Source organism: Microcaecilia unicolor, chromosome 11 (assembly GCF_901765095.1).
Source record: "Microcaecilia unicolor chromosome 11, aMicUni1.1, whole genome shotgun sequence".
In the NCBI taxonomy this organism is placed as follows: Eukaryota; Metazoa; Chordata; class Amphibia; order Gymnophiona; family Siphonopidae; genus Microcaecilia; species Microcaecilia unicolor.
The window spans coordinates 88,917,753-88,989,841 of NC_044041.1; the positions used below are offsets into that span (position 1 = coordinate 88,917,753).

The 72,089-nt window shown below is 45.0% G+C and overlaps 2 protein-coding genes across 2 annotated transcripts in view; both read right to left on the minus strand.

Annotated features, from left to right (window-relative positions):
- Positions 1 to 9,777: 9,777 nt before the first annotated feature.
- LOC115480940 (cytokine receptor-like factor 1) lies at positions 9,778 to 45,035 on the minus strand. Its single transcript, XM_030219924.1, has 8 exons — positions 44,981 to 45,035; positions 33,916 to 34,194; positions 28,219 to 28,348; positions 26,904 to 27,073; positions 26,176 to 26,333; positions 25,033 to 25,201; positions 19,467 to 19,645; positions 9,778 to 10,346 (listed from the first exon to the last, which is right to left on the minus strand). Exons 1-8 carry the CDS (start codon positions 45,033 to 45,035, stop codon positions 10,323 to 10,325), a joined length of 1,164 nt encoding a protein of 387 aa, XP_030075784.1. The 3' UTR covers positions 9,778 to 10,322.
- A 24,308-nt stretch (positions 45,036 to 69,343) lies between these two features.
- REX1BD (required for excision 1-B domain containing) overlaps positions 69,344 to 72,089 on the minus strand; it is a 15,823-nt gene continuing 13,077 nt past the window's right edge. The window contains exon 5 of the mRNA XM_030218050.1: positions 69,344 to 71,252. Within this exon, the coding sequence (XP_030073910.1) occupies positions 71,180 to 71,252 (73 nt within the window). The 3' untranslated portion in view covers positions 69,344 to 71,179. The remainder of the gene's footprint in view (positions 71,253 to 72,089) is intronic.

A 72,089-nucleotide genomic window follows, 5' to 3' on the forward strand; every position in this document is an offset into this window, starting at 1 on the left:
AGCAGGACCTATTAAGACAAGGAGATAAAAGCAGGGCTCACCCAGACTATTGCTGAAGGCCAGAAGCCACCTGGCAGCACTGTTCACAAACACTGACTCCTCTCAGGCAACCTTGAACTTCTCCCTGAATAGTACTAAGACAGATCAGGGGGCAGGAGGGGCACCCCTTAAGTAATAACACTTAATTGCATTTCATGTGTAGGAAGAATCTGCTCTTTTCAAAGAGTCCAGGTCAAAATTCCTCCACTGAGCCTGGCTAAGGACCAGACTGTTTGTTTTGGCCAAAGTTAAACCTTTTCAGCCATTAATTTCTGCTTTACAAGGTGACTGTCAGAGGAGTTAGAGCAAGTCCTGCAGTTCAGCCTGTGACTCTCAATAAGTTAACCCCTTCTGATTCTTGCCCAAATTACACTATACTAGATAGATAGATAGATAGATAGATAGATAGATAGATAGATAGATAGATAGATAGATAGATAGATAGATACAGGTTTCTTCAAACATCAAATAATTTCCTTCACTTTAGACAGAGGAATTATTTGGCTCCATATTTGAAGGGATGGGCTGACTGAATAGATAGGGATGGGCTGGAGTGTTTTAAGGGGCTTCAACGTTAGCTTCAGAACTTAGTACAAGAACAGTACTGGGCAGACTTCTACGGTCTGTGCCCTGAGAAAGGCAAAGATAAATCAAACTCAGGTATACATATAAAGTATCACATACCATGTAAATGAGTTTATCTTGTTGGGCAGACTGGATGGACCGTACAGGTCTTTATCTGCCGTCATTTACTATGTTACTAGTTCCTGCTTTACACTGACCTTGAACTTTGTACCTAAAAGCTCATGTGTGCAATGGCTGGAAATCCTGGACGGACTCAGCCTTTCCCTGTCAAAATGGAGCTCCATATCATAAACCCAATTACCTGTGTGACTCTGAACTCATTTCAAGGGGGTCTGTGAAAAACATGCTATATGTTTTTTTTTCTGCAGTCCAATACTTTATAAAAAGTTATTTTTTACATTTTCTTAGTGAAATGACATCATCAAAGCGATGACAACATCATACAGTGACATTAGGAGAGTTATATAATAGGTTACCAAATTAGAAAGACTGATCCTTATATTCAAAGAATTTACATTCTAATTCTGAGAATTATACTCCTAAATTGGCCTCTTTGAAAATTTCCTAGGGTTTGGTGTTTAAATTTATACTCACAATTTCACTAAACACTTAAATTTAGGGACCTAAAAAGTGCATGGCAACAGGGGTGGATTTAGGGAGGGGGGAAAAGCTAGGAATTTAGCACTGAGTTTCAGCTCTAGGCTCATAATTCTGGCCCAGATGCATCAACCATACGTTAAAAAATCAAAATCGTAAAAGTCCTTACTGAAGTTGAAAAAATGAAGAATGCACTAAAAGCAGAAGTCCCACATGTTCGGTTTGGTATTTGAAAGGCGAATGCATTACAGAAGTGTAATCCCCGTCGTTAATCTGCCCGTAAAGCATGCGCAGAGCAGCCAAGTGTTATGCTGGCTGCTCTGTGCATGCCACAAACGTCAAAACCCAAAACAAAAAAAAAAACACGTTGAAAATAAAAGGGGCAAAGGCGCTCATCAGGAGCGTCCTGTATGGACGCCCTTGCCCTTGCCCCCCCCCCCCCACCCCGAGGTCGCCGCTGCTCCCTGCTTCCGCATGTATTAAATAAAAAATAAAAACAAAATCCAAAGTTTAGCAATCCCCCTCCCTTCCTGTTTCTCCTTCTCCCATAGCTCCGCCTCCTGGCATCCTCCGCCCCCATGCCCTGCCCCCCTGAGCTCGTCGCCGCCGCTCCCCCCCCTCTACTAGACCCCCCCTCCACTTTACCGGCCCGCGCAGTGCCTCTCACCTCTGTGTGAAGGCGCTGCAAGGGCAAGAGCAGCTGATCTGCGATCAGTGCTGCCTTCTCCGACGTCCCTCTGTTCTTCCTGGGCCCGCCCTCCTCTGACGTCAGGAAGAACAGAGGGACGTCGGAGAAGGCAGCACTGATCATAGATCAGCTGCTCTTGCCCTTGCAGCGCCTTCACACAGAGGTGAGAGGCGCTGCGCGGGCCGGTAAAGCGGGGGGGGGGGTCCTGTAGAGGGGGGGAGAAGCGGCGATGACCTCAGGGGCGGGGCATGGGGGCAGAGGATGCCGGGAGGTGGAGCTGTGGGAGAAGGAGAAACAGAGAGAGACAGGAAGGGAGGGGGACCGGGGCTGCTAAACTTTGGATTTTTGTTTTTATTTTTTTTATTTAATACATGCGGAAGTGGGGAGCAGCGGCAACCTCGGGGGGGGGGGGGCAAGGGCATAGGCGTCCATACAGGACGCTCCTGACGAGCGCCTTTGCCCCCTCCCAGTCCTTTTTTGATTTTGTTTTCGTTTCATTTCTATTGTATGCAGAGGGAAGTGGGGAGCCACATGTTTGTGTTGTTTATTTTGTTTTTCAACATGCCAGCTTGGAATTTTAAGGTGCAGGGGGAAGCGGGGAGATGACAGCTCAGGCCTTAATGACAGGTCTAAGCTCACGTTAAATTTCTCACGGTAAATGATTCGTTGCAATCGTCGGTATGGTTAATGCATTCCGAATCGCCCACATTTCAATGGTAGTTACTCGTTTGCATTCCGTTTTCGTTAGTTGCTAGGGTCGTCAGAAAATGGCCTTTAATGCATGCTACATTTCAAAATTTCCTCGTTAGAGGGTTATTAAAGGGTCATTAAAGTTTTGTGCATCTGGGCCTCTGTGCACATGAATGGCAGGTCTAAATGTTTAAGTACAGGACCTGATAGATATTCAGCCCGTGGCTTGTAAGTTGCTCACAGCCATGGGTTGAACTAACACCTGATGTTCAATACCAGACATTTCTGGCCTCCAGCTCTGAATATCCGGTATGTGCAGCAACCCAGAAATTAATCGGGCACCGGCTGATGTTTAGAGCACTGCCCAGTTAATTCGTCGGATAAACCTAGGACAGCTATTTTTCAGTCCTAAATGTATCTGCTTACTTAGGGGTCCTTTTACTAAGGTGCACTGAAAAATGGCCTGCGGTAGTGTAGGAGCGGGTTTTGGGCGCGCGCAGGATCATTTTTCAGTGCACCTGTAAAAAAGGCCTTTTTAAAATTTTTGCCAAAAATGGACGTGCGGCAAAATCAAAATTGCCGCGCATTCCTTTTGGGTCTGAGACCTTAACGCCAGCCATTGACCTAGTGGTAAAGCCTCATGTGGTAACCGGGCAGTAATGACCTACGCACGCCAAATGCCACTTGGCGCACGTCCGATATGCACGGCAGAAAATAAAAATTATTTTTCAGCCACACATATTGGAAGCACCAAAAATGAAAGTACCGCAAGAGCCACGCAGTAGCCATGCGGAAACTCCATTTTGGCGCAAGTTGGGCACACATAGAAGCTTACACGATTTAGTAAAAGGGCCCCTTAGCCGGTTATTTATTTGTTTGTTTGTTTGTTTATTAGGATTTATTTACCGCCTTTTTGAAGGAATTCACTCAAGGCGGTGTACAGTAAGAATAGATCAAACATGAGCAGGAGGCAATTAGAGCAGTAAAAATATTCGAACAATACAAAGTATGGCATGGTATACTACGTGCAATGACAACACAATATGTACTAGAACATTATAATTGGTAGTGAAGGGTAAGGCAAAGTTGTAACATATAGATGAGTAAGAAAGTAGGAATAATTAGAAAGTAAAGTGATTGATTTGAAGAAAGTTGCATGTGAGGTCAGAGAGATGGTTAAATATTATCTCAGCTAGGGTAGGAGTGGATAAACATGTCCCGCTGCAGTATGTGCAGCCCGAGTCAATCCTTGTGTGTGTGAGTGAGACTAACAAGTTAGTTACTTCTTCCGTTAAAGGCTTGGTTGAAGAGCCAAGCTTTCATCTGCTTCCTGAAGTAGAGGTTAGTGGGCTGAATATTGCTCTACCCAACCTCCGCCCTCGGACCGCTCCTAATCTAGGCAATTAGCAGCACTACCTGCTGGTGGTTTAACCAGGCAGGAGCCTCATAACTTTTAAGCTCTTAGGGGTCCTTTTACAAAGTCATGGTAAAAAGTGGCCTGCGGTAGTGTGGCCTCATCTTTTAGGTGCATGTTGGGCCATTTTTTTACCACAGCTGGGAAAAAGGCAATTTGTAATGGGTAGGGAACTGGGCCTGCGCTAATATTAAAACTAGCATGCGCCTTTTTATGGCCTGAGCCCTTACCGCCACCCATTGACCTAGAGATAAGGGCTCACGTGCTACCCATGCAGTAACCATGCAGCACATTACAAAGTGGGTGCACTGCTGGTTACCGCTGGGAACACCCCCACGGTAGAAAATAGAAAATTATTTTCTACTGCGGAATTTGGAGCGTGCCAAATCAGAATTACCGCTGGGCACACATGCTGCCCCGATGGTAGTGCCAATTGGGCATGTGCTACCCGTGTGTTAGCCCTCCCCCGCCTTTGTAAAAGGGCTCCTTAATTCTCAGCTGAAAACTTATGCTCCTAAATTTGGCTGAAAACAGATCACAAAGGAGCCCTTTTTCTATGTGCGTTATGCAGTAATGTGCAACTAACAGATAAAATTGCCTCACACAGGATGAGCTAAAGCATTCCATGTCAGTTTTTGCCACCTGCATGTGCTTAGCATGTAGTATTTAATTTTAAAAATTGGGAGGAGGAGGGAACATTTCAGTGGCAGAGAATGGGTGTGGAAGTGCTAAAAAGCCAGCAAGACTGGTTAATGCATCCATAATGTGGGAGCTTAGTGCCTTCTAAATGGGAGGTGATAAGTGCTCCCACTCAGTGGCATAGCCACGAATTTTTAACAGGGGGTGCATCTCTCATGCTCCCCCCCCCCCCCCCAGCAGCAGCAGCAGTGTCACTCATAGGCTGCCTGCAGCCTGCATCGGGACTTCCTCTCTGATCCCTCCTGCACTTCACAAAACCTGAAGTTGCATAGAAGGGGAGGGACGGTTCAGAGAAAAAGTCCCGGTGCAGGCCTCAGGCAGCTTATGAGTGCCACTGCCGCAGCCTGGGTGAAGACTGGAGCAGAGATGATTTTAAGGCATGGTTAGGGGGGGCAGGGGTCCGGGTGTGATTTGGGGCGCGTATACAACACATATACCTTGAATAAATACACCACTGCACCCATTAGTAAACAGTCAGAAAAAGTTATGGCTGTGCAAGAAATGGGCTTAGAGCACAGGAAAGACACGTGTATCAGCATGCTAAGGCCATTTAGTAGCGCAGCTTAGTAAAAAGGGCCCTGATTTTAGGAGCCTAACTAAAGAAGCATAAATTTAGGAGCTCAGGGCCCAATGCTCAAAAACTAAAACTTATGCTCCTAAGTTAGGCACTTAAACTTGTGGCCTATTTTCAGCTGAAAATTCACCTCGATTTAGGAGTTTAAAAGTTATGCTTACAAATTCAGGCCTGTCATTCTTGGGGCCAATATTCAGATCGTGGGAGGCAGCCTGACTAACTCCCGTGGTTAGTGGTGAGCCCGGAATTCAATGCCAGGCCATTTCCGGTGACATGTTCAATGCCAGTCTGGTTTAATTTTGGCCACTATAAACTTAGCCGGCTAAGTCAGTATTCAGCGCTAGCTGGCTAAGTTCACAGCAGTCAAAGATAGGCCTGTTATTATGTGGTCCAATTTGGCCGCAATACTTAGCCGGCCAGTGTTTGAATATTCATGGCTAGCCACTATCCCCCGGATTCTATATATCGTGCCTAGCGTTTTGCACTGAAATCCAAGCATATTCTATAACTGCACTCATAACTTAATTGGCTTAACAAGCTAATCAGTGTTGATAACAGCACTAAACAAGCAATAATGAGCACTAATTGGCAATACTTAGAATTTATGCGCACAACTCGCTAAGTGTATTCTGTAACGCAGAGCGCCTAAATTTGAATGCGTGGTTATGGGCGGGGAAATGGGCATTTCGTGGGAGTTCCAAAATTCACGTGCATTGTTATAGAATATGCCCTTCTGTGCCTAAATCTACATGCCGGTATTTACACCAAGGAAAACATGGCCTAAATGGACGCAACCAAATTTGGTCGTGTGGAGAGGCGCTTGGTGTTTTCTATTTACCGCGTGGAAATTTAAGCCCATTCTATAAAATTTAGGCGTACTTTAGAGAATATGCCTAGGCGTATTTTTTAATGCGTGGATTTTTCAGACGCCACATATAGGATCTGGCCCTATGCGCTGACTGCAAATATTCAGAGGGAGATAGCTGGCTTAGCAGACAGCTGGTTAAGTGCTAAGGAGCTGTTCCTGCCTGGTTAATTAACGCTGAATATCTGGCGGCATGAGCCTAGGTTTATGAGTTAAATTTATGAGCATAGTGCTGAAGTAAGTATTAAACGAATACCTTTTCTCCCTGTTCTAAATCTACCCCTGTTGCCATCCACTTTCTATGCTCCTAAATTTAGGACTTTAGTGAAATTTGGCGTACAGAGGTAGGGGCACAGCTCTAGTTAGCTTTTCAAAAAGGCTAATTTAGGGCCCCTTTCACCAAGCTGTGGCAAAAGGGGGCCTGTGCTGGCGTCAGCGCATGTTTTTGACACGTGCTGAGGCTCCCTTTTACCACAGCAGGTAAAAGGTAGGTCTTTCTTCTTTTAGTGAAGCACTTGCTGCTCGGCCATTTTGGTGGGGATCCTTTACCGACGCCCATTGAGTATGGGTAGGGAGCCTGATTACCGCTGGGTACACACCAGTGCTACAAAACTAAATATATTTTTGTAGCGCCGGTTATGACAGCGCCCTGGGGGTGGGAACTACTGCCAGGCTGCTGTGGTAGCCCGGCGATAGTTCCTTAAAGGGGCCCTTAATGTTCTACACAGAAGAGGCGTCAAGAATTTCTAGTGCTTAAGCCTAGAGGCTTGTAAAATTTCCTTGTATGTGTTCAGTTTTGTTTGAGGGTAAATCTTTATTGTTCTTTGATCCTAGGCAGCTTCAAGAGTTTTTGTCTAATGAAGAAGCTTTACTTCCTAAAGTGTTCGTACCCCCAGAGTAGGTTACGCTCTTAGGCTGGCTGATATGTACCTTACCTGCAGTCTGTGTCTTTTGTTAGATTCCCCCCCCCCCCCCCCCCCCCCTATTTTTGATTTACTTGGATTTGGTTCCTTCTCCTTTTCCTTTTTAAATTGTGGACTATAGTATGGACATATTTCTTCTAGATTTTCTTTCCCCTCCCCACTTTGATATATTTAGAGAATTTGCTTATTCACTTGTGATTCTTGTGAATTATAATTGATAAATTGCATAAATAAAAAAATTTAAAAGGCTTATTTAAGAGCATTAAAGTTAAGAGCATAAATCTTTCGAATATTGGGTCCTCAACTTTTTTTTTTTAATACTGGGTAACCTTTAAGCAATGTCAATAAAGACTAGTAAGTCAGGACAGTACTTCATAAACTTTTTAGAAGGAAGGTAAGAGTAGCAAAGATGGAAAACCTAAAGTAGCACTTTAAAATGCTTCAGTTTAAGAGCAGTATGGACTCTTGGAGGTGATTCCATAACTGCCACCTCCATTTAGGTGCCCCGAGGCTGTGAAGTAGGACCCTATTCTGTAACGGAACCTAGGCATCTATGGGGGAACTCTGCACTAATTTGCACCCAAATTTCAGCATCAAAACATGTTCCAACAGATGCAAGGCATGGAAACAGGGCTGAAATGGCAGATCAGTGCAGAAATACACTTTCACGCCCAGTTATAGGATAGCGCCTAAGTGTATCTGTGCACAACTGCAAAGGGGGCATTCCGGAAAATTGTGCACAGTATTATAGAATACCGCGGAATGCATGTCCAACTTGCGTGCCAGGATTTACAGCTGGTTTCAGTTGGTCTAAGTCCTCGTGTCTGCAGTTGGGCGTGAAATTCTATTCTATAAACAGCGCTCAAGCTTTTATTCACCCTTTATAGAATAGTGCTGGGTGTCGATTTTTTTTTACGCTCATATTTGGGTGCTATTTACTAAATGTAGCACCTAGTGTAACCTGGTATCAGTGTGCCTAACATTTAGGCAATTGCACTTCCATTAACCATATACCTGATATATCTGCGGACCAGTGGCGTAGCTACTATAGGGCCACGGAGGCCTGGGCCCCTGTAGATTTGGCCCTGGACCCCCCTGCCGACGACCCTCTCAAACCCCCCTCCCGCCGCCAACCCGCCGTCAACCCGCCGTCACCATCTGCTACCTTTGCTGGCGTGGGATCCCAACCCCCACCAGCCGAAGTCTTCTTCCTTCATTTTGTTTCTGAGTCTGATGTTGTGCACAAACAATGTGCAAGATGTCAGACTCACAGAAACAGAACGAAGCCCTGCAGATCGCAAGGCTTCGTTCTGTTTCTGTGAGTCTGACGTCCTGCACGTTGTACGTGCACAACATCAGACTCAGAAACAAAATGAAGGAAGAAGACTTCGGCTGGTGGGGGTTGGGGTCCCCCGCCAGCAAAGGTAGGTGACGGTGGGCAGGCGGGTGGGGGTCGAGAGGGTAGTCGGCAGGAGGGGGGTCAAAGTTGTTGTTGGTGGTGCTGGCAGCGGCGGGGGTGTCGGCAATGGCGCCGGGGGGGGGGGCTAAAATGTGCCCCCTCACCTCGGGCTTTGGACCCCCCTCCCGCCGAAGTCTGGCTACGCCCTGCTGCGGACACCTAAATGTGGCAGGGATGTGTGTTGCTTACAATATTTTGTCAGTTACAAGCATAAGTGGGAGCTCCGCCTATGTCCCACCCCACCCCAACCCCTTACAAATACACGCTACATAAGTTAAGTGGGTATTTGCAGAATAGAGCTTAGGGGCCTGCTAGCACTTGCATGGTATGTGCACATATGCACATATGAGCCAGTTCTCTATTCTAAACATTCATGTGTGTGATGGACACAGAAACGTCAGCGCCCAGTTTCTCATGATTCATTAGGGGGTCTATGTATTCTGTTATATGACCTCCCCTCCTCTGGAACAATAGCAAGCTCTCCATTGGACGGGCACCACAGTGGGCTTCATTTTGTAAAACACATTCCGTGTCTAGGAAATGGGATCTTAGAAAACTGCACAGCTGAATTTGCATATGTAATTCTGTGCAGTGACATGATGGCACATACTTATATCCATGCTGTGCACACACCGGTACGTGCCGAGACACACCCATGCATGCTGTACACACATACATCCACATCCATGTATGCTGAACACACACACATACACATCTATGCTATATATAAACTCGTACATGCCCCAACATGTTTCATACACACACACACACATACCCATCCATGCTATACACATACCCACAAATGCCCATGCGTACCCCAAACACACCCATACACATTCATGTATACCTTACACACACACCTGTCACCTGCTTATGCATGCTGTACACATACCTATGCACACTTCCCACACACACCCACTCATGTTCCACACATACCTGAGCACGCTTTATACATGTTCCAGGCAGAGAGATCGGAGTTTTAACAGCTCCCCTTTACTAAGGCTTACAGAAAACCAAGAGACTGAGGAAAATTCAGCCCTATGACGCCCTCAGCTAACTCCCAGATCTCGAAACAAAGAGCCCCTGAATGCACAGGGTGTCCTGCCTGCCCTTAGCCTAGTGCAAGGCACAGAGCCTTCTCAGAGCTGTGGCAGTTCTCTGCCTCTGGTTTTTGCCTCTGCCTGGGTGTTTCATAAACACTACCTAGAGTTACATATTCATCATAATACAGCCCATATGTATTTTATTTATACTTTCCATCCGTTCTTGCAGGATAATTAAAACCATGGAGGCAATCAGCGAAATTCTGCAAGACTTCAAGTACGATTCGGAAGAAACGGAGTGATGGTTATCCCCATGGGAAATTGCAGGAGGCACAGAAAGTGCTGGAATGAAGTGTTTACCTTTCCCAGGGCTCTGGCAACTTGATTCTGTTTGTCATGTCCCTATGGCCAATTCCTCTCTCTTGCTTTATTGGATGAATCTTTACCATTTCCAGACAATAGATGTGCATCAATAATCATCATCTGATCGCAAACATGCCGTGACTGGCATTCTTCTCCCCTGCCTTAGACAGCACGCATGAAAATGGACGTGAAAAGGGGACTGCCAGACCTTAAACTTCGACTCTGAGCCAAGTGATAGCAGCCCTCCATTCTGTAGAAAACAGATTTTGGGGATCTTTGTGTTGCTCCAGTTTCAGCAGAGACACCGATGTGTAAGAAAGGATCGTTCTACCAGTGTCCAGCTAGACCTCCCGTCAGCTGTCCTCACATGGCTGTGAAAGATGCTAGGACTTATAGCCGGGTAGAACCTGAAAGAGGAAAAGGGAGAGATCCTGAAAGTATAACACTGCAATAAGTCCCGGTTCTTTCACTTCCAAAAGTTGATTAGTATTTCACTGAGGTGCCTACATTTAAGTAGCTGAGAGGAAGAAGTAAGTAGCTACCACTTAAAGCCACAGACTGAGACCAATGGAAATAGGGTTCAAATCCCCTTTCTTTCATTATCAAGCAGCCTTATCTCCTTTTGCTTTGGGTATTCACTTACATTGTAAGCTCTTTTAGGAAGGCTCTTATTTTAGCCAAACTATGAATGCTGTAAGTTGCCTTACACATTCCTAGAAATCCAAATTACTAATTATTATAGGCACCAAATTTTAAGGGAAAGGGAAATGGACTTGATATACTGCCTTTCTGAGGTTTTTGCAACTACATTCAAAGCAGTTTACATATATTCAGGTACTTATTTTGTACCAGGGGCAATGGAGGGTTAAGTGACTTGCCCAGAGTCACAAGGAGCTGCAGTGGGAATCGAACTCAGTTCCCCAGGATCAAAGTCCACTGCACTAACCCCTAGGCCACTCCTCCAATCAGACATTAAAAAATGTTAGGCCTGAAAATCAGTATCTTAAATTTAGCATTCTAAGGAGGGATGTTATCAAAGTGGGCTACTGTTAAGATGGGTTATTTTACCACAAGTTGTGCTATTTTAGGACAGGGTCCCATTTTATGCACGACTTGTGGTAAAATAAACTGTCTTAATGGTAGCCCATGTTGATAACTTACTTCCCCCTTAAATGAGGTTCTTAATGCTGAAAATTGAAGCTAGGTAGCATCTCCCCCATCCCCCCACCGCACCCCCTCTAAATCCACCCTTGCAACTGTCCACTTGTTAAGAACCTCTCCACAAGTCTCCACAAGGAATGGTTGAATATCTGGCAGCATTCAGGCCATGGTAACTGTTTCTTTTTATGTCACAAAAAAAGATAACAAGGTCAATATCCCAAAGTGTTTGGTGGTGACCGGAAGAAGGAAGTATACCAATCATCACGCAATGGTGACACTGAGAATAATTCTATAAAGGGGTGCTGCCCAGGGGCGTAGCCAGACCTTGAGGTGGGAGGGGGCCAGAGCCCAAGGTGGAGGGGCACCACCCCCTCTGCCACCACCCCCCTCTGTTGCCCCCCTCCACTGCCTTGCTGCCCCTCTACGTTGCCCACTGCCACCACTGTAACATCTTAGCTGGTGGGGGTCCCCAACCCCCACCACCTGAAGCACCACCGCTGCAAATACCTTGGCTGGCGGGGGTCCCAAACCATGCCTGCTGAAGACTTCGTCCAGCGCTGGTCTCCAGCATGCTCAATTTCACTAAAAGGAGCGTGCTCAATGTGAGGGGAAGAGAGAGCAGGGCAGGCAATGCGGCAGTGTCGCCGCAGACCAGCGCTGGGTGAAGTCTTCAGCTGGAGAGGGTTGGGGACCCCTGCCAGTCAACCAGGGGCCCAGAGCATATTTGGGGGAGCCCAGACCCCCATGGCCTCTCCTAGCTATGCCACCGGTGCTGCCAAAAGGCGCCTTTCTGGAGCAGAGTACAGGGTGAGGCAAAAAAAAAAAAGAAACCCCCTAGAGTTTTTTGCTGTTTTCTCAGCTACTGCTTGGAATTTCAATGTGAAATTTTACAGCTTTACTTGTTAAGGACAACCTCACAGTGATTAGACTTTTGTCTGTGGAGCAATGTTGGAGGCCTATCACAGGCTCCGCCCAAAGCCTCAAACAATCACCAAACTCAAGGAAGCACTGCAGAAGACCTAGGACAGCCTGCCACAGGAACAAAGCCACAAGGCTGATAAGAACTTCCCAAAGTGATTGAAGGCCTGTGTTTAAAGCTGGGGATGGAGACTTTGAGTATTCATAATGACTGCAAAATTCTGACACTTTGTATCGTTTGAATGATGTTGTTTTAGCTCAAACATTTTTAATGTGCAAAAATCGCTAGGTAGTAACGCTAAAATGTCAGGAACATCAACATAGCTTAAGATAATTAGATGTTGCTTAATAGTAATACATAAGTGTGATGACTAAATAAAGGGTCCTTTTACAAAGGCACGCTGAAAAATGGCCTGCGGTAGCGTAGGCGCGGGTTTTGGGTGTGTGCCAATCCAATTTTTAGCACGTCTGTAAAAAAAAGGCCTTTTTTGCCGAAAATGGACGTGCAGCAAAATCAAAATTGCCGCATGTCCATTTTGGGTCTGAGACCTTACCGCCAGCCATTGACCTAGCGGTAAAGAATCCGAACGGTAACGACCTACGCACATCAAATGCCACTTGGCGCATGTCCGTTACGCGCGCCCAAAAATAAAAAATATTTTTCAAATGCACATATCGGACGCACGCCAGAAATGAAATTACAGCAAGAGCCATGCAGTAGTTGGGCGGTAACTCCATTTTGGTATGCGTTGGGCACGCTTACATGGCTTAGTAAAAGGGCCCCTAAGAGCATAACATTTTTCATTCAAATCCAAAGCAGTTGATGAGAATAAACTCTAGAGGGTTACTTTTATTGCCTCACCCCTGTAGGTACCTATTTTCCTATATAACATGCTAGTATAACAAGATGTGTTAGGAGCAAGTAAAGCTGGGTAAATGCCCACGTCTAGATTGCTACAAAGTGTGAGCCCAGTGTTCAGACAGAGACAATCAGCCATTTTTAAGGCTCCTACCACCACAGGCTGAATTTCACCTGGATAGTCAATGCTGAGCCAAACTCAGGCACTGACACATCCAGGTCCTGCCGGAACTTATTTGGGTACTGGCTGACATTCAGTGCCAGTACTCGGGTAACTATTTGGACACATTAGGGTAATTATTTCAGCACTGGATATTAGTGGGGAAAGGGGCTCACCATTCCTCCCCAATGGTCTGCAAACCCTAACGTCAGCTTGGAGCTGGCGTAGGATTTGCAGCGGCCAGCAACCCAATCTTTGACGCGCTGGTCACTGATCATTGGGGATAAATAGGTTTAGCATGCATTTGCATGCTATTTGCGCTAAGAGCCCTGTTTTGCATGCATTTGCATGCTAGTTGCTTTCACAGCCCACGAGCGATTTGTTTCACGCACTCGGGGACTCTGATCATGGGGCGTTAGCAAATGCAGGTGCTAGTATGGCGCTAACAGCCTCTAGCGCCGGCGTTTGCTTTTTTTTAAAAATATTTATTTATAAGTATTAACAATATTACAAGAATTCTGTTGACATGCAAAAATGGAGTAAATTGTAGAACATTTTCACTCAAAACAAATATAAGGAAATATATATTTAACTCATCCATTTCAAGTCCACAATTTAGAAAGGAGACAAGGTACAATTTCATGATTTTTTTTTCCCCACTAAGTAAACTTAGGTAATAGAAGAGACACATATATGCCTAACTTATCCACTACAGAGTAGATGTAGATAATGCTGCTAGCTGTTGATTAGGGGTAGCAAACATCTTGGAATCTAGAAAAGTACTCAGCTGTGTTTGATCATAAAAAATATATTTAACTGAATTAATTTTTAACACACATTTGCATGGAAAATTTAACCAAAATAATCCTCCCAACTGCAAGACCCTAGGAAGGAGCTTTAAAAATGCTTGACGTCTCTTTTGTGTTGCTCCAGTAATATCAGGAAATATTCTAATTTTACTATTCATAAAGAGTTCATCTCTATGACGAAAAAATTGTTTAAGAACCCAATCTCGATCAGGCTCCAAAACAAAAGAGACTATTAATGTAGCTGGTGTTCCCTTCACATCTTCTTGAATTATTTGTGTTAAGTTCAATATGTCAAATGAAACTTCTGCGTCTTGTTCAATTTGGTCCAGTCTTTCTTTTGGTTTCTCCTTCTTATATGGTGGTAGACAGTAAATTTTTGACACAGGTGGATAAGCTTGTTCAGGAATTTTTAAAATTTCTGACAAATATTTCTTAAAGATTATTAATGGAGCCAACGATGAAATTTTAGGAAAATTAATCAACTTAAGAGTCTTTGCTCTCAATTGGTTTTCCAAATTTTCAGTCCTTAAATGTAATAAAGCATTTTCTTTTATCAAATTACATTGTGTCTGCTGACATAATTTTATAGTTTCATTATTTGACAGTATATCTTTTTCAATGTTACTTGTTCTTATTTCTAAGTTTGCAATTTTTTCCATAGGGAACTTACTGGTCTCTGTTACCTCAGAAATATTCCTTTCAGATGGCTGTTCCCCTTCTATTGCAGTTGAGTCTGCCAAAACGTTGGCTCTCTCCATTGTCTTCTCTCCGGCAGCAAAACTCGACGCTTTCGGGCAGGCAACGGACCCCTCGGCAGGAAGTACTCCTAGGTCTCTGACGCTGGGTAATTCCTGCCCCTGCTGCCGACCCCACGCCGGCATTGTCGGAGGCCTCCGTTCTTCGGGGCTGAGAGTAGTTTCTGCCTCAGGCTGGTGGAGCGAGGAGCCTCCTTTCACCCCTACCAGCAACGAGGAACTTAACCCCGCGCTTCCTCCAGGCATAGTAAAGCGGTCCATCAGACCAAAAGATCTCACAGCTGTGGAGGGGATCACTCGCTGCTTGCCCCTCTGTTTCAGCATGAATCCAGGTAAATTATTTTAAATTGAAGGGAAATCGGGTGGAGAACCGCTTAACAGCATTCTCTGCAGGACGCCATCTTGTCCCCGTGTCTTGTTTGCTTCTGATCATCCCCCTGTCAGTCACTTAACTGTTTTTTCCTCTTCCCAGGACTTTCTTGTATCTTTGGCTGGCTCTTCAGTCCTCGATGATCTCTAGCAAGGGCAGTCTCTCTCACAGGTAAGTGAAACCTCTGTACCTCTTTTTCCCTACTAACCCGACCCAATCAAATAAACAAAGAAAATACTGTCTCCCTATGTGAGTGAAGCCTTATGTACATGTGCAAACCAGTATTTGTTTAATAGGCATGGTTGCAATAAATAATACAAACGTGGAGGGGCACTTTCGACCGGGGACGCCCACCTCTAAGGGCACCCATCTCCGAGGACTGCGCCGTGAAGGGGCGGGGCCAACCATATTATCGAACGAGATGGGCTCCCATCTTTTGTTTTGATAATACGGTTGGGGGCGCCCAAATCTCAACATTTAGGTCAACATTAAAGATGGTCGACGTAAATGCTGAGATCGCCAATAATGGAAACCGATGGTGCCCATCTCAAAAATGAACAAATCCAAGGCATTTGGTCGTGGGAGGGGCCAAGATTCATAGTGCACTGGTCCCCCTCACATGCCAGGGCACCAACCTGGCACCCTAGTGGGCACTACAGTGGACTTCGCAAATTGGTCCCAGGTGCATAGCTCCCTTACCTTGGGTGCTGAGCCCCCCAAACTCCACTCCCCACAACTATACACCACTACCATAGCCCTAAGGAGTGAAGGGGGGCACCTACATGTGGGTACAGTGAGTTTCGGGTGGGTTTTGAAGGGCTCCCAGTTTCCACCACAAGTGTAACAGGTAGGGGGGGATGGGCCTGGGTCCGCCTGCCTGAAGTCCACTGCACCCACTAAAACTGCTCCAGGGACCTGTATACTGCTGCGACGGACCTGAGTATGACATTTGAGGCTGGCATAGAAGCTGGCAAAGAAAGTTTTTAAAGTTGTTTTTTTGAGGGTGGGAGGGGGTTAGTGACCACTGAGGGAGTCAGGGGAGGTGATCCCCGATTTCCTCCGGTGGTCATCTGGTCAGTTCGGGCACTTTTTGGGGACTTGGACCTGAAAAAAAGGGACCAAATAAAGTGGACCAAATTCTCGCCAGGGACGCCCTTCTTTTTTCCATTATTGGCCGAGGGCGCCCATCTCTTAAGCACGCCCTGGCACGCCCCTGTCCCGCCTTTGCTACCCTTCCAACACGCCCCCGGGAACTTTGGCTGTCCTGGCAATGGAAAGCAGTTGGGGACGCCCAAAATCGGCTTTCGATTATGCCGATTTGGGCGCCCCTGAGAGAAGGACACCCATCTCCCGATTTGTGTTGAAAGATCGGCGCCCTTCTCTTTCAAAAATGAGCTGGACAGTGTCACTAACTAATCCACAAAAATAAAATTTAAATGAGGTTCTCCCTATCTAGTTCCCTGCCAGCATAAATTCTGTCTCACACTCAGGCTGTCATACCACGGCGTCTCTCCCTTCTGAATACCTCAATAACAGAAGGTAACTGGGAACTGAGCTATAACATAGGCTCTCTTATTCCCATCTCTCCAGTGCGCGTCTCTCTCACAGCTCTTCTCTATCTCAACCCAAATGTTCCTTGCTGAGCTGCCTAAACTTCCAACTCACACTTCAACTTAGCCATCTTCTCTCAAATATCAAGCACACAACCTGTCCTGGATCCTCTTCAACCTGTGCTGGCTCCCTGTTATTAAAGTTTAACGCTTACTCCACATCACTTTTCACACACAGTCACTACTTCCAAATTGATCACTTCTCTCAATTATCAATCTTCAAGATTCATTAGGTCATGCCACCAAACAGAAACAAACATCATACATCCTCTCTCTAGCTCACCTACCCACCCAACTGCCTAAACCGGCAGTTTAGAATGTTATGCTGCCTGTTCAGAACCCAGAATGGCATGAGGCAGGGCAGCCCATGCTCTCCTCGTGCTGCCAGCACGCTGTCCCATACTGCCCCCGAGTTGAAACTCGACTTGCAGCTTTCCCAACCTCAGCCCTTACCTTGCCAGGGTCTACTTGTCCAGTGTTTACTCTTCCCTTCATCTCCTCTGCTCCTGCAGCTTCACTCTCTCTGGGGCCAAATTAGGCCCAGAACAGCTTTAAAATTAAAATTGCCAGTTCCTCAGTTCCTGACATGAGCCAGCATGTTCAGGTGTGCCCCCCCCCCCCCCCATTTGCTAATGCCATCGTGCATGCGTGCATGCATCCGCACATGCCGGCTCTTGAAAGAGGTCTAGGCTTAACTCCTGCACACCAGCTCCTTTCCCAGCCTCCCTGTGACCCGGCTCTGTACTAATGCACATGCTCAGGGTTTGCGGGGAGGGCCTTTTTCACATCGCTGGTCTTCTCCTATGGGCCCAGCTCTGCCCAACTCCTTCTCCTGCTACTTCAGTTCACTCCCCTGCCCGCACAAATCCTGCGGACCTGAAGAACATCCGGTAGCTATGTCTTCATTACATCTCTGGGTCCGTTGGTACCACAGCACACTCCCTCCTCCTGCAATGGGCACTAATGCCCCTAAGCCCAAGTGAGCAATTTTTTAAAACCCTTTACATTAGTCTGTACACTGCTCTGATTGTACACACTGAAATCTGGTATAGTAAGACATTAATAAACAGAAACAGTAATTAACAAAACTTCCCTTCAGCTGTTACTGCTACAAATGATTTATTCCTTATGACTTTCCTGCACCCACCCCCAGCCCCACCCAAGGTGAGGCTCTAGCACTGCACGGAGCCCCTCATACAACCAAGCAAGAAATAGCAAATGCCATGAATCTCTCAGGCACGTGCAGCCCAGGTATCTGGCCTCTCTGCTGCTCTCAATGCCAACCAAATGGACCTGCTTAACCTGGACTGGGTCACTTTCTGGCGAGTGTGTCACAGTGCCCCGATAAGAACCCACAATACAGAATCATCTTCCTACGCATCGTATGGTCTGCATTTATTATTATTTATTATTTAAAATTGAGCACACACCTTTAGAGGGTGTTCTTATAACCAGACTCCTTATAATGGATCCCTCTTATATGTTTTTTGGAGGGGAGGGGGGAGATCAGCAGCCCCCCAAAGGCTCAGAAGCAAACACGGACGCTAAAGGCCATTAGCAACGGACTAGTACCCACATTAGTGAGTACATAAGTATTGCCATACCATCAATCCCAGCATCCTGTTCCCAAAAACGTACAATATATTTTATGCTGCTTATCCTAGAAATAAGCAGTGGATTTTCCTCAAGTCTATTTTAATAATGGTCTGTGGACTTTTCCTTCAGGAAGCCATCCAAACCTTTTTTTAAACCCCGCTAAGCTAACTGCTTTTACTACATTCTCTGGCAACGAATTCCAGAGTTTAATTACACATTGAGTGAAGAAAAAGTTTCTCCATTCGTTTTAAATTTACTTTTGTAGCTTCATTGTGTGTCCCCTAGTCCTAGTATTTTTGGAAAGAGTAAACAAGTGATTCACGTCTACCCGTTCCACTCCACTCATTATTTTATATCTCCCCTCAGTCGTCTTTTCTCTAAGCTGAAGAGCCATAGCTGAAGAGCCCAGCATTTGAGCCCTCTATCTTATAAATTGTATGTGGATAGAGGTGAGGGTTCTTATATCTAGTATCAGTGCAGGATGCCAGTGGGGAAAGCCACCCAGAACAAGCCAATATCAAACTTTTGCTTGATTTGAGATAACATCTCCCATTCGTTCTGATTTCAAAGGCCACAGGGACCAGCCAAGCTTCGAATGGTTTGCAATGTTTAGATGTGATATTTTTTTTTCTGAATGTGCTGCAGGATAAAAAGTTAGAAAATATAATTTTCCTTTTCCTCTCGGTGAATTGCTCCAGGAGGGGAAACAGAGCAAACAAGACAGTCCGGACAGTTTGAGGAGGTTCTATCAAAGGGCTGGACAAACTAATCAGAGGCAAATATCTGACATTGGTAAAAGCAACTCCTGATCAATGAATTATACAAGTGAAAGGAAGATTTTATCAGACATCATAAAAGATGTGGGATCGAGCTTTTCCCTTTATTTGGGAAGTCAGTGGCTCAGATGTTTAACTGGCTTTCAGAGGAGGGCTGGGAGCATGCTGTCTATAACACCAGGTTCTCCCTTGGAAAGTTTCACCTCCTATTCAGAACTATGCCCCCATCCCCCAGGCTTTTCAATTGGATCCTTGGCCAGAACTAATATCCAGGGATATATTGCCATGGGGTCTGGGTTGCATTCATGACCTATCCTGTTCCAATTCCCATTTGACATTCCCCTTAATCTGATTTATATGAGCAACCCTCTGGGCTTGGTTCGTAAGCCACTATCAAATTCTGCCTTCCACCTACCCCCCCCCCCCCCCCCCCCCCACTTAATCCATCATTGCTGCTAACCATGATATAGTGCATTGAGAAGCGAGTAAGAATGTACGAAGTGCCTTACCTACCTGGTTGCGTGTCTTGTGGGATTTCTGGAGCCACACCCGCCACTGGTCGTAGAGCTTGATGCTGAGGTTGGAGCAGCCGAAAGCGTGTTTCTTCACCCAGCCGAAGAACTGCTTCAGCTCCCGCCGCAGGGTAGAGTTCTGCTCTCCGCTCTTTGGGTCACACACCCCAGTCACCCGCTCTGGAAGTGGAAGAAAAGTCACCCTTCCCTGTTAAGATTTCTCCATCCAGATGATGAAAATCCCGCTCTGGTCAGTCAGTCAATAACACCTACAATTAGTGAGGACAAGTTTCTAACAGAATACCTAGGTGAATAGCCCCCTGTGAGTCTTTATGCAATAGTAGAATAAATCCTGCAGAAATGGTGCCCAGATTGTAGATGCTAGCGTGTAAAGTATGCTTGCAGATGTGTACTCTACAATATCTTCAGAAATTGCAACCTCACCCATGCTCCACACAAACTCCTCCCCAATCATGCCTACTGTATACATACATGCTGGCGTGCACGGTGCATGCTTTTAGGAGTGACATCATTTGGATGAAGAATTTTATGCAAGGAAATGATTTATTTAATTATCCTCTATCAGTCCAGCAAGTAGGCTGATACTGCCTGCTTTGGAAAATCTCCAAAATTTAAAGATTCTGTTTATTAAAGATGTAGAAATCCTTAATGTGGATGGAGACCTTAATGAAACTAGCAGCTGCTTTTGTGTGGTAGGGTGTGAGTACAGTGAAAATGCAGACTCTCATACAGCCGGGACTGCCTGGCAGACTATGCAGGCAGTCCAGCAGTCCAGATGTGGTTAGGCAAGGGAAGGGAGGGGTGCTGAGTGTGACCTAAATAGGGGAACTTGTATTCACATCTTCCTAAGAGGGTGAAATAGGAAGAAAGAAGACAAACCAAGATATTGATCTTCTGTGACCGGCAGCTGAAGACAGCAATAACTGGGCAGTTGGGATGGCGGAGAAAGACCAACTATTCCAAAATCTACTACTATAGTACTTATTTGGAAGATTTGGGTGGGATTCCGGTGCCAGAAATGGTATTCGAAGATGACGAGTCGGAGAAACTTAATGAATTCTCTGTAAACCTGGAGGATGTAATGGGGCAGTTCTACAAACTGAAGAGTAGCAAATATCCTGGACTGGATGGTATTCATCCCAGAGTACTGATAGAACTGAAAAGTGAACTTGCGGAGTTATTGTTAGTAATATGTAATTTATCCTTAAAATCGAGCGTGGTACCGGAAGATTGGAGGGTGGCCAATGTAACGCCAATTTTTAAGAAAGGTTCCAGAGGAAATCCGGGAAATTATAGACCGGTGAGTCTTACGTCGGTGCCGGGCAAAATGGTAGAGACTATTATAAAGAAGAAAATTACAGAGCATATTCAAAAGCATGGATTAATGAGACAAAGTCAGCATGGATTTAGTGACGGGAAACATTGCCTCACCAATCTACTACATTTCTTTGAAGCGGTGAACAAACATGTGGATAAAGGTGAGCCGGTTGATATTGTGTATCTGGATTTTCAGAAGGCGTTTGACAAAGTACCTCATGAAAGGCTCCAGGAAATTGGAGTCATGAGATAGAAGGTAGTGTTCTATTGTGGATTAAAAACTGATTAAAAGATAGAAAACAGAAAGTAGGGTTAAATGGTCAGTATTCTCAATGGAGAAGGGTAGTTAGTTGGGTTCCCCATGGGTCTGTGCTGGGACCGCTGCTTTTTAACTTATTTATAAATGACCTAGAAATGGGAGTAACTAGTGAGGTAATTAAATCTGCTGATGACACAAAGTTATTCAAAGTCGTTAAATCGCGGGAGGATTGTGAAAAATTACAAGAGGACCTTACGAGACTGGGAGACTCAGCATCTAAATGGCAGATGATGTTTAATGTGAGCAAGTGCAAAGTGATGCATGTGGGAAAGAGGAACCCGAAGTATAGCTATGTCATGCAAGGTTCCACGTTAGGAGTCACAGAGCAAGAAAGGGATCTAGGTGTTGTTGATGATACGTTAAAACCTTCTGCTCAGTGTGCTGCTGCGGCTAAGAAAGCAAATAGAATGTTAGGTATTATTAGGAAAGGAATGGAAAACAAAAATGAGGATGTTATAATGCCTTTGTATCGCACCATGGTGCGACCGCATCTCGAATATTGTGTTCAATTCTGGTTGCCGTATCTCAAAAAAGATATAGTGGAATTAGAAAAGGTGCAGAGAAGGGTGACGAAAATGATAAAGGGGATGGGACGACTTCCCTATGAGGAAACGCTAAAGCAGCTAGGGCTCTTCAGCTTGGAGAAAAGGTGGCTGAGGGGATATATGATAGACGTCTATAAAATAATGAGTGGAGTTGAACGGGTAGATGTGAAGCATCTGTTTACGCTTTCCAAAAATACTAGGACTAGGGGCATGCGATGAAGCTACAATGTAGTAAATTTAAAACAAATCGGAGAAAATATTTCGTCACTCAACGTGTAATTAAACTCTGGAATTCGTTGCCAGAGAATGTGGTAAAGGCAGTTATCTTAGCAGAGTTTAAAAAAAGGTTTGGACGGCTTCCTAAAGAAAATGTCCATAGACCATTATTAAATGGGCGGGGAGAATCCACTATTTCTGGAATTAGCAGTATAGAACGTTTTGTACTTTTTTGGGATCTTGCCAGGTATTTGTGACCTGGATTGGCCACTGTTGGAGACAGGATGCTGGGCTTGATGGACCTTTGGTCTTTCCCAGTATGGCAATACTTATGTACTTATTTTAGACACTTAAACATTTTTGTATAAACATCTAAGTTCTGATTTTACAAAGCCAAAATACATGTCTTAAACTGAAAAACGTGCATCTGGCAAGGAGGCGTGCTCTGGGCATGTTTTGGGCAGCAGGGCCGGTCTTAGGCAGGGGCAAAAGGGGCGGTCGCACAGGGCCTCGCACTCCTAGGTGCTCCGCATCTCTGGCACGTCTGTCGTCCTGTCTCGGAACACCTCCATGCTCCATACCTTAATGTGCATCCACATTTATTTATTTATTTATTTATTGCATTTGTATCCCACCTTTTCCCACCTATTTGTAGGCTCAAAGTGGGTTACAGAGTGTGGTTATGACATAATCATTTCGTGATAACAAGTACAATTCTTATAGTTTGAATGTTGGTAAGTTTCAGTAGGGAGCATCAGGCAGCTGCCAAGCCCAGAGCCTCCTCGCTGCTGCAACCCGCCCCTTTTTGATGTCACTTCGTGCTTCCGCAAGGGTGGGATGCAGCAGCGAGGAAGCTCTAGGCTCGGCAGCTGACGGGATATGAAAATTGCTGCCACTGTCTGCCGCTCTCTACTGAAACGTTGTGGATGCATATCAAGGTATGGGGTGAGGTGGGGTTCTACATTATGACTTATGGAGGTGGGCGCGGGGGGCCCACTAAGCTGGTCTGCAAAGGGTCCCATAGTTGCTAAGACCGGCCCTGTTTGGCAGGCCTTAAAAATGAATCTTTAGTCCCCATTTCAGAAGGGGAATGAATGTCTGTGTCCTAACAGATCTACATTGGGATTTACACCTGCTACCTGGGACATCCAAGTTTCAGAAAAATGCTCCAATTGAGCAGCGCTCCACTGGAGAGATCAGGGGAGGTCACTTCCTTTAATCCCCCAGTGTTCGATGTTCCCCCTGAAAGCCAAACTGGCAAAGGATATCGGACTCTGTGACAGCTTCTGGAAAAATAAATGTTTATGTTTCTAAAATGTCTAAGATAAACATTTATATTCTAGCACATAAATGTTTATGTTGTTATTCTATAACTGTTTATGTGCCCATTTTGGGTTCCACTGATATTTTAGACATTTATGTTTGTAAAATGAAGTAAAATGAATTCTCATGGCACATAAACATCCATTTCTCCATCGGCCGACCTTGTTCTAAAAAATACTAGAGGAGCTTGAGATGTCCCGACCTGGATATCTCAATTTCAACGAATGTCCTTTCTAAAGTACAGTAGATTCCAATTTACATTGCATTGCCACCCTAAAGGGCTTTCATGTCTTTTAAATTTCAGATACCCCTGTACATCTCTCACAACCACTCACTTCACCTCAGTCCTACTGGTTCCAGTGGAAAGCTATTGAAGGAAAAGGAGAGAATCCCTCCAGTGCTGAGGGTCATCACTCCATCGCCTGCTGTACCATTAGCCTGCTCTACATACCCTTTACTTCTATTGACCCTGGGTCCTGCAGGAGAGAGAAAATTCCAGCACTAGGCCCCCCTTGGAGGATGGGGAGGACCCGGAGGAGCAGACACTGCAGGTCTTCCTCCAGAGCTGCTCTTCACTCTGCCCCTTGTTTGCTAAATGGCTGCCGTTCCTCTCAGGAGCACATGCTTGGTTTTGAAACTGAGCATGCCCTGAGAGAAAAAAGCATTCGGCAGAGTGAACAGTCAGCCCTGGAGGAAGACCTCATTTTCTGGCGGGGCCTCAGGATCCCCACCAGCCAAGGTGTTTGAATTTAGGCAGCGGCAACAATCATGGTGGGGGGAGCGGTAGCGGAGGACGATTATGGGGGGGGAATAGCAGCATCGACGATCGTAGGGGGGGCAGTGGCCCTGCCCCGGGCCCAGTCTGAATGGGTCCTATGAATCAAAGAACATTCACAGACCCTGGCCCTTCCTGGAAACCCATAAATAGTGGGATCCAGTGATGCACACTGACTCACAGGCCCTGCTCTGACTGCTGCCACCTCTGTTGTGGCTGTCTTTCTGCTCCAGATACTATTTTGGTTTTCATCATCATCTGGGGTCACATGAATTTTCAGTTGTTAAAATGGGGTCATGTTGGATTAAAATTTGAGAAGCATTGCCCCAGTGGGGAAATAACTGTGTGGTACAAGCAGAGAAAAGGGAGGGGGAAGGAAGCCCTGGAATTCTGCGACTGCCTCCGAGAGCCAGGCACCCCTCAAAAGCTTCCTCCAAAGAAAGAGGAGATGGGGTGTTGTCAGACACACTATTGTCCTCACCACTGTCTTGGTCGTTGCTTGCATGCTTGGTTGCTACTTTTCTGGAGATGGGAAGGCGGTAGAACTAGAGGACATGAATTGAGGTTGAACGGGGGCAGACTCAGGAGTAATGTCACAAAGCATTTTCTCACAGAGAGGGTGGTGGATACATGGAATGCCCTCCCGCAGGAGGTGGTGGAGATGAAAACGGTAATGGAATTCAAACATGCGTGGGATAAACACAAAGGAATCCTATTTAGAAGGAATGGATCCATGGAATCAGTGGAGATTAGGTGGCAATGCTGGTAATTGGGAAGCAAAACCAGTGCTGGGCAGACTTCTACGGTCTACACCCTGATCGTGACTGAATAGATATGGATGGGCTTGAGTGTAAATTTTAAGGGGCTTCGACGTTAGCTTCAGAACTTTTAGTACAAGAAGAGTGCTGGGCAGACTTATATGGTCTGTGCCCTGAGAATGGCAGGGACAAGTCAAACGCGGGTATATAGACCATGGCTAGCTCTAATCCAGCAGAACTAGCACCACCTTATGAAAACAGATACTTAACTGCTAAGACAAGCAGTTACTCACCACTTCGAGGAGTTGAGGCAGCGGTGGGATTACTCCAGTCACTCCAGATCCCGGCTTTCCTCGATCCATAGATCCCAAATGGATTACACCGGACCTGGACAAAGTAGATAGTGCCGGGCTTCAACCCAGCCAGGCGGCAGGAGGTTTGGTTCCCAACGTCATCCACCACCTTCACCAACAAATCAAACTTATTCAGATTTTAGCCAGCAAGATCAGTTCCAAGTCTATCTCCACTCCCCCAACCTCACTGAACAAGGAGTGACCTCCTGTTATGTCATATTCCCAAATGACTTCCATGCTTTTCCTGACGTCTTTGATAGAGCATATTAGAGCTTGATATACTTAAAGGTTTTTCCTGTTTGCATTTTTGCAGAAAATATTACATCTAGACCTTGAGAGAGATTGCAGAACAAGGGTCTAAGAAGTGTCTGCCATGTGGGAAAGTTCCATATATCCACATGGATCAGCATTAACTGTGGCTCTGGTTCTATGGTGAACCTCTCAGTGAAGCAATCAGCTGCAAGTTCCTGCAGGAGTTATTGAATAAATGAAACCCCACCCCATAATTTCTCTGTTAGCCAATCAGCTGTGAATTCCTGCAGGTGTTATTTAAGAGAGATCCCTTGGAACTCTGGCTGAAACAATAATTAACACAAGTATGAGAAGCTTGGCTCCTTCAAAAGGAGCTCTAATTATCTTGGGAACTGGGTATTAGCAACAAGCCTGTAGTCGCCATTTGTTTACTCCCATCATCTTGCAAGAGCAGATGGAAAATGTCTTGCATTACCCTGGGCTTGTGAAGATGGAATCTGAAGGTTCAGACACAGACTTTAGGATCAGGAGATAAACTTATTATTGGGGGATGAAAGGCATGTTGTGCCCTTTAGCATTTCCTTGGCAAACAGGGAATAGAAGGCACAAGTAAGGGACATATGACAGAACACATAGGCACCAACATTTCAAAATGATTGAGGGTACTACACACAATACAATCTACCCCTCTCTCGACACAAAGGAACTTGCTCAGTATTGGAGGTTCTCAACACCCACTTCACGCACAGAGCTGGCTCTTAGGACAGGACATGATTCTCATTATGGGCACCCCCTATATGTAAGGGGCAGCTCAGATGTGTGATGCCTAACCTTCCATTCTGCACTGTCCTCCACTCTGTAGCGGATCTGATATTTAGCTTGGAAGAGGAAATCCTTCAGAGCTGGTGGTGAGTTCCAGCGGACGATCAGCTGGTCCTCCAGGTCCCCAACTCGAGTGACGTGGGTATCTGATGGAGGATCAGTGGTTACTGGAAGGAAGTGGAGAGAAAAGATTGTTGATTACACCAATGTTATGACATACACTTCTTTCCCTCCTAATATTCATGGCTAATTCATTGAAATCAAGGAGGCTTGAGTCATTCTTAGCTTGTTTCCTTTGAGCCATAAACAAATGTACAAGGCAGCAATAAACTTGCATACAATTCATCTACTGAAAAAATGAAATGTATTTGTCCTCCTCTGTGCATCTGCAGCTTTTTGAGTAATGCTAAATATGTGGAGGCACCAAAAGGGTTAACATCAGAGCACCGACCCATCATCACTGTTCTCATCTTGGAGAATGCTGAGCCAAGACTAACAAATGAACCTTTTCACCCCTTTACCAAACCTAGCTCAAGACAGAGATATGATGATGATAGAACCTGAAGAGGTGCCAATGCCATGGGCTAGTGTTGCAGGTGACCAGAGCACTACATCTTAGGAGAATTCTACAAAAAAACAAGGTAATACTGAAATAATAATGACTTCCTAGCTTAGAAATATAACCTCAGATCCTCCTGCAAAGAATGACATGCCAGATGGTTTTCTTTCTTTCTTACCCACATCTAAAATGTCTAAAGTGATGGTGTCAGAGATGGTGGATCCCAAACGGTTTGAAGCCTCCACCCAGATCTCATAGGGTGTGAAGAGTGCCAGGTCTTTGGAGATGTGACAGGAGTATGGCCCTATGGTGTGGTATTCCAGACATTTGTTATCTCGACCATACCACCTGCAGAGAGCAAAACATGGGTCTCACATCTATGGAAAGACACAGACATCAGTTTATTTTCTATAGCATATATGGGTTTGTGTCCATTATTGACTATACTGCAGGATTTCTGTATAGCTATATGTCTACATAAATGTATTTACATATCTTCCTAGATATGAATTGAGACATCATATCAACATGGGCAGCTTGTGGAAAATAACATGGCTGTGAATAGAGACTCACTGTGGGGCCACACCATTTCTATGCCTGCTGGACATCAGCATTTTTTTCTTGCCTTCCCCTTCTCCAGTGCCCTCTCCTAACTGGGAGAAGAAGAATCAGTCAAGCAGTACCCTTTACCAAGAACAGCATCTCCCTCACAATCGCACAGGGTCTCCTAATCGTGTGAGACCAGCTAGCCCTGTGCAGGTCTATTTTAGAAGAAACTGACAGAGACAGCAATAGCATGTAAACAGTGCTGCCAACTCTCCCTGCCAGCAGGAGGCCAGGGTGCAGGGCACCAGAACTGGAGAATGGGAGAGCAAGACCACTGTCAGCAGCAGATGTGGCCCACCTCCATCTGTTCTGTAGGTAGCTCCGAGCTAGAGAGTGGAGAGCATGCTGAACTGGGGTGTTACGGAGACACTGGACTTAGGATTCAGGGCATGGGCCCCATGTGCCCACAGCTAACTATGCACTTGATAGGGACAGTGGCAAAGGCAGCAGACTCCAGGTCAGAACAAGGATGTGTACAAAAATCACTCCTGCTCATGTGCAGTGTATTCATTCTTTCTTATTTTATCATCCTCACTTTAATATTCCCTTATCTCGTTTGTCCTGTTTGTCTGTCCTAATTAGATTGTAAGCTCTGTCAAGCAGGGACTGTCTCTTCATATTCAAGTGTACAGTGCTGCGTACTTCTAGTAGCGCTTTAGAAATGATAAGCAGTAGTAGTATCTGCATAAAATCATAGATCTCTCTCTCATATGTACCTCATCTCCCCATCCTTCTCTCTCTCTCTCATACACCCCAGGAGCTCACCTGGTCATAATTAAATGCATCTGTGATATTCTAATTAAAAAGGCAACCTGGAGAAGATGCCATAATGCCTTGATGTGTTTTCATCTTCCTCCTCCACCCTAGTAGTTACATCTCGTGTGTACCTGAGTTTGTATTTCAGGGTATAGTTGGTGTGGAGATAGGTTTCTCCCTCACTCCCAGGGGCCCAAGTACAGGTGAGATCCTTCATATTTCTGGACCAACAAGTTATGTTGTTGGGTTTCTCTGGAGCCACTAGGAAAAAAGGAAGAGCAATCATAGCTGCAAGATGGCCTCATTGAGTCTACGTCAGTGGTCTCCAACCTTTTTCACATAAAGGGCTGCAAAGTGGTCATGAGAAATCTCTGAGAGCCACCAAAAGACTTCAGGCTTACCCATTTAACATTTAAAATAAAAAATAAAATCATTACTCTTACCTTTGTTGTCTGGTGATTTTATCTTTCTAATCATTTTGTTCCTCCTTTGCTGCCTGCCTTTTACATTCAACGTTCTTCAAGCTGTCTTTCTCCATCCATAGGATCACGTCCCTTCTCTCTTCTCTACCCTTCTCATCTCTTCCATGGGTACCATCTCCTGCATTTTCACTCCCCTTCCCATCCCCACCATGAGCAACATCTCCTGCCTTTTCTCTTCCCTTTTCCTCCTCTGCATGGGCATCATCTCCTCCCATCTCTCTTCCCTTCCCCTCCCCTCCTCTCCTCTGCATGAACACCATCTCTTCCCATCTCTTGTCCCTTCCCTTCCCCTACTCTTCCTTCCTCTGCATGGACACCATTTCCTCCCATTTATCTTCCCTTCCCCTCCCCTCTCCTCCTCCGCATGGACACCATCTCCTCCCATCTCTCTTCCCCTCCCTCCCCTCCTCTGCATGGGCACCATCTCCTTCCATCTCTCTTCTCTTCCCTTCCCCTCCCCTCCTCTGCATGTGCACCATCTCTTCCCATGTGTCGTCTCTTTCCTTCCCCTTCCTCCCCTCCTCTGCATGGGCACCATCTCCTCCCATCTCCCTTCCCTTGCCCTCCCCTCCCCTCCCCTGCCCTCTTCTCCTCTGCATAGACATCATCTCCTCCCATCTCTCTTCCCTTCATTTCCCCTCCCCTCCTCTCCTCTGCATAGGCACCACCTCCTCCCATCTCTCTTCCCTTTCCTTCCCCTCCTACCCTCCTCTGCATGAACACCATCTCCATGGTCCATGCCTCCTTGCAGTTGCAAACTAAGGACTGTGCTCACTCAATGTCTAGAATCCCGACTAAGGGCAGTTACGCATGAAACTGAAAATTAGTGCCAAGTAACACCAATTATAGCAAATTATTGTTTAATGCCATCTAGCCGCTAATTAAGCAATTAAGTTACACACATAATGGATGCTATTTTATGACTTATGTGTGCTCTTTGTGTGCTAAGCATAAAATTGTGTATGCAAGATTATAGAATTATGGGGAAGGTACACACTCTTTACATATAACCCCTAATTCTAAAAACTTGTGCGCTCAGCTTTACGCTTAATGCACAATGGTGTGCAGGCACATTATAGAATACTAATGAGATAATTAGCCTTAACAACTAAATATTGGCTATAATTGGTGGGTCCAATATTCAGAAAATGCTGAGCTCCTAAATTTATGCTCCTAAATTAGCCTCCTAAATTTGTGCCCTGTTCTCAGCCAGACTTAGAAGCATAACTTTTCATTTGAAAAGTTAACTTAATTTAGGAGCTTAAACGTTATGCTCATAAATTTACGCCTGCCATTTGTCTAGATTTATGAGCCTAGTGCTAAAAATCAGTGCTAAGCTCCTAACTTCTTTTCCCCACCCTAAATTCGCCCCTGTTGTCAATCACTTTTTATGCTCCTACAGTTAAGAGTTCAGTAAAATTTTGAGTAAAAATGTATCACTCAACCCTAATAAATTTTCAAAGAGGCCAATTTGTAAGCATAAATCCTTTAAATATTGGGCCCAGTGTTAACTGGCATTAATTAGCAGCTGAACGCATAACTGCCCTAAGATGGTATTCTATAAACTATGCACACAAAATCCAAAGCACATAAGTGCAAGAAGGTGTGGTCCTGAGAGGGGCATGAGCAGATTAGGGATGTGTCCAGCACTTGCGTGCTCAGGTCATAGAATGCTAGCTGTGACGTACAAGCATTTCCACCAGCCATTGAGCTAGCGTAGGTGCTTGCGACTACAGTTAGACGTGTAACTGCCAAAGTAGGACTTTTAGGAGCTGCCATTTTGGCACCTATACACATTGGTGCCAGACTTTTGGATGCCCACATGCCAGCGTCTAAAAGTCCTGCTTCATGATGAATTTCACAAGTACCTCCCCAAGAGCCCCAGAAGGATCCAGTCCCTAACCCCAAAATCTTTGGTGGTCAGCTCCTTCCTGGATCTGGTTCCTAACTGTGAATGCCCCAGCAGTCAGCTCCTTCCTCTCTTACCTGGATCTGGTCCCTAAGTCCAAAAGCTCCAACAGTCTGCTCTTTCCTCTCTCTTCTATACAGCAGTGGAGAAGGAAAGGAAGAAGGAAAAGTGCTGCTGTGGGGAGATTCACACTCTACCCAGCATTCTGCTGAGTAATCCAGCACCAGTGTCATTGAAGCAGAGAAGGGTACCAGAGACAAAGGGAAATGATATACCGCCTTTCTGAGGTTTTTGCAACTACATTCAAAGTGGTTTACATATATTCAGGTACTTATTTTGTACCAGGGGCAATGGAGGGTTAAGTGACTTGCCCAGAGTCACAAGGAGCTGCAGTGGGAATCAAACTCAGTTCCCCAGGATCAAAGTCCACTGCACTCACCACTAGGCTACTCCTCCAAAGCACTCTAACCACCCAAAGTGAGAACTCCTGGTTGGGCCCAGAACAGATCTGCACTATTTCTATCTAAACCAATGTCGCGTTCTCGAGGGCCTTGGCATACTGTCAGGTCCTCAAGGCGGAACTGGGAATAGTGAGTCCTTGGACCCCTGCCGAGGAGCGGCAGAGGCAGGCAAGACCACCCTGGAGCGGAACACATGGAAGGGCCGGACTGGACCTCTGGATTGGGAGCAGGCAACTGGAACTAGCAGAACAGGAACCTCTTCACCTGCACTTAGCCACCGTTCCGCTAGAGTTGAGCTCTAGCGTGCAGGCGGCCGACAGGACTTGCAGGACAAGGTGGAACTGGAATCCAGAGGACCCGCCCCGGGTCTAGGAAACACGAGGGAACAAACTATACTAGACTGCACTAAGCGCTGCACGCAGCCGCTAAGCCAGACACACCGGACAGACTAGACAGACAGAAGCTTATCAGGAGCAGGGACTAGGGCAGACATGCAAGCAGGGAAAAAGGGGAGACAGGGAATACCCACAGGGCAAACCCACTAGCTAGGTCGAGGCAGGTAACAGGATAAATTCCCCAGAAGATACACGCTAGCTAGACAGATACAGGAATCAGGATACATAAGCAGGGATCCGGATAAGCACACAGGATATACAAGCAAAGTACAAGGTAGACACACGGGACAGAAGGTAGCTAGGCAGAGCGGAAAACCGGATAACACTAGCTAGCCAAAACCAGGACGAACAAGCAAGGACCAGGATGTGCACACAGGATATACAAGGTTCAGGATGTGCACACAGGGAAGATGGCAGCTAGGCAGAGCGGAAAGCCGGATAACCCTAGCTAGCCAAAACCAGGACTCAGGACGAACAAGCAGGGACCAGGATGTGCACACAGGATATACAAGGTTCAGGATGTGCACACAGAATATACAAGCAGGGAGTAGGGCAGGCTGCAAATACAGACGGGGAAACCCGGGCTGAGCTGCAGAGGCTACCTCCACAGCGAAGGCAGAAGGACTAGCAGCCAGGATGTGCACACAGGATATACAAGCAGGGAGTAGGGCAGGCTGCAAACACAGACGGGGAAACCAGGGCTGAACAGCAGGCTCTAAACACAGACTAAAGGCAGAAGGGCTAGCAGCCCACGCAGAAGGGCAACCAGCCCACAGGTACTGGGAACAGAAGGGCAACCAGCCCACACAGAAGGGCAAGCAGCCCACAGGTCCTAAACAGAAGAGCAAGAAGCTCACACAGAAGACAGGCTTAGAAGCAGCGCAGCAACACACTAACTAACCTGTCGGCCTCTGGGCATGACACCAGACAATGACACCATGCGAAGGCCCTGACTGCAAGCACAGGCCTTCCTTATAAAGGAACTCACTGATGAGTCACCACCAGCAGGACAGAAGCAGGAAGTTCCTTGCCTCCAAACAGAGGCTTGACACACAGAGAAAGTGAGCCCACAGGAAAGACAAGTAGGAGCCATCTTGGATACTGGCATAGAGGAGGCGGCAGCCATCTTGGAAGAGGCATAGCCCACACAGGTGAGGTCCAGTAAGGCAATCAGCACACAGAGCCAGAGAGAAACTAAGACAGAGACAGACACAGAGACAAGCAGAAGCCAGCACAGCCACTGACCCCCAGAAACAGGGTAAGTATGAGGGTGGTCACGGCCACAGACGTGACAACCAAGATGTGGCTAGGTCTAACTCCAGTGCTGATGGCATCCAAACATTAGAACTTCTCCTGGAAAGTGTTCTCATCCCTGAAGGGAGGGGTGGCTCTTCTGGAGAAGACAACTGCTGTACAGGTAAGAGAAGAAGAAGTTGACCCTCAGGGCTCCAGAGGTTAGGGATCAGATCCTGCCAGTGGAGCCCAAGAGTCATGGATGCCCAAACAGTGGAGCCCAAAAGCAATGGCGTATTTATTCAAGGTGCATGCATTGCATATGCACCCCCCTGTCAGACCATCCCCCTGCCCCCCCCCCCCCCCCCCCCGCCTATGTCTTAAAATATTCTCTGCTGTAGTCTTCACCAAGAAAACTTTGATGTACATCAGGTAATTGTTGGAGTAAAACTCATTCTGTAAAAAATTATTCAATGCTTTCCAAGTGCTTAATTCATTTGGGCAAACTTATGCATAACAAAATTTCCTGATGTGTTACAACAATTCTGACTTTGGGTTTGGAATACGCATACTGAATTTAGTATAGGCCAGTAGCACACAAACATTTTTTTTTTGTTGTGCTGTGTTATCGGCAAATGTAATATCATTGCAAATGCCAGCCCACCCCTACTTGAAATGCTATTCTTTTTTTTTTAATCCATCGACAGGAGAACATTTTTCACGCTGTTTTCAGCAGTGTAGAGTTCTGGTACACTGGGTGACCCTGGATAAAATGGATTGTGATCCTTTTTAAAGGATCAGTATCAGACGTATGCAAGAAAGATGTTGGACATGAGCTTCTGTGAACCCCTAGATCACATTTTCTTGGTTGTGACTGAAGAAAGGACTTTTGTGATCATGAAAACTCACAGACATCTTTCTCTTTAGATAGTTCCTGTATTAGTTCTATAAATGGTGTCAAAGTTCAACAGGACCCTATTTTATTTATTTATAAGCATTTGCCTACCCTCTTCTTGAGGTAAAAATGTCAATCGAGATGGTTCACAGACACAGCAATGCATAATAATCTATACAACTAATTACTAAAACGAATGTATTCAATTAGATAAAACATGCTTTGTCCACTTTTGATTCTATAGCAAGGTTTTTCTGAAAATAGGTCCCTTCAGGACACGTCAGACCTATATCTCCATACATGCAACTGGACAAACCAAAACTGGGTCAGCCTTTCCTGGGTGACATGGAGTCATTTGATAACCTTAGCAAAAAATGTTATGCCCATACCTATTGTATTTGTCTAGACCTAGGAACCTTCACATCTTGCTAAACATAAAAACAAGAAACCTACATCCAACGTAGAGGCAGGAGCCAGCAAGTATGCGCCCATCTCTGCCATGGCACACCAAGTTATCTCCCGACTGCTGCTTGGATCCATTCAGGTTGGTGAGCATCACAGCAAGGGTGGTGCTATTCAGGACCTTGGAAACCTCCCAGGGGAGCCGCCTGCCATTTAGGGTCCAGAACAGGTCCTCTGCTCTCAAAGCTAGCTCCGGGCTCACCGTGCAGGTGGCAGTCAGGGAAGATCCTATCACTAGGGTGGGATCCTGTGGAACCACCACCGCAGGATCTGTGCAGCAAAATAAAGGAAAGAGGCATTACAAGGCAATCAGCTAATCAGATGCCTGCATTACCCTGCGTGTGACACGTGTATTTCCAGAAGAGTGATTCACAGTAGATATGACTCAATGGAAGACTGAAGGCTTAAATAGACCATCATATGATATTATACCCTGAAACACAAGGCTAAGTACTTAGTTTTCTACCTATTCTATTTTTTAAATTTCTAGACACAGAACATGTTCCATTTTGTGTGCATGCGTTTTACACTAGATAGTGAGTGTGTGAAAAGAGGAAATTTCACCACCATGTAACACATAACCCTCTGTAAAACCACATGTATATTCTCTTCTATTTCCAGTACCCATGAAGAATTGTAAGCCACATTGAGCCGGCAAAGAGGTGGGATAATGTGGGATACAAATGCAATAAATAAATAAATAAATGTCTCCACAGGTAATTGAACAGAATAAAGCAGCTGTGACACCAGAGAGGAACACTGATGCTACAAAAGTCCCAACAACCAAACAAACTTGATGTACAAAGAAAGATAGTCCAACATGACCGTGTTTCAGCTAAACAACTTGCTTCAGGGGTCAACAATTCCATTGATACAACCAGGGGCGTAGCCAGAAAACAGATTTTGGGTGGGCCTAGGCAAGAATTGGGTGGGCACCAAGTATTCTCCCCCCCCCCCCAAAAAAAATGATCTCAGCTGGTGGGAAAACGCTTCTTTCCTCCTTGGCAGCAGGCATGCACAGGTGCCGGTGTCATGGACAGTAGCGTTTTCGTTACCATCAGGGGGAAATCTTCAGCTAGTGGAGCTTGGGATTCCCACCAGTTACCACTAAACATGTGCTACTGTTGGGTGGGCCTGAGCCATAAATGGGCCCACCCAAGCCCACCTGTGGCTACGCCACTGGATACAACAGTGAGCTCCAATAGGATTGCAGATCAATTGTAGAGCTCTGGTGGGGCTTTTTCTGGATTGGTGTTCCTCTCTGTTGTCACTGCTGCTTTATTCCACACTAGACAGAGAACCATGAATGATGTTTTATGTTATGTTCTGTGATTTTGTTTTCCTGCAGATTTTTCTTGCTCTTTTGGGCCTCTAATTCAGTTGGAACCAGAGCTGGGATTGGGTGCCATGAGTTTTAGCCTTTCCTATGAGGAAAGGTTAAAGCGGCTAGGGCACTTCAGCTTAATAAAAAGAAGGCTGAGGGGAGATATGATAGAGGTCTATAAAATAATGAGTAGAGGGGAACAGGTAGACATGAATCGCTTGTTTACTCTTTCCAAAAATACTGGGATTATGGGGCACGCAATGAAGCTACAAAGTAGTAAATTTAAAACAAATCAGAGGAAATATTTCTTCACTCAACATGTAATTAAACTCTGGAGTTTGTTGCCAGAGAATGTAGTAAACGTAGTTAGCTTAGCAGGGTTTTAAAAAAAGGTTTGGATCGCTTCCTAAAAGAAAAGTCCATAAGCCATTATTAAAATGGACTTGGGGAAAATCCACTGCTTATTTCTAGGATAAGCAGAATAAAATGTATTGTACTGTTTTGGGATCTTGCCAGGTATTTGTGACCTGGATTGGCCACTGTTGGAAACAGGATGCTGGGCTTGATGGACCTTTGGTCTGTCCCAGTGTGGCAATATTTATGTACCTATGTACTTATATAGAATAGTGTGGATCCGCACCCAATCTGTGCGTCAGGATTTACACCTGCTTTCAGTTGATGTAACTCCTCACCCCCAAAGTTGAGCACAGATCCCGGCGCTGATCCCAGAATGCCTTTTACAGAATACCATTCAGCACCAATTATTTTTGTGTGTGTGCCAAATTTTGAGCACCATATTCTGAATCCAGCCCTAACTGTGTCTTAGGTCTTAACACCCTTTAGTGACTACAGATTTGAAATCCGTGGCTACTCAGCCACTGGAGTTTGTTTGGATTTAATTCACACCATTGTCAGTAGCAGCTCAAAGTGACTTATATTCAGGTACACTAGGCATTTCCCTGTCCCCAGAGACAACGCAGGGCTACCCAAACCCGTTGTGGTGAATCCATAGTTAGCTGTATTTTCAATGTGCATTTGATAATTTTCCAGATAGCAGGTTTTCAACGCCTGCTGATTTATCGCTTGCACCTGAGGACAGTCTGACTTACAATGAACAGAAAGGGGGGATAGCTTTATACAATAACTGGGGTGTTATTGTTGGAGCAGGTAAATGCATGGATATAATAATTAGCTATAAAATATGGCAAGATATGATGCACAATCACTTATAACATAGTTAAGGGTTAATTCTCCCCGCCCCCTTTTTGTTACTCGTATTACACTGTAGAGTCAATATAACATGGATTCACATAAGGTGGTCAAATATCTTGGACCCTAAGGCCTGTGTTATATGGAGTCCACCGCAAATATAAGGAATATATCCAGAGTTGGCTTCTGCACTGTTTACTGGCCAACTTAAATTCCAAGTCTGGATCTGGTTGTGGCTCTGAAAACTTCAGCCAATCTAGGAAACCTCCCGTTAGTGGCAAATCACATCACAGAGGAGGAACACAAGCATTTGGATATCTCAGGTATCTGTTCTGGGATCTGTAGCTACAAAGTTCCCCGGAATTCTCTTCTTTGAATTGCACTAGCAAAATGCAATTTTTCCAGTTTCTCCTGTTCCAAAAGTCTCTCTTTTCCCCTCCCCCCATTCCTATAAATTCCAGTGGTAGATTAGGGCACTTCCCTCTCTGCTCCTCCAAGTTTTGCCTGTTAAGTTCCTTCTATAAACTCTTGTTATTCTCTGGACAATTGTTCCTGCAGAGGAGTTACTGAAGCAGACAATAGACTGCACTTCAGGAAGGGGAAACATACTACAATTTACGGTAGACTGCTACAGACCCTTATTGCCCATGACAGTACAACTCTCTGTCTCTATATATGTTAGGACTTGGCAACTAAAACACAAATTTGAGCCTGAATCTTGCCTGTCTATTATGATTTTGATAGAAATTGGTGCAAAATTGCCCATCAACTTTCTGTTCTATAGTCCCCCTGTTCCAGCTTTCACTTATTTGGAGGAAGGGGACTACAGTTTTAAGTCATACTACCAGGACACACTTTCCAGACAAAATGAAAAAGAATCCACCCACACAGAGAGATCATGAAATCATATGTTTGAAACAAATAACAAAATGGACCACCAATGTCCCTGGCTTTTAGGAAAGGAATGTAGTAGCCCAGAAAACTTACATCTTTAAATATCCTTTAGCTTTATGATTCTAGGATTGTTTTGGTAAAGGCTAAACTCCTTCTAAGAACGAATGACAGGATTTTGCTTCACCTTCATTCCAAACTAATTGTGTCTGCTTACTGCAGTAAGTGATTTAATTTTATTAAGATTTATTTTACTTGCCTTTCCAAATCACAGCTTGAGGCAAGTTATTATCAGAAACAAAATATTAATTTGCTTGTTTCTTCCTTGTTTGATCTTACTCCTGTCTCTCCTTCCTTTTCAGCCTTCAGGTATTCCATTTTTTTTTTTTTGCATCATTATTATTATCATTAGCCCATTAAGCTGACCACTAGCCCCACTCCCTAGTAGAACCACATGGGCCAGATTTGAAACTTTCCCTTCTCTATTTTCACTCTACAGCTCTTGAAGCTACCTTTGTACTTTTTTTTAAATCTGTCTGATGCCTGCAGCTAGGCCTGGGCAGAGGCTTTCCAAGACATTCCTAGAACTGATACCAAGACCAGAATCTTACCCATTTCAAGTGATTCTGGTCACTGCTGCTTCAAGGATTGATTTTTTTTCTCTCTAATACCAAACTAGGATGAAGCAAGCAACCCAATTCAGACTATCTGCCTAACAGAAGCAAGCGAAAGCAGTTTGCTGAAATCTTAAGGGTGAAATCGGCATGTTTTGCAGCAAAAAAAAACTACTCAGCCAGGTAAAGCAGGATCCAGCTGCTGCCTCTTCCATGTCCAAATATCTCCTCCTTCCGTTTTTTGTGCTTTTTCAATCGGCACTTCTGTTGGCCAACCTGGCCTGTAAATACCTCCTCCAAACCTTGAAAAAAGTAGTCTATGAACACTAAAACAAGACTGTGCCCGAACGTTTTTTGCATAATGATATAGCGAAATTATAATTAAACTCCCAGTAGGTAAACTTCGGTTTATAAAATGCAACAAGATTCTGATCAATTTTTGCACTTTCTGTTGAATAGTCGGAAGCAAAAGATTGATACAAATCCAGCAGATCCAGAAATGGTTATTTCAAGTGAAAATCGGAAGGTAAGACACTTATAGATATTTTAAAACTCAGAAGTAGAAACTCGATTAATTCTTATCCAGTTAATCTTGACCGAACGCTTAACTTTTCTTTCGAATCTCTAAAGACCTGGTGAGAGAACTTGAACCCAGTAGTGTGTTACTGATTATATCATCCAGAGGGTGAGGAGAGACTCGTCCGCATTAAATCTAAAACTATTAATATTCCTGGTAAAGTGCCGCCCTTGAACAGTATAATCTTCCCAGCCGCTCCTTCAGTCAAGCAGGGCTTTGGCGATATCCGATTAAAATCGAGCGCTGAGGCAAATTCTTTTTTTTTTTAATCCAGTCCACAAATGATATTTATACAGAGGAAAAGTATAACTTAGTTACAAAAACACATAAAAGAAATACAAATATATTTGTAACTGAACTCGCTGAAGACACTGTGCTATCTGAATATTTTAATTACATGTAACTGTAAACGACAAGAGAGTAGGGAAGATAATTTCATAAGGAATAAAGTCATTTTTAAAGGTGCGAGTTTGGAGCTATTATGATCTTGCTGAGAAGCCGAAGTTCCTGGTTTGTTTTGTTTTAATCTTCTTCATTCTCTCTTTGTCTCTCTTTATATACACACACACCTCTATATCAATACATACATATACATAGAACGAGAGATGCAAGTAAATCAACGTTTTTACAAAAGTCAATTCACTATTTACAAAAAATGGGGCTCTTAAATAGGCATTCAGCTCCGTCCTGACCCGTGAGCATATGGTTTTCATTGCCAGGCGTTTTAAAGGGCCAGCTTTCTTGACCACCCTACAGTCAGAAATGGTGGAAGGCAATTAAGAGTGCAAGCATTAGAATAAAGAGCTGATGACTTTCCAAAGCCCTTCCGAGCAGACGCCCGGCCCAGGAGATTTCCTCACCGTACCCCCAGGCTATTTTCCTCCCTATTAAAATTAAAAAAAAAAAACTGGTATGTATATCACCACATATGTAGGAGCATATCAAAAAGAATGATTGATGATTAGCAATTCCAAGAGGTTGAGACAGGACAAAGTAACCAAGGTTTTTCTTTCTGTCTAGACTTAGTAGGTTTGGGAAGAGCATAAAGAATGAGTATGGATAAAAGGATAGTCTGAAAGTACCGCCGGGCAAACCATTATTAGGCAAGCCTAGGGGGTCGTCTTGAGCAGTGTTTCCCAAGTCCGGTCCTGGAGTACCCCCTTGCCAGTCAGGTTTTCAAGATATCCACAATGAATATGCATGAACTTGATTTGCATACACTGCCTCTATTATATGCAGATCTCTTTCATGCATATTCATTGTGGATATCTTGAAAACCTGACTGGCAAAGGGGTACTCCAGGACCAGACTTGGGAAACACTGGTCTAGAGCAGCAGCTACTGGGGAAGGCCAGCAAAAAAGAAAAAACATCTGTAGTCCTGGCAGTCACTTAACTCAAAAACCATCAATGCTGAGTGCCTGCTTTTACTTGCAAAGTGTAATATTTTAAAGTAATAATGTCCAGTTGTAAGTTAAAAATAAAATAGGATTGTTATAAATCCACATATGCATCCAGCTTCTCCTACATATGTACACAACTATGGAACGCACTACCGAAGGCCATAAAAACAATGCACGACCTAACAATCTTCCGAAAACTACTGAAAACTGACCTATTCAAGAAGGCATACCACAACGACCCATCCTAAATACTAGACAACTAGACTTTACATGAACTAGACAAAACCCAACTCTCTACACTTGACTAATGAAAGTTACGCAATACACACTACCACTTTATTTCTCATGTGGGAAATGAACTTTCTATAGTTGATTATCTAACTTATGTTATAATTTACTCTATCACTCAGGAACCTCTATGCAATACCATATTGTATTTTACTTTACCATGTATGCACCTTAATGCAATACCATTTGCAATTCTCTACCCGGAAATGGCGTTTGCCATTACTACATAATGTAAGCCACATTGAGCCTGCAAATTGGTGGGAAAATGTGGGATACAAATGCTACAAATAAATCAATAAATCATGACTGTAGAGTGTAATTAAAATAGAGGGGAAAGGGGAACTATTGGGATTTGGACCTGGACATTAACTGAGTAGGGAATGTAAGGCTGAAAATTCGCACTGGCACTGCTGAAGGAAGCCCTTGAGTCATCCTGGAGGGGGGGGGGGGTGGAAAAAAAACAAGAAAGACCAGATAGGACAACATAGACCAGCTGTCCAGGGCCTAGGGCAGGTGATCCTCAGTATAAGGTAAGTGCCTCCTGGCTACTTGGTATCCAAAAGTGGACAGACTGAATGGAAATATTAAAGTCTGGCAAGCTGAAACATACCCTAGGATCCTGCCTAGATATGCCCCTCCCCCCCCCCCCCCCCCATATCAAGTCCCTTAGTTCACCAGAGTGGATAGCTAAATATTTTTACTGTCTGTCCTCCAGTCCTAGGAAGCCACTGAAGATGGTAGGCATCCCCAGTCATTAACAGCGTCTCTGGATTTTTATATGTTTAAATTTAAAGCGTGTGTTTGTTTCATTCCCTGGACACAGTCCACGGACTGGTCGCTATCATCTGATTTTCAAATCACTTTCATCACACTAGATCCAATGAGCTCGTTTTGCTGATGCCCAGATGTTCCAGCTGTTTTGGAGCACATCCTATTCTAGGCTGACATGATAAAAAGAAACTGCTTTCACTCCTGCACTGGGACTAAGGTCCCGGTTGTTTTCAGTTTTCTTTTGCTCTGGGGCACACATTTATACGGATATTTTTTTTTATTATTATTTTCCTGCCATCTCTGTCTCCCACTCATAAAACAATAGGTGCAGAAAGATGTGTTTGGTAATTATCTGTCTGATCCCCTTGGTCGATCGGTTGATTGAGCCGCGAGAAGAACAGAAAGAAAAAAGGGGGCCGCAAAGAGCCGGGCTTCAGGGTTAAACCAAAGCAGAGGTTTGGGGGCAACTAGAGGGAATCTGGCCTCGGGCTCCCAGTGTCTTCCCCTGCTTTTCTTCTCCATTGACGGATGAGTTGCAGATCAACAGCTGGAAATAAGTACTTCCTTCCTGCAGAGAGGGAGCAGCACACTTTGCTGCATCCCAACCACATAAAAATTAGCAGGTCATGAAAGGTAAATAGATCAAGTGAAAGGAGTTAAATCTGAAGCACTCTGGTAAAAATCATATGCATCTTTTTGCTTTTTGTTTGCCTCAGTTCTATACAATTTCTTACCTATATCAATGAATGAAGAAAAAAACAGCTATATGGTAAGCGGTATTGTAGAAAATCTTTAGCATCATATCTATGTTACTTGAATGTTCTAATGCATGCTTATTAGGTGTATCATTAGTATTATGCTAACATTGTATTATATCTCTGGTATTTGAATTCCGGTCATGTTAAATGTGTATATTTTTGATGCTGTTTCATGGTAATTCTATTATTAGGTTTCAATTTACTGTTTTCAAGTTTACCTCATTTATTGTATTTAGTTTATTCTTGGTTATTTTACTATTGTTATGCTGTTAACAAAATTGTAAATTTTATGTTAAACTGTACCTGCTTTACACTGCCTTGGGTGAATCTCTTCATAAAGGTGGTTAATAAAGCCCAATAAATAAATAAAATCATGCCATTAATAGCTAGTGATAGATCTACAGATATATTTATTATCTAATATCTATATATCTCACTCTTTGTCATATTATATATATATATATATATATATATATATATATATATATATATATATAAACACACACACACACACACACACACACATACAGAGAGATAATTTCAAAAATTAAAATCTATTTTCAAGGCACAGCCTGTACACTAGATTTGACTTAGCTGGTGAGGTTTGGTCTCTGCTTTAAGACAGAGCTCATTTTTCAAACAAATAGCAAAAAAGATTAAAGAACTGGGGGGGGGGGGGCAGGTTATCAACCTGGGCTACAGTTAAGATGTGTTAGGTTATTAGTAACTAGGTCTCATTGCATAATATGGGACTTGTGGTAAAATAACCCGTCTTAATGGTAGTCCATATAGGTAACTTCCAACCCTCTCCCCCCCCCCCACCCCTCAAGTCAATCCCTTCTTCCTTCATCACCATCTCCTCCCGGCAGCCCCATTACCAAAAATCATGATTCCACCCTTCACTAAAGAGAGGAAAGAAGCCCACCAGAAAAGAAAATCAGAAAGAAGAAATAAAGAACAAAGTAGCCAGTCTGTAACAAATCAAGTAGAGGAGTTGAGTGCTTCAGTGTAACCATTAGTGAAAAAGTGTCCCACAGTTGTGTGTGTGTGTATAGATAGATAGATAGATAGATAGATAGATAGATAGATAGATAGATAGATAGATAGATAGATAGATAGATAGATAGATAGATAGATAGATACACAAAGGACCAATATCACATGCCAAAACTAGCCCAGGACTTTTTAAAGAGCTATGGGGGCACTTTTATTAAGCCACAGTAAAAAGTGGCCTGCGCTAGTTTTGGTGCGTGAAATTGGCGCATGCTGAACCATTTTTTACCGCAGCAGAAAAAAGGCTTTTTTTTAAAATGGGGCAGTAAATGACTGTGTGCTTATATTAAAATTAACGCCCGGCTATTTACTGCCTCAGCCCTTACAGCCACCTATTTAGAAGGCGGTAAGAGCTCACGCGCTACTGGAGCGGTAATCAGGCAATGTGGCCTCAAATGCCCCCACGGGTTTCCACCACAGGAAACTGCATGCACCAACTTCAGAACTACCACAGGTGCCCACACTACCACTGCGGTAGGGTCAATGTGGCATGTGCTACCCACGCAGTAGCCCTACCACCGCTTAGTATAATATGGACGGACCCCTATGTGCATAATAATCCTTATGAGTATGGAAGGGACTCAGTGCTCCCCGATATGAGTTCCAGCATCTGGTAATCGTTCAATGGCTTTTTCTGCTAATTATTAAACTGCTCCATGTTCCGATCCTGCTACAGAAATTTGATTTTATATATATATTTATGTGTGTGTATGCAAAATTCTAACTTGTGCAGAACTAACAAAATTCCAGAAATCATTAAAAACCACCTTATTCAATAAGGCATACCAAACCGATCCAACCTAAACACCTGAACCCTGCAATACAACTAAACTTATACCAGAACTGGACAAAACTTGACTCTTCCTCCTTGACTACCTAATTTACTTTGTCACTCTTGAAGTCTAACGCAATACCACTCTGTATTTCTCATACCGGGATTGGCGATCTCCATCACGGTATTATGTAAACCACATTGAGCCTGCAAATAGGTGGGAAAATGTGGGATACAAATGCAACAAACAAACAAAAAAAAAAAAATATATATATATATAGGGAGAATAAAACTAAATGAGTTTTTAGACCTTATGTTTACTTTCTAGTTAGTAATCCAAATATATTTTAAATAAAAGAAGTTAACCAAAATAAAACTGATTTTTTAAACTTTAAAATACCAGTGTTTGTAGTAGTTGCAAATCACAGAAAACATTTCCGCGGTTTAGTTTACTTTTTTTTTTTTTTTAATGCTGCAGAAAACCGAAACTTCCATGTTTCCCGAATACCATTTTTTTTTGCACCTAAAAAGTTGGGTTTCTGCCATGTGAATATATTGTCGAATAACGCAACAAAGGAGGAAAGCGAAAAGCTTTTTCTGACTGTCTAGGTGGTATATAGTGAACTGAAGTATGACTGGTTCAGCCTCCCTCTGGTCTACAAATTCAGAGGTGGACAAACCATCCGACACAGAAGGGAGCCGGGCGGATGAGATCTCCATTTTTAATTATGAATATGAAGAATATTATTTATATCTATTTGTGTGATTGAAAAATGTTGCCGAATAAAGCCCAGAATAGCCAGTGAATTGCCAGTCCTCTCGCTCTCTGCCCCCGTTTCTTCCAGTCTATAACTTGGGTCCCTTTGCAGGGTGTCAGGAGCTGTCCGGCCCGGATTGCTCTTTGTCCCCTCTCTTGTTTTGCTCCCTCAGGTGAGTAAGAGATGAAACCAGAGCAGTTAGGCTGAGGGAGGGCAAAGGAATGAGGTTCCTGAGGAGAAGAGACTAAACCTCTCCGCCTAAATTACTGGCACGTCTCTCAGGACTCTCCAGTCCCATAAAACGCTTTCACGCTCCTCAGATTACAGCACAAAAGGTGCATTTCCTCCGGCTGCTTTTAACTTTAAGGTTCATGTTTCTCTGAATTGGAAGCTGGAGTTTGAGATATTTTTCTTCGGTTTCTTTGCTAGGATCAAACATCTTTGGTCTTACAGTCCTTTTCCGTTTCTGGAACCTATTTTACTTCTGCAGAGTTGCTTCAGTCCAGATTTTGATCCAATTCCCTCTCATTTCCTCATTAGGAATACCAAAGTCCTTTTGTCCCCTCAGCGTCTGAATCAAATGAATAGACGTCTCCAAGGCGAGCAGACGTCAAAAGTGAATTTGAAACAGAAAACTTACCTGCCCAGGATCCAAGTGTCAGAAGAGAAAGTCCCAAAACCACAGCAGGAACCATCGTTTAGCTGTAAGGAGTTTGTGATCCCCTTCAAAACTTTGCAAACTTCGCCCAAGAAGGTAATCAAGAGCAAAGAATCCCCCTTCCCTCTTTAAAAAAAAAAAAAAAGGAAAGATTTAGGTACTTCAGTCCAGGGCAGAAGGTGATAATGATAAATGGAACCCAAGTATGAGCGACTGAAGCTGTCACAGGGACGCGCCGCCTGCCTTGGCCCCGCCCTTCACCCCCCCCCCCCCCCCAACATAGTTTACTACCATTAAGGAGCCCCCTGGAGCAAGGAGGGAATCCTCAGCTATTCATTCACTGACCAGCAGCGCTTCTTTTATTCTTTCCCTCCTTTGTCTGGGTTCCTACCACAATGTTTAATTTACATCCCCTGAAATTCTCTTTGGTGGTACCAGCTATATTAGTAAACCAGTAGTTTTTAAAACAACTCCAGTATCATTATAACAATTTCACACATTTCTCCTGAACTTAAAGACGAGGAACGGATTTATACAGCCTGGAAATTATATGGATTAATTGTTAATTTTTTTTTCTGCAAAGGATTCGATTTTCTCCTTGGCCAGGTCATGATCAAAAAATATACCTTCAGGCTCAGCTACTCTTGTGTATATGTTTGTGACGTTGGAAGTCTACTGTGGGTTGATCTCTCCAGCAACTGCAAGCCAAGGTGTGGCTTTTTTTTTTTCTTCCAGTTTTCCTTTTAAAAGATTGATCATAAAAATACAGAAAACAGTCTACCAATGAATGCATTGATTCCCCTTAAGGTCCCATTTTCGAATGGACTACCAGAGCCACTTTCAGGAAGGGAGGGGGGGCAGCAGTCTTCCAGAATGAGATCAGGCACTGCAGATTAATGATTCTGCCCATCCCCATGTTCTCAGTACAAGCTTCCTTCCTCCTGGAGACCAGTTGCAGGTGTCTGCAGCTAGAAGATCCCTTTCCCTACTCTTCCCAGTGATCAATGGAACCTCTTGCCCTCCCCACTCCACCCTCCACTTCAGTCCCTGCACGTTGAACACACTTGGGACCAGATGTAAAAATAGGCCTTTCTTCATTTGGTGTCTGAGAAACATGCTTATTCATCTGACCCTTGGTGCTATGATCCTAGGTAGCCCTCTTTGCAGATTTTACATCTGGGAGGGGGGGGGGGCAAGGAAGGAAGAGAAAACAGAATGCCCACATATGTTCTCTATTACCCCGGGTCAGTGGACCTAGCTACGCCTGCAGGATCTAAACAGAATCTCATGGCAGGTCAAGAGAAACGTCTCTGGAACACAGAGGCAGGCAGGGATTGGGACTCATTTTAGGAAGAAATTTGGGAGGGTGGATAAGGGAACTGTCCACAATCAGAGTGGGGACAGATTACTTCTGACCCAGGAGGCATGCCAGGGGACTAATCCCTAATCAGGGCTGCAAGTGTTCCTAATCTCATTCATCAGTCCTTCTGGAGCACTGCAGGCCTTAGCCAAGTCTGGTTCCAATTGTGTAAAAATAAAATTGGTTTAGAAATGTCTATGGATTCCACAGGGCTGACTGGATTGGATCTGAATGTAAATGTAAGTGGTTTCATGTCACTTTGGGGCTCATTTTCAAAGCACTTAGACTTACAAAGTTCCATAGGGTGCCCCCCCCCCCTCCAGCCATCCATACCCAGTGATTCTCTTTGCTCCCCTGCCCCCCCTCCATCTCTTTTATGAAGCAGCAGTAAGACCAACGTGGGCTTACCGCATGCTATTCTGGGACTACTGCCAGCCCAAAGCGGCCACCAGTAGTTCCTGGTCAAGTGTGCGCCATTTCCGGAGAAAAAATTAGAACCCCAGAAATGGTTAGCGCGGTGGTAACCCAGTGGTAATCAGGTATCGTCGTGTGCTGGCCAGTTACCGCAGGGTTAGCGCAGGAGCCCTGCTACCTTGATGGGTGGTGGTAAGTGCTCCCCACCGCATGGCCATGCTGTAAGATCTTACCGCGTGGCCATTTGGGGGGGGGGGGCTTTTTACCCATCGCAGTAAAAAGGGCCCTGGTGTGCAAGACAAATGGCTCCCGCTGCTACTGCAGGGCCCTCTTTTTTCCACAGCTTGGTAAAAGGACCCCTATGTAACTTTGTAAATCTAAGTGCTTTGAAAATATGCCTCTATGTCAGATAATTCAAACTTACTCTTGGAATTTTGAATTTTATACATTTAGGGGAGAATAATTAACTGGAAAGAGCAACACCAATAAGACAATTAAAGTTGATGCATGAACAAGATAAAAATGTTAACAGATGGAAGTTTTTGAGACTTGAGGCAGCCACCCAGCTGGTTCCCATAGTGGGCTTTATAGTTAAGGATGATGTGGAATTGTTAGCTGTTTACTGTTAATAAAGTTGTGGCCTGTAATTTTCTACTAAGATGTCCAGTTTCAGAGTGAATTATTGTACAATTTGACACTTCTACATTCCCGTTACTATGGTCTGATCACTGTCTTCTTTCATTTATCTATTATTCTATATCCTCCCTCTGAATCCTGTTTAAAACAATTATGAAATCTTAGGCATCTTACCCCCATCATTTCTTCACCAGTTGTGACTCTTTTCCCAGTGACTTTGCTTCACTAGCTTTTAATGTGGGGAATTGTCCCTTTTCGAAGGCCATTTTTCCAGCCCCTCTTTATTCCCCCTTCTTATTAAGACCAACTTATAGAAGGGATAAACCAAAAGAGAAGATCACATTACGGTAATACAAGGCTGCATCTTCATTTATTGTAAATTAATAACCAAATCAAAGATTCCACACCCGAGCATAAATAAAATTAGAAATAATATTTGTAATTGTTCAACAAAAAATTCTACCCACCCTAAGTAGCTAGGTAGCAAGCATTCAAACCAGTGGCATAGCCATGGGGGGGCCTTGGCCCCCTCCAAATATGCAGTTCCCATTAAATGGCTGGCAGGGATGATGAAGCCCGCCAGCCAAAGAAATTCATTGCCAAGCTGCTCCCCTCCTCCTCCTCATGCTGCTGCAGTACAGAAGAAAGTCAGTGGTGTGCCTCCAGCCACTAACTCAGGAACTCCTCGTGCATGAACTGAGCATGCTCGGGGATTCCTGGTATCGGTGGCTGGTGACACACTGCAGCAGGGTGAGGACAAGGTTTGCCTGGCAAGGCTTCACCATCCCTGCTAGGAAAGGCATTATTTTTGGCATGCCAGGGGATGAAAAGAGGGAGGAAATGCATTGCTCCCTCCCAGTCCACCTTTGCCCCCGCCCCAAATCAAAGAGCTGCCTATGCCCCTGATTCAAACAAGGAAAAACTCACCTAGGCCCTGCCATGATCAGCTAAGGGCTAGGGAGCATGCATGGACCTCCATGCCAACCACCAAGTCAGCTGACCCAAATGCCTTAATCCCCCACTCTGATGTATAAAACTGTGTGTTTTACTAGCCACTAAAACTGGCCATTTTAGTGTGCTTGGTGAACCTTGAAAGAAGAGAATGGTAAGATGGATTCCTAAGTGACTCACATTGAGGGTGAAAGATACAAGAAGCAAGGTCTCTAGGGTATTGTGCAACATGACGGGGAGTGGTAGAGCAGAAACCACAAGCACAGTATTTTCAAGGACATTGCAAGGATACAAAATTAAAATAAAGAATTAAAATGAAGAGGTGGCGAGTTATGGAAAGTGAGAGGTGAGCATGAGCACGTAGGTACATTTGGGGCCAAATATGAGAAAGTAGCCAGACAAAGGGAAAATAATAAGTTGGCCAATAAAGGGAGGTTTTTGTTGGTGAATGTTTGATCATGTGACAGAGGGAAAGTAAAAGAATATTTAAAAAAACAGAATGAGATAAGCAAACCTAGGAATTTGTGGGCACACTGACTTGCGTCTTGCCGTCATCTACTTGCAACTTCCTCTCACAGGAAAAAAGAGATCCGTGTTTCTGCTTTATTTTGTTTGGAGACATACTGCTCTTCCTGTGTTACAAGCTATTGATTAATAAATTTGGCTGTTGCCTTGCTTTGGTGGTCTTTCTATTTTTAAATGTATTACTAAATTTTTTTCCTTCTAAAAGAGAACTAAAAGGAGTTAATCTTTTCCTGTGATCAATAGGAAAGGTAAAGGTAATCCGGGGAAGAAGCACCCAAAGGTTTAGCCTTCATTGGCCTTCTGAATATTTCACCCTCCTGGTAAGGTGAGGAGGGGAGCTAAACACTGAGAAATTCCCCAATCCCTCCAGTCAATTCCATGCTCTATCTTGGAGTCATCTTAGACTCTCAGCTAACTTTCACCTCTTATATTTCCTCTGTGGTTTGCTCCTGCTTTCATTTGCTCCATCTTATCCGCTCCCTTCGCAGCTATCTCGACTATTCAGCCTGTGCTTCTTTACTCCCTTGTCACAACTCATCTCAAATATAATCTATTCTGCTGTTTCAGCTGTCTCTTTGAAACATCTCCAAACTGTACAAAACACAGCTATCATACTTCTCACTCATGCACACTCTCGGGATCATGTCACCCCTCTTCTCATGCAGCATCACTAGCTTCATTCATACCCTTGGTACCATCGCAGGCTTCGTCTGCTGGAATAACAACTGCAAGGAAACAGAAGAACAATATCCCTTGTAGGCACACAGATGAAACAGTCCAAACAAACACCTTTATGAAGCATCCAGGACTCGACACAAGTCATGTTTCGGCCCGTGAGGGCCTTCTTCGGGAATCTTTTGGATGTATGTTGATGTCAAGCTAAACGCAATGTGATACCAGTAATGTTCAATATCTTGCTAATCCTTTTCTGAAACAACCAGGTGTTTGTACTCCAGAGAGTTCAAGCGTTACACACATACATACATCCAAAAGACTCATGGGCCAAAACACGACTCATGTCAAGTCCTGAATGCTTAATAAAGGTGTTTGGACATTGTCTGCTGCCCTTTTTTTGTCACCCTTGTTATGACTGAAGCAACAATTGCGCCATTTAGAATGTCAATGGAGGAAATCATAACTTCTCCTCGACTTAGAAAGTTTCAAAAATTCAACCTTACGTTACAAACAACCTATTATACTTGCCAAGAGAAACTATTATTCTTCCCTCCTTGCGAAAGACTCAAACCCCTCACAGCTGTTCAGAATACTGTGACGTCACAAATTCTTCACAAAACCAACCACACACTCTGCCTTGCAACCTGAAGACAGGCATTTGAAAAGAAAATAACATATTTAATCAATGCTTCTGGTTCTACCTACATCTGATCCTTCTTCACACCCCTCAGTGACCATCATCAGAAGGAGTACCTTACACATCCCACTTATACTGGCTAAGGTGATTTCTTCAGCAACAAAGACAAAAAGGCCTCCAGAACTGGAACATTGGTACAATCATTATTGAAATTGACCCGATGATCAGCATGATCAGAAAAAGTCACCAGACAAAGGTAGAAAAGATCATTTTATTTTCATTATAGTGTTTAGAATATGTCCACTTTGAGAATCAGGTGCTCAACATTAAAAGTTTATATTATTCACTTATTTATGGCATTTTATCTCACATTAATTAGGGTGTTTTGTGGCTCTACATGAGAATTGTGATATTATGATCCCGTGTTTCAAATTGTTGAAGGTCTGCATTTTCCGTATGGGTGGTATATTGGTGTATTAGGTTCTGCCCAGTGTAATATTTATGGTACAGTAAGGTTCTGAGTGTAGTTTTGCACAAAGTTGTGCATAGTGTTTTGCAGTTGAGCGATTGTGCTTAGAATATGCTTTGAGCAACCACTTTATTCTTTGACATATGATACATATCTAATATCTAAATTTAATAAAAGGTATTGTGACTTTTATTTTTATTTATTTATTTTTTCTGTGTGTTATCAGACAATTATGGATTTAAGCTCCACCCCTGGCCCCACCCCTAACCCCGCCCCCTTTAGCCTCCCCAAACAGTTGGGCCACCGACCGCCTATGATGTCAGACCTCATAGATTTACCAACCAGGAACTCAAAAAGATCAGCACGCACATTCTTGAACCTCCACTACCCCAGTTGCAAAGGACTTAAATATAAGTCCAATATATATATAAGTCCAATATATGCATCTAGCTTTTCCTACATCAGCACGCAACTATGGAATGCACTACCAACAGCCTTAAAAACTATGCATGACCTAACAGCCTTCTGGAAATCACTAAAGACCAACCTGTTTGAAAAAATATACCATAATGAGCCATCATAAATGACCTAACATCATAACTCTACCACAACCAGATAAAATCAACTTCTATACACCTAACTGCTTCAATCAATTTTCACCAATAAACATTAACGCATCACCCCTTTACCTCTCATGCTTGAATTGATCTTTCTACCCAACGTACTCAACAAGTTACTTCATCATTTATGAACTTTAATGTTAAACTGTTTTGTATTTCTCATGCCGGAAATGGTGATCATCATTACGGCATAATGTAAGCCACATTGAGCCTGCAAAAAGGTGGGAAAATGTGGGATACAAATATAACAAATAATAATAATAATAATAATCATAATAATAATAAATGATAGTGTCTAAGTCCAGCTCGATTCACTCACCTCCTGCAGCACTGGAGGTGGTGATGGATCTGGTGACTTTAATTATATTGGTAGATATGACTTGGGGATCTACAGTACTTTTCTGGCCTTGGAGGCCTGGGCCCGGGGAATTTTGTCCCCCCTGCCCCCCCTCTCGGCGGCCCTGTGTCCACCTGGCCAATATGTATATTCAGAGGCATAGCCAGACACCCAATTTTGGGCAGACCTGAGCCCACAGTGGGTGGGCATGACAACCCTGCCCCACCCACCCACCTTCTCTCCCTCCCCCCTCGGGTGATTGGGGTCACGTAACTCCACTCCTTGGACACCCTCCCCCGGTATATTTAAATCATTTAAGTGTATGCCAGCAGCGAGCAACTCATTCCCCTTGATCGCCTTCCCTCTGATGCAACTTCCTGGTCCCGCAAACATGAAGTTGCATGGGACGGAAGGGTTGGGCAAGCTTGAGCAGGGGGAATGTGTTGCTGCTTGGTGCTGACAATGAACTAAAGGATTTAAAGGTATCAGGAGCGAGGTCGGGGGAGTGAAGTGACACCCCAATCCCCTGGGGAGAGAGATGCCAGGAGTCTTCAACTGGTTGGACTTGGGGATTCTCACCAGCCACATTACTGCTGTGCCTCTGATGGGTAGGCCTCAGTCCAAAATTGGTTGGGCCTGTGCCCACCTGTGGCTATGCCACCGGTTTATGTTTATTAAATGTAGGCACTTTCCATGGTGCCTAAATGAGACCAGAAAGATGCATCTCATGTGCTCTAACATAATCTTGAGTGATGGGGATGAATAGTTTATGTTTTCCATACTGTGAATGGTGCTGGAACAATGACGTAACATGATCAATGCATATTTTTCCACTTTGAGTGCAGAAATTCCTGTTCAGTTGCACAGGAGCATGGGGGACCAGCTGGAATCTTAACAAAGGTTTCTTTACTGTGTATTAAATCAACAATTTTCTTTTTTTTGAGGATGCATAGCACTATATGTTAGCAATATAGTAGGGGGGAGGAGCTGGAATTCCAACCTAGTCAACATCCTGAGGAAAAAGGCTGAAATATCTGATGAGGTAAATTCCTCAATAATAAGCAGAGTCTTTGGTGATTCCTGGTAATAAAGGCAGGTGAGAATTCTAAACGCCTCAAGGTCAATGTGTACACTCCTCCCGGCACTGACCAATTGCACTGCCACAGATCCGCAGGTGCATACCACATGTGAGTAAGTGTAAATGTGATTCTGAGGTGTGTGAAGACAACTCGGTGTCCTAAGAGGCTGGAAATATGGTGTCACTAGAAAGTGCATTTTTTTTTCTTTTTTTTAATTTATGGAAGTCTTAAGCCAGTAGCCTGAGAAATGATTTGGATAGGTGAACATAGCAGACATGCAGAAATGGCAGCAATGCTCACCTATGGATCATGCTCTTCATGATTAAAAGTGGTTAGAAGAGGGGAAACAAATCAGTCTGGATCAGACTAGCAGGCTTGACCTCATCATTCCCTGGTAGGGGAGGGGAAAGGCATGCTCTGAAGCTCACACTAGGGGGTGCTAATATCAAACTGTTTACATCAGGGCTTGAACAACTAAGTCAGGGGTCCTTTTACTAAGCCGTGGCAAAAAGTGGCTTGCGATATTTTTCAGCACACGTACCAAAAATGCCTCTTTTTTTGCCAAAAATGGACATGCGGCAAAATCAAAATTGCTGCGCGTCCATTTTGGGTGTCTGACCTTACCACCAGCCATAGACCTAGCGGTAAAGAATCTGCATGGTAAGGACCTACATGCGTCAGATGCCACTTGGCGAGCGTCTGACAAATTTTTAAAAATTTCCAAACCCGTATAGCGCACGCACACCAAAACTGAAATTACAGCAAGAGGTACGCAGTAGTCGGGGGGGGGGGGGGGGTAAGTTCATTTTTGCGTGCGTTGGGTGAGCATAGAGCCTAACATAGCTTAGTAAAAGGGGCCCTCAGTGTCTCAGGGCCCTAAGACTTCAGGGTTCTTCTCACGGGGGTCCTTGGTATAGCTGCACACAGAAAATGCAGTAATGAAGAGGGGTATGACTAAAAATAGTGATAATAAAAATCCTAGCAAGAGATACAAGACTTTCATGATGGGTATTTTATCTAATAAATCACAAATTAAAATCTCAGAGGGAGGGGCAACCCCCCAACCTTAACCTTGCCCTCACCTACAGGCACCCATGGTCCCTGCAGCACAGCCAAAACACTAGTTATTTTTTAAAATTGTCATAGCAAAATTTCTCCCTTATCACATTTCCAAGAAGTGTCCAATACCACTTCATTAGCACTAGGACTCGAGGAAGGAGGTTTTGATGTTCCAAAGCTAGTCAGAAAATGTATTTAGTCCAATAAAATGAATTATTTTCTACTTATTAACCTTTGAAGTGGACTAACACAGCAACCACACTACTTTAATCAAAAGGTGGAACCATCCATTCCTTCCAGATACAAAACGGTCCTGATCCCAACCCCCAACAACGATTGCTCTTCAAATCTACCAGGCCACATCAAAACTGTGGCACTTTTCACTCCTTCTTCCCCTTCCATAATTTGTTCCATGGCAGAGGAGCTAAGGATGTGCAATCATTTGGAAAGAAAATGATAAACACAACACCGAGCTGTGTCCCTTCCAGCTGCAGCCCAACCTCATTGGCTTTGAAATCCCTGGCAGCTGCTATGTCGAACGAATAAGAAACATTTTTCTTTTTATGCTGCTGTGGTGGATGCTATGTTCTTTCTCAATTAAGTTTTCAAACAGAAGCATGCTATGCTTGCCTGGATTTTTTTAGACTTGGTACATGGGAATGTAAGCCAAGGACTTGGGGGTTGCCAGGCACTTTGCAACAAGGAGCAGAGAACAGGCCAACTCTTACAACCGGTTTGCCAACAGTGGTTTCTCAAACAGTCATCTCCTTGACATTACCACAGGAAAGAGAACATTCATAGGACACATTCAGTTGGTTTGGGTGCTTACAAAATGTTATTGTTTGGAAATTAATTTTTACATGCATGTAAAAGGAAAGGTAGAGAAGACCACAGCAAGAGAAGACTGAGAAGCAAAGACAAGAAAACATGAAAATGTAAAGACAAAGAAAATAAGAGAGGGAAGAACTGAAATAAAGAAAATCAACACAAGAAATGTCAGAAAATGCATACAAAAACTCTAACCACTATAGGAGAATACAAACTCTAAAGATAATATCCCAACCTCATAAAAGGAGTTTGATAATTATATATTAAGTTAGTTTGGAGGTGTCCCTTTAAATTGGTGAAAACAATTTTTTCACCCCATACACAGTATATATCTAACAAATGGAACCTCAAACCTCCTAACAAGAAACCATGCCAAAATATCGCCAATCTCTTGTGTATATAGGAGTAGGTTAATATCATAGGTTCCTATTTAAGAGAGAAAAAAAGAGAAAAAAAACCCCAACGCAAAAACTCATACTATATGAGAAAACCGTATGGGATAAAAAACTCTCTCTCCCTCTTAAAAAAATGTAAATTAAACGGACACCAAAAAACCCCAAACTATCGTTTTTTGTTATTGTTTATTGAACTGCAAGTTTTCTCCCTATGGGGCTTTTTTAGGTAGTCTGTTTCTGGCTGGGGCCAGTTTTGGGTAGTTTGGGGTTTTTTGGTGTCCGTTTAATTTACATTTTTTAAGAGGGAGAGAGAGTTTTTTATCCCATACGGTTTTCTCATATAGTATGAGTTTTTGCGTTGGGGTTTTTTTTCTCTCTTAAATAGGAACCTATGATATTAACCTACTCCTATATACACAAGAGATTGGCGATATTTTGGCATGGTTTCTTGTTAGGAGGTTTGAGGTTCCATTTGTTAGATATATACTGTGTATGGGGTGAAAAAATTGTTTTCACCAATTTAAAGGGACACCTCCAAACTAACTTAATATATAATTATCAAACTCCTTTTATGAGGTTAGAAAATGCATACAGACATAAGTTAGATGCTATAATTACCTCAACAGATAGGTAAAAAGAAGTCCTGATAGATCATCGGACATTACTTAAATCCCTCTGGTCTGATCATTATATGTAAGCATTTACACCCCGTTGTAGGGAAAGACGGTTCAGAAGCAAAATTGGTCTCTCTCAATTCTGGTCATGTGTGGCAAATCAGTTATCTCTGTGGAATTTTCTTCTAGTTCCTCACTAGAACAATGGAACACATGCATCACTACAGGTAAATCTGGACAAGACAGCCCCTCTTAGGAGGTCTTTTACTAAACCTACTACTACTACTACTACTATTTAGCATTTCTATAGCGCTACAAGGCGTACGCAGCGCTGCACAAACATAGAAGAAAGACAGTCCCTGCTCAAAGAGCTTACAATCTAATAGACAAAAAATAGAGTAAGCAAATCAAATCAATTAATGTGAACGGGAAGGAAGAGAGGAGGGTAGGTGGAGGCGAGTGGTTACAAGTGGTTACGAGTCAAAAGCAATGCTAAAGAGGTGGGCTTTCAGCCTAGATTTAAAGGTGGCCAAGGATGGGCCAAGACGTAGGGGCTCAGGAAGTTTAGCCGGGGGTCGCGTAACTAGTAGCACAGTAACCACTGTAGCATTTTAAGCTTGTGGTAGAAATCAGCTGGCATGACACAGCAGATCTATCTATACAGAAAAGCAATTTAAATTCAGATGTTTCCTCCAACTAAATGAAAGCGGTAATTCATCAAAAGAATTATTTAAAGTTGTGCAGAATTTAATAACACAATCCAAACAAGTCGAACTCTGAGATTATGTAAGAAAATGTCGCATTTTGTGGTCAATTGCCTGGGTAAAGGGGGCTACACACGCCAGATAGAATATTGTCTACTTCATGCCCGCCCTAAAAAAACGAGGGTGCAGGAACATAAGCTTGTGGTTCAAATATTTGCTGTGGCCAAAATGCAGCTGGCGAGGGCTTGGAAATCATTGGAGACACCCCCCTTACAGAGGGTAGGCTATAAAGTAGAGTATATTTATCAAATGGCTAAACTGACTGCAATACGGAAAGGCTTGCTAGTGATGTTTCAAAAAGTTTGGGGCCCATACGAGAAGAAACGAGAGGGAATCTGGCTTCCAGGGGGGGGAGATGGAAATGAGAGGGAGGGAGGGGGGAAGGGAAACCTGGAAAAGATGTGAAGGTAAAATTATGTATCATACCTGATAATTTTCTTTCCATTAATCATAGCTGATCAATCCATAGACTGGTGGGTTGTGTCCATCTACCAGCAGGTGGAGATAGAGAGCAATCCTTTTGCCTCCCTATATGTGGTCATGTGCTGCCGGAAACTCCTCAGTATGTCGATATCCAAGCTCCATCCGCAGGACTCAGCACTTAGAGAATTACACCCACAAAGGGACACTCTGCCCAGCTCACCACCGCCGAAACGGGGGAGGGGAATTAACCCAGCTCATCCCCACACAAGTGGGGGAGGGGAATCCGTCCAGCTCATCCCCGCGGAGCGGGGGAGGGACACCACACCCGCCGATGCGGGGGGATCTGGCTTATCCTGCAACCGCAACCGCGGGAGGAGCTGACTGACCCTAACACCGCCGAAGCGGGAGGGGTACAAAGCTGCCCTACTGCCGCACGAAGCGGGAGGGAGCGCCGGCAGAATTTAAGACTCAATCCAGCCCCGTAAAACGGAGGGGAGAGGAATGCAGCAGCTCACTGTAACACAAATTCGTCTCAACTCTTGAAGAATCCATTGAAAAACTTGAACACGAAGTCCTCCTGAACAGGAACTGAAGACTAAACTTGAACCTGAAATGCAACCAGAATATAAACAATACAGATATCTGGGAGGGGCTATGGATTGATCAGCTATGATTAATGGAAAGAAAATTATCAGGTATGATACATAATTTTACCTTCCATATCATCATGCTGATCAATCCATAGACTGGTGGGATGTACCGAAGCAGTACTCACCCAGGGCGGGACATAGAAATCCCTGACCGCAACACTGAAGCTCCAAACCGGGCCTCCGCCCGAGCAGTCACAGTCAAGCGGTAATGCCTGGAGAAGGTATGGGCCGATGCCCAAGTTGCCGCCTTGCAAATCTCTTCCAAGGAGACGGACCCGGCCTCTGCCATCGAGGCCGCCTGAGCTCTAGTGGAGTGAGCCTTCAGCTGGATAGGCGGCACCTTCCCCGCGGCCACATAAGCTGCTACAATGGCTTCCTTGACCCATCTTGCCACTGTAGGCTTAGCAGCCTGCAGACCCTTACGAGGACCTGCAAACAGGACAAACAGATGATCCGACTTCCGGAAATCATTGGTTACTTCCAAGTATCTGATGATGACTCGTCTCACATCCAGATATTTGAGAGCAGAGTATTCCTCTGGGTAGTCCTCCCTACGAAAGGAAGGGAGACAGAGCTGCTGATTCACATGGAAGCGAGAAACAATCTTGGGCAGGAAGGAAGGCACTGTGCGAATAGACACTCCTGCCTCAGTGAACTGCAGAAAGGGCTCTCGACATGAGAGTGCCTGGAGCTCGGAAACTCTTCTGGCTGAAGTGATAGCCACCAAAAAGACTGCTTTCAACGTCAGGTCTTTCAGAGATGCCCTTGACAAGGGTTCAAAAGGCGGCTTCTGCAAGGCTCTTAGCACCAGGTTGAGATTCCACGCAGGCACCACTGAGTGCAGAGGAGGGCGCAGGTGATTAACTCCCTTGAGAAAGCGCACCACATCTGGCTGCGAAGCCAGGGAAGCACCCTTCAGGCGGCCCCTGAAGCAAGCCAGAGCCGCTACCTGGACTTTAAGGGAACTGAGCGACAGGCCTTTCTCCAGACCTTCTTGCAGGAACGCCAACACTGAAGAAATTGGAGCAATGAAGGGAGAAAGTGAGCCTGCTTCACACCATGCTGCAAAGGTACGCCAAACCCTGGCGTAAGCAGTAGAAGTAGAGCGCTTCCTCGCTCTTAGCATAGTGGCGATGACCTTGTCTGAGAAGCCCTTCTTTCTCAGACGCTGCCGCTCAATAGCCAGGCCGTAAGACCAAAGGGGGAGGGATCCTCCATCACCACGGGACCCTGATGCAACAGGCCCTGCTCCACTGGCAGCCGCAGAGGATCGTCCACTGAGAGCCTGATCAAGTCCGCATACCAGGGACGTCTGGGCCAGGCCGGACCCACCAGGATTATCCGGCCCGGATGCTTTGCCACCCGGTCTAGCACCCTGCCCAACATGGGCCAGGGCGGGAACACATAGAGAAGCTCCTGTGTCGGCCACTGTTGGAGAAGAGCATCTTCTCCCAGGGATCGAGGGTCCCGTCCTCTGCTGAAAAAGCGCGGCACTTGGCAATTGGCCGATGACGCCATCAGATCTAGGCTCGGCTGGCCCCAGCGCTTCGTGATGTCCAAGAACGCCTGAGCAGATAGCTGCCACTCTTCGGGATCCAAGGTATGGCGACTGAGAAAGTCCGTCTTGACATTCATGACTCCGGCAATGTGGGCCGCTGACAGCTGTTCCAGGTTCGCTTCTGCCCACTGGCATAGATTCATGGCCTCCTTGGCTAGAGGGGCGCTCTTGGTACCTCCCTGGCGGTTGACATAGGCCACAGCCATGGCATTGTCCGACAGGACCCGTACTGGCTTCAACGCCAGTACCGGGATGAACTCCAAAAGCGCCAACCGAATGGCTCTGAGTTCCAGGAGGTTGATAGACCACTTTGCCTCTGCAGGAGACCAGAGCCCCTGCGCTGTCCTTCCCAAGCAATGGGCTCCCCAGCCCGACAAAGAGGCGTCCGTCGTGACGACAATCCACTCCGGGGTCACCAGAGGCATTCCTGCAGACAACTTGTCTGTCTGCAGCCACCAGCTCAGCGCCTTGCGCACTGCTGGATCCAAGGGAAGGCGCACAGCATAATCCTCCGACACCGGAATCCAGCGCTGCAGCAGAGAGTGTTGTAGTGGTCTCATATGAGCCCTGGCCCAGGGCACTACTTCCATCGTGGCCGTCATAGAGCCCAACAGCTGCACATAGTCCCAAGCCCGAAGAGGAGAGGCTACTAGGAACTGGTCCACCTGAGCCTGAAGTTTGACAATCCGATTGTCTGGCAGGAACACTCTGCCCACTTGGGTGTCGAATCAAACTCCCAGATACTCCAGGGACTGAGTCGGGCGCAGCTGGCTCTTCTCCCAGTTGATGATCCACCCCAGGGAGCTCAAAAGAGCAATCACCCGGTCCACAGCTTTGCCGCACTCTGCATAAGAGGGGGTTCGGATCAACCAGTCGTCCAGATAAGGATGGACTTGTACTCCTTCCTTTCGCAGGAAGGCCGCGATGACCACCATTACTTTGGAGAAGGTCCGCGGAGCAGTAGCCAACCCGAAAGGGAGGGCTCTGAACTGGAAGTGTCGGCCCAGGACTGCAAAACGCAGAAAGCGTTGATGAGGAGGCCAGATGGGAATATGCAGGTACGCTTCCTTGATGTCCAAGGAAGCCAAGAACTCCCCTGCCTTCACTGCCGCTATAACAGAGCAGAGAGTCTCCATGCGAAAGTGCCGCACTTTCAAGGCCCGATTGACCCCTTTGAGGTCGAGGATAGGCCGGACAGAACCTCCTTTCTTTGGTACCACAAAGTAAATGGAGTAACGTCCCTTGCCAATCTGATTTTCTGGCACCGGAACGACCGCACCCAGGCATATCAGGTTGTCCAAGGTCTGCTGCACTGCCACAGCTTTGACCGGAGACTTGCAGGGAGAGAGTACAAACCCGTCTCTTAAGGGTCGGCAGAACTCTAGCTTGTAGCCGTCTCTGATGACTTCCAGCACCCAAGCGTCTGAAGTTACCCTGGTCCACTCGCCCAGAAACGAGGACAGGCGTCCTCCAATCTGCACTGGGCCATGGACCAGGACCCCGTCATTGGGTACGAGACCCTGGGGGAGGACCGGAGGGCGCACCTCCGGGACGGCGGTCTCTGCGAAATGAATGCTGCTTGGGGGAGAAGTTCCTCTTGAAGGAAGAGAGGGCAGAGGAGCCCGACTTGCCCGGGCGGTACCGACAGGCTTCCTGAAACCGTCCTCTGGAGATACCGGGGCGAGCACTGGCCCGAGCCCTGACCTCTGGTAACCTCTTGCCCTTAGACGTGCCGAGATCGGTCACAATTTTGTCCAGCTCGACCCCAAAGAGCAGCTTGCCTTTAAAAGGCAACTTAGCCAGGCGGGACTTAGAGGCGTGGTCCGCAGACCAATGTTTCAGCCAAAGCCACCGCCGCGCAGAGACTGTCTGAGCCATACCTTTAGCCGAGGCTCTCAAGACATCATACAGTAAGTCTGCCAAATAAGCCAGGCCCGATTCCAGGGCCGGCCAGTCAGCCCTCAAGGAAGGATCCGAGGGGGAAGCCCGCTGCACAATCGTCAGGCACGCCCTGGCCACATAGGAGCCACAAACTGAGGCCTGCAAACTTAAAGCAGCCGCCTCGAAGGACGACCTTAAGGCCGCCTCCAATCTTCTGTCTTGGACGTCCTTTAGGGCCGTGCCACCTTCCACCGGCAACGCCGTTTTCTTTGATTAAAGAATCCACGGTAGGCCAAAGAAAGGTCTCCCGTTCACTTTCAGGCAAAGGATAGAGGCGGGACATAGCCCTAGCCACTTTGAGGCTCGCTTCCGGGACATCCCATTGAGCCGAAATCAAGGTGCGCATGGCATCATGCACGTGGAAGGTTCTAGGCGAGCGCTTCGTCCCCTGCATAATGGCGGAGCCAACAGGGGCTGAGGGAGAGACGTCCTCTGGAGAGGAAATCTTCAAAATGCTCATGGCCTGCATTAACAGGTTGGGCAAGTCCTCTGAGCGAAAGATCCGCGCTGCAGAGGGGTCATCCGCTCCATCCGAGCGGGAATCCGTCTCCTCCAAGGAATCCCCAAAGGACCGTTGGGAGAACTCAGATACGCTGCCCTCATCTACATCAGAGGAGACAGAGTCCTCTAAGGCCTGGAAATCCACCTGAGGGCGTTTACTTCCGGGGGCCTCAATCCCTTTATCGGACAAGGGAGCAGGGGCAGTGTCTTGCATAAGGAAGGCCTGATGCAGCAGCAAAATAAACTCGGGGGAGAAACCCCCCAGACTGTGCACTTCAGCAGCCTGGGCCACAGCCCTAGACGCACCCTCAACCGGCGCTCGCAAGAGCGGGGGAGAAACATGCTGCGCATCCAAGATGGCGTCCGGCGTGACACTCCGCGAAGGAGCCGCGCGGGAAGAACGGCGCTTAACTTTAGCCGCTTTTCTGCCGTCGCCCAAATGAAGGGCGGCCATGGCATTAACGTCTCCCACCTCAAGGGCGGCCCAAGAAGAAGCCGTCCGAGCAGCGTGGCCGGCCAAGATGGCGGAGGCGAGCAGCGGGGGATGGGCGTTTATGGCGGGAAAAACCGCCGCACCGGAGGAAGAACTGGGACCCTGACCGGCCTCCAAACTGACACCCAACAAAGGCGAATCAGACTTTAAAACCCCCACATCCCCGCTAGACGCGCACACGCGGTCCGGGGAGCGATTCTTTGCGCCCTCGCCCTCCGACGCCATCAGCCACGTGGAGATCAATCGGGGAACCCCCTGCCCGCTACAAAAAAGGTAAAATTACCTGCTTTCCGCTCCGAGCTGTAACGACCTGGTGTCCCAGTGAGTAGCTGCAATAAACGTTTAAATAAACGTCGAAATAAACGCCCTTAAGGACGTCCAAAAATTTTTTTTTTTTTTTAAACGGAGCCAGCGGGAGGGGGGAGAAAAGGAGGGACCTGGCACCACCAGGTTTGCACTTGCTCAAGAAGAGCCCTCAACCCCAGGCACTCAACAAAACCTAAAAATTAGGCTTGGAGGCCTAGCCAGAGCTGCTGCTGTGTGTGACCACCACCTGCTGAGATAGAGAACGTACTGAGGAGTTTCCGGCAGCACATGACCACATATAGGGAGGCAAAAGGATTGCTCTCTATCTCCACCTGCTGGTAGATGGACACAACCCACCAGTCTATGGATTGATCAGCATGATGATATGGAAGAGGGAATTTTATATTGCTTGTTTGCTATGATAAGTGACGCTATGTTGTTGTAAGCAAGTCCTTATGTGACTGTATGATCAGAGATGTTTCCAGTTGGATGTTAAAAAAAAAAAAAACATTAATAAAATATGTTTAAAAAAAAAAAAAGAAAATGGCGCATTTTGCTTTCAAATGCGATATTGTGCAAGATCAAAGTCAAGGGTCTCTGGCTGATCATGTGTGGAGTTCCTTTCTGTAGTGACAGAGGAATTATTATTAAAACTTGATGATAGGAAATTTGCAAAAGGCTCTTGTCCATTAGAACCCAGCATATATATGAGAGACTTACATCTCTCTCTCTCTTGCCTATACTTATTTAGTAAATCAATTATTACCAGAAGGTAATATGCCAACTCAACTTGGTCAAATTATAGTAAGGGCCCTGTTTACTAAAGGCAGGGCCGCTGAGAGACTGAGCTGGGCCCAGAGCATGGCTGCCCCCGGGGCCCCGCCGCCACCGCCCCCACAAGGCTGCCGCCCCCAATCACTACTCAGGCTGCCAGCACCGCAGTCTCCAGTCTCCACCCCCTGCTCCATCGACAGCCCCCCTCCGTCCGCTACCGGGCCCCCTGCATTCAAATTGGCAGCACTCACCTCCGTGTGAAAGCGCAACCGCAGATCGCCTCCCTTCGGGCCTTCCCTCCGTGTCCCGCTCTCGTGGAAACAGGAAGTTACATCAGACGAGGGCGGGACAAAGGGAGGGTAGGCCCGAAGGGAGGCGATCTGCCGCTGCGCTTTCACATGGAGGTGAGTGCTGCCGATTTGAATGCAGGGGGCCCGGTGGCGGACAGAGAGGGGCTTTCGATGGAGCCGAGGGCAGGCAGGTGAGACCGGGGACTGCGGCGCCAGGCCCCCCTTGGAGGCCCAGGGAATTTTGCCCCCCCTCTCGGCGGCCCTGACTAAAGGTGTCTCTAGTGTTAGCATGCACTCATTTTTAGCACAGGCTAAAAACACTAGCGTGCTTGCAGTGCAGCTTAGTAAACAGGGCCCTAAGACCTTTACTGAAAGGCCCTAAATTAGACACTGCCTCTTGTTCGAACTATAGACCTATGGTTAATCTTTGCTTCCTTGCGAAGGTTGATAGAAGCAGTTGCTGGAATGCAACTTCAAGATTATCTTTCACATCAAGATTTTAGACCCAAAGTAATCAGGGTTTCATTCCAATTATAGTACTGAAACTACTATTAGCACTTTTAACAGATTTAAAAACAACTTGACAAGGGCACCCAGACTTTGGTTACGCAATTGGACTTGTCAGCAGCATTTGATCTGGTCAATCATGGTGGCCTACTTGTTAGATTACACGAATTAGGTATTTTGGATGAAGTGCTGAAATGGTTTACAGGTTTGTTTTTTTTTAACTTAAAGGACTAGGGAGCCCTTTTACCAAGGTGTGTAGGCATTTACTCTACGCGCCTACAATGCACATCAAGTTAGAACTACTGCCCAGCTACCACATGCCCTGAGCAGCAATTCTAATTTTTACGCACATCAGATACACCCGGCAGAAAATATTTTTTATTTTCTACCATGGGCAGTAATCGGCAGTGTACGTGAACTGATGATTACCACGTGAGACCGTAGTGCTAAGTGAATGGGTGGCGGTAAGGTCTCAGGCCCAAAATGGACGCATGCCAATTTTTATTTTGCCGCAGGTCCATTTTTGGCTGCAAAAATAGGCCTTTTTTGCAGGCGCTCTGAAAAATGGACCTGCGTGCATCCAATACACGCGCCTATACCAGTGCAGGCCATTTTTTGGCACACCTTAGTAAAAGGACCCCCAGATTCTATATATGCGCCTGAAACATTGACATTGAAAATGTTTCCACCTAGGCGTATTCTGCAAACCACACCTAGATTTAGGCATTGTTTATACAAATATGCCTAGCCAGTTTATAGAAGATGCCTAGCAGCCATGCCGGCACCTAACTCTAGGCGTGTCCAATTACGCCAAGTAAAACTTGGTGTAAATACCAGTGCCTAGGTTAGGTGCGGAGGTGTATTCTATAAATGTGTGCGTAGATTTTCAGAACGCCCACTGTCCACCCATGGCCATGCCCTTCTTTTGGCAGCACACATTAGACATTACATGTACCACTTTACAGAATACGCCTAGCAAGCTGTTCAAGTAAATTCTGACTAGTGTCAATAATTGCTTAATTATGAGCGCTGATTATTATTATTTTTATTTTATTATTTTTGTTACATTTGTACCCCGCGCTTTTTCCCACTCATGGCAGGCAATGGAGGGTTAAGTGACTTGCCCAGAGTCACAAGGAGCTGCCTGTGCCGGGAATCGAACTCAGTTCCTCAGTTCCCCAGGACCAAAGTCCACCACCCTAACCACTAGGCCACTCCTCCACTCCACTAATTATGAGCGCTGATTGGCTTGTTAATTAAATTGCACATGCAATACAAATACGACTGGATTTGTGTGCGCAATTACGGTCACACTATATAAAATCTGGGCGAAAACTTTACAGGTCTTCTGGGGTAAACATGTTTCAAAACCATGGCACATGCTGCAAGGGGTTCTGCAGGGCTCTCCACTCTCTCCTATTCTATTCAATATTTATTTGAGCGGTTTAAATAAGGTTTTCACCCCTTTTGAAATGTCTTACTACTCTAATGTGGATGACATCTCCATTTTGTTCCAAACTCAGCATACTTAACAGGAGACCTTTGTTTTTATGATCTGAGTGTTTGAGAAAATTCATCAGTGGATGTTAATTGACGGTCTGAAAATTAACCCAGATAAAATTAACATTCTATGGGTGGGAGGAAGAGATGTTGATATGCCAATGATGAAGATATGATTTCTTCTGAAATGTCTCTTCAACCCGATACTAAGACTCTCAAAGTAACATTTGATACAAAGCTAAGTATGGAGAAACATATAACTGGACTGGTCAAGAAAACCTTTGCCAAATTGAAATTGTTACGAAGAATTAAACCACTATTGAATCCATCCCAATTGCAAACAGTACTGTTAGCTGCCATTATGAGTCAACTGGATTACTGTAATATTGTTTTACTAGGCCTTCCCGATTCCATTCCTGTTAAGATTACATTAGAGTCCTGTAAAAAGCCAGAATTCACTTTAAATTGCTTTTAAATGTTTATAAAATTCTAGATGGGCTGGCAATCTCTGTACAACTCTCTTTATTCGTCATCTACGTTCCTATGCTCGTCACAGGAAATTTGATTAACAATTCAATCAAATTCTTTGTATCAGAAATCTACAACAAGACAAAGATTAATTGCAGGGAGAGGAATCGATCTTTAGAATAAGATATAGAGTAGTTTAGAAGTAGTCGGTTGTTATTACATGTTCAGACGTCTTCTGAAAACTTATTTGAGTAATATTTGATAATGTGATTAAATTTAGAGTTTTATTGGGTCCTTTTACAAAGGTTCGCTAGCATTTTTAGCATGCGTTAAATGCTAGAGATGCCCATATATGATTGGTCAGAGCTACCTCTGCTGTTCGCCTATCAGAAATTAGATCGTCGGAATCAACTGATGCATATTTAATGGCTGGCAGGCTGGTAAGACGCTGCAGTCATTTTGTTTACAAGAAGACCGAAGCAGGAGAGCAAAAAGTATGTTGTGAAGGGTAACCATCAGCATTATATATAGATTAAAACATTTTGGAGACTATGTGGCAAGATTTGCAAGTAACTTGATTATCGTTGTTTGTAGAGAACCTCTGCCCTGACGAAGTCGCGAAACCTGGCCAAGTCGGTTGAGGTTCTTGAGGTCTTTACTCTGCTGCCAGTTAAGTGAATGAGTAGATGGGCGCAATGTTATATTAAGAAATGAGTTGTGTAATGAAACATGAAATTTTTGAATAAGGGATTTGATTAATGAAAAAAAAGTACACAAAAAAAACCACATACTAAAGGATCATAAGTACATAAGTACATAAGTAGTGCCATACTGGGAAAGACCAAAGGTCCATCTAGCCCAGCATCCTGTCACCGACAGTGGCCAATCCAGGTCAAGGGCACCTGGCACGCTCCCCAAACGTAAAAACATTCCAGACAAGTTATACCTAAAAATGCGGAATTTTTCCAAGTCCATTTAATAGTGGTCTATGGACTTGTCCTTTAGGAATCTATCTAACCCCTTTTTAAACTCCGTCAAGCTAACCGCCCGTACCACGTTCTCCGGCAATGAATTCCAGAGTCTAATTACACGTTGGGTGAAGAAAAATTTTCTCCGATTTCGTTTTAAATTTACCACACTGTAGCTTCAACTCATGCCCTCTAGTCCTAGTATTTTTGGATAGCGTGAACAGTCGCTTCACATCCACCCGATCCATTCCACTCATTATTTTATACACTTCTATCATATCTACTACTACTACTATTTAACATTTCTAGAGCGCTACAAAGTGTACGCAGCGCTGTACAAACACAGAAGAAAGACAGTCCCTGCTCAAAGAGCTTACAATCTAATAGACAAAAAGTAAAGCATTTAAATTTAAAATATTTAAGCAGTCAAGCACAAGAGAACAGTCACAGCCGTCTCTTCTCCAAGCTGAAAAGCCCTAGCCTTCTCAGCCTCTCTTCATAGGAAAGTCGTCCCATCCCCACTATCATTTTCGTCGCCCTTCGCTGTACCTTTTCCAATTCTACTATATCTTTTTTGAGATACGGAGACCAGTACTGAACACAATACTCCAGGTGCGGTCGCACCATGGAGCCGGCATTATAACATCCGCACACCTGGACTCCATACCCTTCCTAATAACACCCAACATTCTATTCGCTTTCCTAGCCGCAGCAGCACACTGAGCAGAAGGTTTCAGCGTATCATCGACGACGACACCCAGATCCCTTTCTTGATCCGTAACTCCTAACGTGGAACCTTGCAAGACGTAGCTATAATTCGGGTTCCTCTTACCCACATGCATCACTTTGCACTTGTCAACATTGAACTTCATCTGCCACTTGCACGCCCATTCTCCCAGTCTCGCAAGGTCCTCCTGTAATCGTTCACATTCCTCCTGCGACTTGACGACCCTGAATAATTTTGTGTCATCGGCGAATTTAATTACCTCACTAGTTATTCCCATCTCTAGGTCATTTATAAATACATTAAAAAGCAACGGACCCAGCACAGACCCCTGCGGGACCCCACTAACTACCTCCTCCACTGAGAATACTGGCCACGCAATCCTACTCTCTGCTTCCTATCAATGACGATGTGCACCTGACTGCCAGAAAACTGTAAGTTTAGCAGTCAGGATGCAGGAATTCTGAAGATCCTTCACAATAGGTTAAAATACATTAAAAAAAAAAAATTCTGCCTGGGACAGGCTTGAAGGTATTAACATACATTAATCCCCAAGCTGCCTTAAGTAATTTTGTCCTGATCTATGTGATTTATCATATATTCCTATAGGCATCTCTACCATTTAGCGTGTGCTAAAAATGCTAGCGCGACTTTGTAAAATGACCTCTTAATGTTTTATTCTGTTTTTGAATAATATGTTCTTGGAACTATAGCCCAATTCCTTATTTTTTTTGTGATCCGCCTTGAGCCATTATTGGTTAAGCGGAATATAAATGTCCATATTAGATCAGATTAGAAAATATTATTTCTGATAATGAAAAAAAGTTAAAAGTGTAAAGATTTTCAACCAATTGTGCTCTTTGGATGTTTAATATAGAAAGATACTAATTTATGGAAATGCATGGAGAGAATAGCCTCAAAATCAGATGCCACAGAGTTTTGCAACCCTTGCACGTAGAACAGCTGATGCAGGAAACCTTATCAGTATTCAAATCAACTAGTGACACGCCACCAATATCTAAACAGATATTTATTGCCTGACATTTACAAGATTTTACTGGCATGCTAGGGGATTTTTAACGATAAAAGCAAACATGCATCCACTACCAGAGTGCAACCAGTGTGGGTGTCTCACAGCTTCCAAATGGAGACATGCAAAGCTATTATCAGTATTAGAGGCAGGTAAATTGAGGCCCCTGGACAGTGGGAAGAAGGGATTTGAACTCATAGGTTCCAAGATTCTGTCCTAGCTATTGTGGTCCTTGAACAGCATCTCCTATTTATTTACTAACTAAGGGGACCTTTTACTAAAGCTTAGTGTGTGCTCATCATAGTAGTGCAAGCAGTGGCGTAGCTACATGGGGCCACGGGGGCCTGGGCCCCTGTAGATTTGGCCCTGGACCCACCTGCCGCCGACCCTCTCGACCCCCCCTCCCCCGTGGGCTACCTTTCCTGGTGGGGGACCCCAATCCCTGCCAGCCGAGGTCCTCTTCTTCCCGCGAAGGCTTCATTCTGTTTCTGACGTCCTACATGTTGTACGTGCAGGACGTCAGACTCACAGAAACAGAATGAAGCCTTGCAAGATGGCTTCGTTCTATTTTTCTGAGTCTGTACAACGTGCAGGACATCAGAAACAGAACGAAGCCTTCGCGGGAAGAAGAGGACCTCGGCTGGCGGGGATTGGGGTCCCCCGCCAGCAAAGGTAGCCCATGGCAGCGGCGGGGGAGGGTTGTCGGCAGGGGTCATCATAGTAGGCGGCGGCGGCAGCAAAACCCGCAATGGCGGGGAGGGTGTCAGTGGCGCTGGGGGGGGGGGGGGGGGGGGCTAAAACGTGCCCCCTCACCTCAGGCTCTGGACCCCGCTCCCGCTGAAGTCTGGCTATGCCCCTGAGTGCAATAGGTATAAAATGGGTTTCTTAGAATTTAGCGCAAGCTAAGCTTTAGTAAAAGGGCACATAATATTATTCTGCCTTTTCCAGTTGGGCTTATGGCAGAATACAATGCATGAAACACAACTATAATACACCAGTTAAAACAATGTCATCTGATTCATCACATAAAGCAAACTGTCTCATCCCATGTAGATACGAGGCTATGACATAAAACAATGAAATCCTATCTGAGGAAAATCTAGCCAAGGCTTTCTGCTTCTGCAGGAGGCTGGCCACAGCCCTGGAGGTCACACTGCCTGCCTGTGTCCTCCTGCAGAACTGATTCTTCACATGATGCAATGTTCAGTTTAGGATTACACATCAAAACTGCTCCATCCCTGGGTGAAGGCCTCTTATATTACCTCATTTAACCTCTGTGGTTTTCCCATGGGGATTTTTGAATCTGAAGGCCAGCTGGCCAATGTCATAAAGAGATTTCTAAGATGGCTGCTGGCTGGACAACACATAAATCCCTTACCCATGGATTTTTCTGTAAATGCACAGATAATAGTGGGCCATTTAAACAATTAAATGGTCCTGATACTATGGGGATATTTGTGGCCAGGTTTGGGGCAGGGCAAGAGTGGGCTAAAAAATTATCCATTTAGTAGTGATATTCAGCTGCTATATGGAAAATTTATTCATGTACTTTAGGCCAGCTAAACAGCAGGCCTAAGCTAAAATGATAGCACCAACACCGTGACCACACTATCTGTACATTCAGCGAATATACAGATTAATTAAAATGCTGGGGCCAGTATTTATCTTAATTCAGTCACAGCAGTGGGGCAAAATTGACCCTCAGGATTTCCATTTTTTAGTATCTTTCTTCTTATTTTCCATTCAACCTCCTCTCAGCTCATTTTTCCAATCACTTTCAGCTTGGGAAATTTATAGGCAAGGCCTGGGACATTATCTCATAAGGCCTGCTGAGGTCATAGTCACAACGTGGATGGGTGTCCGTGGTGGTCACCAACCTCACGGTGGTAATTAGTGTGGATCTGTCTCATAAGGAGCTGTTTTATTTCATCTAAACTATCAAACACCACACTGCAGTCTACCGAATAAAATCTTCAACTGATTCAGAACACAGCAGCAGCAAAGGTTATCATGGAGAGGAACAGCTGTGACAGTGACCCCTTGCTGAATTCAATCTACTAAATGACTGTGTCTACATTCAAAGTCCTCAGGAGGCTACCCCTCTGTCAAGTAACTGAGTCCACTGTATCCAGCAATATTTTCCATCTTAATCACGGTATTTGGGTCAAGACTTTTGTTTGCAGGTACCTATGATTCAAACAGCAACACTTTCCTCTACCCATGAACAACATACATTCATAATATACTGCTTGAATCGCTCTCCCATCATTCATTCCTGCTCCCCTTACCTACTACAGAAGTACACAAAGAATAGTCAAAGGAAGTAAGACCTTCTCAGGCTTCCACTTTCAGCCAGCTCCCATATACTAAATTTTTATGTGACACAAAATGGGCAAAATCCTTTCAGTACATCTGGCCGCAAAAAGTCGGAGGGAGAAGATAATTCCAGTTCTTTCCCCTGTAAAACCATCTGAAGGTTATTCACAGGTGAGGGGCTATTAATACCTCCCCCCACCACACACAAACACTTAAAGAATGGAGACAAAACAGCCTCCAGTGTTACAATGCCTGGGGGGGGGGGGGGGTGAAGGGAGGGAGGGAACCCTCCTGGTAGAGCCCTGGGAAAGGTAAACACTTCATTCCAGCACTTTCTGTGCCTCTTGCGATTTCCCATGGGGATAACCATCACTCCGTTTCTTCCGAATCGTACTTGAAGTCTTGCAGAATTTCGCTGATTGCCTCCATGGTTTTAATTATCCTGCAAGAACGGATGGAAAGTATAAATAAAATACATATGGGCTGTATTCGGTGAATATGTAACTCTAGGTAGTGTTTATGAAATACCAAGGGAGAAGCAACAACCAGAGGCAGAGAACTGGAAGAGCTCTGAGGCTCTGTGTCTTGCACCAGGCTAAGGGCAGAACCAGTTGCATTCAGAGGATCCTGTTATGAGGCCTGAGATTAGGCAGTGGTGCCATAGGGTTGAACTTTTCTGACACTCATTCCACTAGAACAGAGGTAGGCAATTCCAGTCCTCGAGAGCCAGAGGCAGGTCAGGTTTTCAGGATATCCACAATGAATATGCAGGAGATAGATTTGCAAGCACTGCCTCCTTGGTATGCAAATCTATCTCCTGCATATTCATTGTGGATATCCTGAAAACCTGACCTGCCTCCGGCTCTCGAGGACCGGAGTTGCCTACCCCTGCACTAGAACATTCCATTAGAACAGAGGACCCATAACATTTGGTTCTGTCTCCCTGGTACATTTACGTGGCATGTCTGTTTGCACTGCAAAGCCTGGTGAGGGAAGACCAAGAGTTTCACGGAAGACTTCCCCAGGTAACAGATCTCCCACTACCCTACAATAGCAAGCAAGAGAAAGGGCTGAGAGATTTCTGCACGACTTGTTGAAGTTTTAGTAGTTAAGTCTCCACTTACAAATAAAAACAGCTGCCAGATAAGGTTTTACTATTATCACCCATCCTATGCTTTTCAGAATAAACACAACCCTCTTGGCTATGCTGCCAGCCTCAGGAGTGGACAAAAAGAGAGGTAACATACACTCAGAGGATGCCCAGTGAAGGCTGGGCAAG

Coding starts and splice junctions, on each gene's coding strand:
- LOC115480940 (XM_030219924.1), bottom strand. CDS start 45,035: ATGGTTCCTGCTGTGGTTTTGGGACTTTCTCTTCTGACACTTGGATCC. Junction 28,349..33,915: donor CTCCTGCCTCTACGTTGGAT/GTAGGTTTCTTG, acceptor CTTTTTTCCTAG/TGGCTCCAGAGAAACCCAAC. Junction 25,202..26,175: donor AGGACAGTGCAGAATGGAAG/GTTAGGCATCAC, acceptor TTGTTGGTGAAG/GTGGTGGATGACGTTGGGAA.